This window comes from Gobio gobio (assembly GCF_949357685.1).
Source record: "Gobio gobio genome assembly, chromosome: 1".
Classification (NCBI taxonomy): Eukaryota; Metazoa; Chordata; class Actinopteri; order Cypriniformes; family Gobionidae; genus Gobio; species Gobio gobio.
The window spans coordinates 16,138,292-16,210,380 of NC_137097.1; the positions used below are offsets into that span (position 1 = coordinate 16,138,292).

General features: G+C 38.6%; 1 protein-coding gene across 1 annotated transcript; it reads left to right on the forward strand.

Annotated features, from left to right (window-relative positions):
* Positions 1 to 37,321: 37,321 nt before the first annotated feature.
* LOC307135630 (uncharacterized protein) lies at positions 37,322 to 57,129 on the forward strand (the record flags this gene model as incomplete). Its single annotated transcript, XM_079832203.1, has 3 exons — positions 37,322 to 37,414; positions 48,064 to 48,274; positions 56,212 to 57,129. 3 exons carry the CDS (start codon positions 37,322 to 37,324, stop codon positions 56,913 to 56,915), a joined length of 1,008 nt encoding a protein of 335 aa, XP_079688329.1. The 3' UTR covers positions 56,916 to 57,129.
* Between the last annotated feature and the right edge of the window lie 14,960 nt (positions 57,130 to 72,089).

A 72,089-nucleotide genomic window follows, 5' to 3' on the forward strand; every position in this document is an offset into this window, starting at 1 on the left:
TTAGTTTGTTTCCATTTACGCTCTAAGTTACGAGTTTCTCTCTTGATAACATGTGTAGCACTGTTGTACCATGGTGCTTTAGTTTTCTCTTTAACCTTTTTTAATCTAATTGGTGCTACAATTTCTAATGTACTAGAGAAAATGGTGCTCATACTGCTAGTCATTTCCTCTAGTTCATCTGTTTGTTTGGGTTCACTTAGCAGCTGAGACAGATCCGGTAAGCTATTTGAGAATCTATCTATAGTGGTTGGAAGGATTGTTCTGCCTGGTCGATAACGTGGCGCAACATGACAGATTTCAGCAGTACGCAGTATGCAAGTTACCATGTAATGGTCAGTGACATCATCACTTTGTGGTATAATATCTATATCGCTTGGGTTGGTTCCATGTGATATAATTAAATCTAGTGTGTGATTAAGACGATGAGTGGGACCAGTGACGTTTTGCTTGACCCCAAAGGAATTTAATAGATCTGTAAACGCAGCCCCTAACGCGTCATTTGTGTTATCTACGTGTATGTTAAAATCTACAACAATTAATGCTTTATTGACGTTGACCAATAGATCTGAGAGAAAGTCTGCAAACTCTTTTAGGAAATCAGCATAGGGCCCTGGAGGTCTATATACAGTAGCTAAGGCTAGAGATAATACAGATTTCTTTCTTACATCTAAGAGCTTAACATTTAGCACTAGTACTTCAAATGAATTAAACCTGTGACCTGTTTTCTGGGTAACATTAAGAATATCTCTATAGATTGTTGCAACACCGCCACCACGACCAATCAGACGGGGCTCATGCTTATAACAGTATCCTGGTGGAGTAGACTCATTTAGACCGAAATAATCATTTGGCTTAAGCCAGGTTTCAGTAAGGCAAAGTACATCGAAACTATTATCTGTGACCATTTCATTTACAATAACCGCCTTAGGTGTGAGCGATCTAATGTTTAGAAGACCTAGTTTTAGAAATTGTTTTTGTTCACTAATATTGAGATTTTCTGGTTTAATCACAATTAGATTTTTCCTAGATCCTACAGTAGATTTAATGTTTGACCTCACTAAACGAGGAATAGACACAGTTTCTATATAATGTTCTATATTGGTACTTATGTCAATTAAGTTAGGACAGCAAATACTGTGATTTGGACTTTGACTTACTAGTCATATGATGGTGTGCAGCGCTCTGGAGATGTTGTCCGACAGAAGAGCCGCTCCGATTCTGCTGGGGTGAAGGCCATCAGGACGGAAGAGCCTAGGTCGCTCCCAAAACAGATTCCAATTATTTACAAAGAGCAGCTTCTGTTCATTACACCATGACATTAACCATTCATTTAGAGCAAATAATCTACTGAACTTTTCATGTCCTAGTCGGTACGTGGGAAGCGGTCCAGAAACGACGATCGTTGCTTCAGGCGATGTTCTGCGCACCGTCTCGATCAGGCTCCTGTAGTCCTTCTTCAGAACCTCCGTCTGCCGCAGCCTGGTGTCGTTCGTTCCCGCGTGCAGCACGACAGCTCCGATGCGCTCGTCACCGTTCAGGATCTCGGGAACCTGCGCAGCGACATCGAGAACACGAGCACCAGGAAAGCAGTGAGTGATAACCTTGCCTTTACCTGAGGTAGCGTGGACATGCCGGACGATGGAAGTACCGATGACCACAGCGTCGCGTTCCGTCTCGCGAAGAGGGGAGAAGCGGTTCCGGGTGGAGATCTCGAAGACCGGGAGGGGCGGAGAGGTCCTAGCTCTGGTCCTGGCTCGCGTCTTCCGCTGTGGAAACACCCAGGGTCCATGGCGCTGTGTCGGTGCCGGAGTGAACGAAACCAGGGATGATGATCGCGTCCTGGGTGCTTGGGTCCTGTGCAGAGAAACACGCGGAGTAGACGAGGTCGGAGTCAAAATGTTAGTATCCACTGACTTGTGCGCATCGGCACGTGATGCTTCAAGCGCCGTTCGCCGCTCTCTCAGCACAGCTTGTCTGTCTAGAAGGCCGCAAATCTGCCTCTCCAACGACTCCAACTCCAACTGCACCGAATGCAGCTCGAACGTGTCCTCACCTGCACTCAAAGGTAACATTAGACACACATCCGAGTTATTCGCCATTGTAGCAGAAGTGCTACGATGGCGAATTGTAGCTATCAGTGTTTACCGGGTGTAACGTTAACGTTAAACAAGTTACCACGCGTGCAAGGCTAGCGGGCTACGGCTAGTAGCAGAAGTTCGGATATAAGTAGCGATATCAAAGCAATCCGATTGTTTTTTATAGAGAATCGTATCGGAGATATGTTCACACGCTGTAAATAATAGAAAGTATTCTTTTGTAAGCCTATATATATATATATATAGGTATTTATTTATTTATTTATATATATATAGGTATTTATTTATTTAGTAAATGAATGAATGGGGTGATTATTTATGAAATGTATTATAAAAGTTAAAGGAACAAAAAAGGAAGATGTATATGTAAACTAGCATATGGAACTATAGCATTGAATGATGATGATGTATGTATTGTAAATATGTATTGTTTACTGTTATTACTGTTGTTTATTGTTTGTATGTATTGTTTATTGTATGTACGGTTTATTGTTTGTACTGATGTTTATTTTTTGTACTATAAGTAGGCCTATGTATTGTTCATTGTTCGTACCGTATTGTCCCTGTTTTTGTTCTGTGATTTACGTTGGCAAAAAATAAAAGAAATTGAAAGAAAGAAATGCTTAATATTTTCTTTAAGGTTCTGTTACTGTATTAAAACTAAGATAAAGCAATCAAATCTCCAGTGGCTTAAAATGATAGGATGAATTGGACTTATACTGTTATTCCACATTAACTGGACATATACTGTTCTTCCACATTCCAGAAATGTAAATTACTCTAACTTTTTATTTTTAAGATTGATACTAAAAAATCTTATCTCATTAGAATTGGGAAGCTTTTGTTGTCTATCTTCAAGTAAAAAAAAAAAAAAAAACATATAATATTCAGAATCCAAATAAAAAAAATGTATTATTCAAAATTTGCAAATATGGACTTATATGGTTCTTCGTCTCAAGCCCTCAATTCACGAGTTCACACTTACATCAAATTAAATGGAGTAAAAGATTATGCGTATTTGGCGTGCTGTCCGGGGGAGGGCTCCGGGCTCGGAATTTTGGCCCGAACCCAGAGTATCCCCCGTGATAGGATTGGTCTAGAACAAGACAGTATTGCGTTATGGATTGAGTTGATGTCTAATAGGTTTTTTATTCAATTAAGTGAGGAGATGGGGTGGTGGAGGGATGCTAAGAAACTGTCAACGAAAGGAAGGTGAGTCAGCTGTATATAAACACTCCTCCTGTTGTTGATTGAATTGATTAGTTCAGTATGCTCCACTCGTGTTTAATTAGGTTTTAATTATCTGGGCGTGCTCCACTTTGGTTTGATTATATTACGTTATCTGGCGTGCTCCATTATTTAGAAGGTTTAATTATCTGGACGTGCTCCTCCCGAAATTAGTTACTAAAACTTCACTTGTTTAAAAAATGAGTCAAAGCGATGGAGAAAAACGGTAACATCCAGTAGTTTATACCAATCTACATCAGATAATGCAATCTGCAGCAGAAAAGATGAATATCACGCAAAAACTCATGACAGGTGTGTGATTTGCAGTTGAAGAAGAGACTTCTATGACCCGAGTGCTGCCGTCACCTGACACCTTTTAACAAAATCAAACAACGATTACATTCATGCTTCAAGTCCACATAAGCATAAAACTCACACACAGTCACACACATTGTGCAGATACTTTCAGTAGGAAACAGTAAACATGCATATTATATTAGAGGTGGTGTGTGAAATGCATAATTAAATAATGCTGATGGGAAATGTGTAATCGCTACTGAATGTCTTGGTAGGCTTTTGAAAAGGGAGGGGAAAAAATCTCCACATTCACTCAATCAGGGAAGTGTTTTCTAACGGCAGAAACCAAAGCCACTATGAGACTCAGGAGAAGTGCTTCAAGTTCAATCCTTCATGACTGAAGCTTGCAAAAAGAAAGAATGCATAAAAATTGTACTGTTTATCATTTTAGCTGCTATCATCATTTAAATCATCATATGTGAAATATGTGCATCACGTGGCTTTTGTGTTCACTCTCAACATGTTAATGAAAGTGTTCATTGCTGTCATTATTTACCATTAAGCTAAGATGCTGTTTGATTATTCTTCAAATGTGCCGTACTGTGAAAGTCAGGTCCATATTTGAACATGAATTAAGTTTTCATCAATATTAACACATGATTTAACATTTGGAACACACATGTTGTAATGATCTGTAAATCTTTAACAGAAATGCCCATTTCTCGTGTGGATACAGTCGGTATACTTTACAATCATCACTACATCAAGTGTCAATAATTATAATTAAAGCCATGCAGAATCAAACTAACTCAAGAGTTTATCGATGGATCGATGTCAGACATCAGTGTCTGGAATCAAACTGCAAATAAACATGGAGCCAGTTTGTCTTTATTTTGCTTTCACTTCATAATCATAATCTGATAAATTTACAGAATGATCTCAGTATGATATCACTGTATTTCTGGCTGTTCACATTTTCCTCTCTTTAACACTTAGGGCTCTTTCTTTAAGAGTTTTTCTGTTTTGATTTGTTTGCTAATGCGATTAAGGGCCCTATCTTGCACCCAGCGCAATTGACTTTGTACACCGACGCATGTGTCATTCCTATTTTGCACCCGCGCAAAGCGCGCTTTTCCCTCCACAGAAGCACGTCGCTAAACTAGTGAATGAACTTGCGCTACCTGGGCGGTTCAGCGCAAAAAAGGAGGCGTGTTCCGGCGCAAACAATCCCTGGTGCTATTTTGCTGTTCCATTAAACAATTGCGCCACTGACCAGAAAAAACCTAGTCTAAAGTCAGTGGCGCCTTGCGCGTTGTTCATTATGCTATTTTAAGGGCGCATGCTTGACCATAATGTATAGCGTGCACAACGCGCATACACTTTGCTCATGTAATCTACACAGATGCAACAGTTATTTTTGCAAATCATAAATTGTTACACTAAAAAAATATTAACACATGAGATGACGGAAATCATTGTGGTGTGCCACGAAGATGTGAAAAAAATAGGCATAAATCTAGCTTACAAATGATTCAGGCTAATTGTAATAATTAAGGATAAGACCTGTTTGCCCAATAGTGGCAAGACATATATGTATATAAGGACATCTGACAAATTGGTTTGTCCGTCAAGAACCAGGAAAAAAAATCGACTGAAAAACTGAAAAAACTGAAAGACTGAAAAAAAAAAGACTGTGAAATCACCTTTACCATAATGTACAACATTACAACTTCACTTCTCTGTCTTTCACTGCTCTTACAAGAACATCAGTCTCCTCGGCTGTGAACCGCTCCTGGCGTGCGCCTGGTAAATACGCCATAATAATAGCAATCCATAATGGAACTTGCGCACCTGCTTTTAAAGGGAATGTTGGATGACGCTCGGATTGGTTTATTCACGTTACGCCCAAACCACACCTATGAATAATGAAGCTACTTCAGACCAACCTATTTTAGATTTGCGCCGGGCGCAAGAGCCATTTATCCCGCCGGGAAAATAGCAACAGCGCCGAGACCCGCCCACAAAGTTACTTGCGCTTCACGCTTTGACACTTGCGTTTCAGATCGTTAAAATAGGGCCCTAAGTGTGCATTAAGTGTAAATGATGTGTAATGCATCTTTGCTTGATGTTTCTGGAGTTAATTCAGGCTATAAAAGAGCGCAGAGCAGCTCATAAACACCATCATCTTCACGAGCAGCGTCTTCAGTCTGATTCCTGGTAAGATCATGTCGTCTCTGCTGTGAATTATTGTGTCATTGTGTTCAGCCTTCAGTCAAACGTCAGCACAGGTTGTTCAGCTTGTTGACTCTCTAGTGTTGTTTATGTGGAACAGTGTAGAAGAAATGAAAATGGAATTGATTTTATGTTCTTGAGATTCATTTGATCATGATATGACTGACTCATAAACATCATCATCTGTCTTGTAGTTTGATGTTTATTATGATTCCAGGTAAAATCATCTCATCTGTGAGTTTAGATCAACTATCTTTGTATTTCAGCCTCTGGTATTATGTGATCATTTGCACTTAAACCTTTAGTTTCCTTTAATTAACATTGTGTGTGATTTCAGTTCAGCGGCAGTCAATGGAAAAAACACAGATTTCCATTTCTTACAGAAAACAGGCTTGAAAAACAGCAGAGAATCAATATTTTAGGAAGATCAAAGCATGTGTGCTTTCTCTCGTCGATACATATTTTCCCTGTTGTGTTTAATAAAGACAAATATCTTTTTACAATAGGAAATGTTGTTGTTTTTAACTAATGAATGGTTTGTTATTTAGTGCTGCTTGTCAAGATCTGGTGAAACAATGGCAGAACCAAACGCCAGCGTCAACGGATCAACTGGAGGAAATGATCACAGTGGATGGAAACCTGAGGAAAAGGAGATGGATGAATTTTTCCGGAAACTTGATCTTGCACTGTTATTATTTGTCTGGATGATTTCAGTCGTTGAGATTCCAATCATGATCTTAACTCTGTTTGCGTTGTGTGTTCTCATCAAATCTCATCGCTCTGCTCCAGTTTTTGTTATTCATTTGATTCTTTCAGATCTCATTCAGATCATTTGTACATTAATAAGGACATTCGAATGGTTAAAATGGTCACATGAACTGATCAGTGCATATTGGTATAGTTTGATTGTGGGTCTGTATTTTATGGCATGTGTTGCTGTTGAACGATATCTTCTGGTTTCTCATCCTATCTGGTACAAATCTCATCATTCACTGAAAGTCTGCTGTGTTATTTCTGTGATCATCTGGTTTGTTCCTCTGATATTTGCAAAAGTAAACTCTAATTTGCTGTTTAACTATCTGCCTCAATCAATCGCCTGTTTGATACCCTACCCAATAGTCATTCTGTGTTTTGTTGGCACTTGTCGCGGTCTTTCACACTCAATATCTCTTACTCCTCTAAAGCGCAAATTAATTTTGGGCAGTTTGTTCCTGGTGCTGCTGACTTACACATTTCTCATTCTCCCCAGTGTAATCCTGGGTTTTATTACAGAGATTTTTCCCAAGTTCTTACACAGTTTATTATTTGTTAAAGTTTTGTTTTTTTCTGATATCCTCCTGTTTCTGAACCCTCTGGCTGACTGTATCTTGTACTTGTTCATGAGGCCTGATGTTGGTGGTTTATTGAAGTCTGTTCACTGCTGTTGTAGAACTGACAGACGTCAGAATTCGACACACAGCCGGGACGAACACTCACGAGACAGTAGTGGCCCGTTTGCCTGCTGTGTTTCAGTGCAGAAGCCTGCGTTTCATTCACAGACCGCCTGCAGTTCAGTTTAAACAGCTGAAATAGAGCTGCACTAAATAAATCAACTAATGTCATTACTTTTTTCACACACACACTTCCTTTCTATGGGATCTAGGTTTATTAGAGATAAACCATGCATTGATGTACACTTAGCGCTGATGGTTCTGCTGGCTTTCTGTGGCAGCAGTAATTCATCATACCATGGAGAGGAGCAAACGTTTGCCTTCATAAAGAGCGTCTGCATTGCAGTCGTGGGGAAATGCTGTAGGAAAAATGTTCTCCCGCAGTAAAACAGGCCAAACAGTCTGCAGGATCCTCCAGAAACGAGCACTTTCAGCATCAACACTACATAAGTGCAGACGCTGAATAACTTTCTTCTGTGGAGCATAAAAGACAATATTTTGAGATGTTTTGTCCTTACATTGGAAGTCAGTGGACAGTTTTGGTGAACTATCCCTAAAAAGACTTGATTTAAAGTGCATTAAGTATATTAGAATTATACTAGCTTTATATAAAATACTATCCATGAGTTATGTGTAATGTTGTTGTTTGTAGAAGTGTTTCTATAGGTCACTGTAGCGTATCGAGTCAGAGACTGTCCTGTATTCTCTCATCAATAATATAATTAAAGAGCTCTCAGTTCTCCTGTATCTGTTTCTGTCTGTGCTTATTTGACCAATAACAGCTGATCTGAACTGTCAGTGTGTCACGGTTTTGTCATGTGTTCCTGTTTGTCATGTGATCCTGCCATATGCTCTATTGTCATGTGATTCTCTTGTCCTCATGTGTAGGCACGGATTAACACATAAGGCTTGTTCGACTTCATGCAGTGATGCGCAGACCGATCGGCGGCTGTCTTAAAGCAGTGCATGCCGGTTAAAAATTTGGTCCAAATTGCGGCAGCGCAGCTGTTCCACGATTGGCCAGATTCACCAAATGACAGCGATCACGTGTGTTTTGTGTTTATTCTAAAACCTTCAGTTCCACTAATGCTCAAAAATCAGTTTTTTATAACAGTAAAACCTCTTATCATGTGGTCGCGATGTTATATTGTCATGTTTATCAAAATTAAACTGATATAAACTGTAGACGCCAATTCATCGATAGTGTAGGCTTATGTGTTAAACTTTATTCTTGTTCAAACAGATGCTCGGCTGTATTGAGCAGTATATTAAAGGTCCCGTTTTTCGTGTTTTTTTGAAGCTTTGATTGTGTTTACAGTGTGCAATATAACATGTGTTCATGTTTCATGTGTAAAAAAACACAGTATTTTTCACACAATTTACTGATCTGTATACCGCTGTTTTCACTGTCCTCAAAACGGCCTGAGAATTTCCTCGTTCTATGAAGTCCCTCCTTCAGAAATACATAACGAGTTCTGATTGTGCCAGCGGTTCCCGTGTTGTGATTCGACAGCAGCTTACACACGTTGCCCAGAAAGGTCACGCCTCTTACCATAACGGGGAGATGAACGCGCTCAAACTACAGCCCCTGAAGGCCAAACAAAGGTGATTTGACTCCGGGATGAAAATAACAGCGTCTGAACGACATGGCGACAAACGCAACCGAACCGAACGCAACACTTCCTCTTCTCCACGAGGGAGCAACAAGACCACGCCCCCTTTTTCACGTATTCTTGTGGGCGGAGGTTAGTCGACAAACTGTTCTACTGACGTAATTAAAGCAGGATGTACATGGATGTAGTCCAAACCGGCCATTCGCTGTAGACTTTGAAAGGGAACTTCTGTTAAATAAAATATCTCGCTTGGCATTGAACTTTGAGCTTTATAATTTTACAGGTATTATTTATGCTCTAACAGCAACATTACACACTAACTAAAGTTTGAAAAATGGGATCACGAAGAACAGGACCTTTAAAGTATTGAATAAAATATCTCTGAAACATCATACCCCAGAGAGTTATTCAAACTCTTTTGAATGAATGTTTTAGACATGCACACTGTACACTGTTAAAAATGTACCATAAAAAAAACAGTACATTATTTACAGTTGGTAACTGTTTTTTGAAAATACAGAATAAAACATATGTTCTACATTTACAGTAAAATACTGCTAAAGGAATTAGCAATTAATGTTTATATGCACTTCTTCGCTAGTGCTTTATACAATACAAATTAATGTTCCTAGCCTTGTTCAGGAAGCAGACATACTCTGTCAGTTTAACATTTAGACTAAAAACATCTCTTTAACTCTGGTATAAGGGCTTGACATTAACCTTTTTGTTCACTAGCCACTGTGACTAGTGGTTTTCCAAAGTTACTAACCACTTAGCATTTTCATTGGCCACAATTTTGACATAGAAATAATGGGTAGAATCTGCCATATAGATATTTGTAATATGATCTCCTAATTTGGCTGCTGTCAGAAGGCCAGGGTGGTCTTCCTCGGGATGGCGGAGTGCAAAAGTTAATGATAAACTCAGAGTTCTTATAGATGGAGTGGCCGAGCCCAGACAGATGGAAGGATCCAATCACATCCGTGGAGAGAGAAGGCGTGAGTGTTTCATTGTTCTCTGGACCCCTCCTCTTCAGTTAATCAACAGGGTGGAAATTTTAAGCCTCTATTTCTTCAGAAAGCTGGTATTTTTGAAAAAATGCATCTTGTTGTGATTTGTGAACAAGATTCGGCACAGTCAGGTTTTTGCGATAACAGAGATACCAAGCACGGTCATTCTGCGACTTGCACGTACAGATATACAAGATTATCACAGTTACTGGCACACAGGTTTTGATTTACATACAGTAAACATCCTAGTTATTCTAATACATTGTATAAAGACATTAAATCAACAAATTATATATATTTGAACATCATTGAGACAGTTTTCAGTCCACATGAGTTAAGTAACGCGTGTGTGTATGTGTGTGTGTGTGTGTGTGTGTGTGTGTGTGTGTGTGTGTGTGTGTGTGTGTGTGTGTGTGTGTGTGTGTGTGTGTGTGTGTGTGTGTGTGTGTGTTTGCGGACGTGAAGTCATGTGAATGTCTTTAGGCTATACCACTCAATGCTGCATTCTTTTGGACAGACTCCCTTCTTTAGACTCAGACATGATGGCTCCTCGGGTTGTTAATTAACTTCGATATCCCTATCACACACAATACCCCTTTGTTTATGTCTGATTTGATTAGGAGAGTCACGAGTTGGTGTGTAAAGGCCCATCCGATGACGTATGCATTCGGCCAAAATCTGATTGAATCGGGTCATTGTTGCTACAAAACCAACTCAATTTAGTTCTGAGAAGTGGCTTTTTTTTCACTATGTGAAAGTATTTTTTACAACACTAAAGTTGTGCTTAGTTTATTATTTCACAAGTGAAAATGTATATATTAAGATATCCCAACCTGCAAAAAGTCAAATTGTCCCATATTTACATAGGTCCACACATAGTTCAATTAACATACAGATTTTGCAGTGTGGAGAATACTGATAGCAAATATAAAGTGAAGGGTCAAGGGTCAAGCCAAACATCACTTGTCTCTTCATCAGACACATATCCTTCAAGAATGATTTTATGATCTAATATCAAAATAAGAATTAATGATAATCAACTTATAACCATTTTCTACCTTTACTAAATCAATTTACATATAACCTATTTATATTTAATCCTCTCTGTATTCAATGAGTGTTTTTGATGATTGAAGTGTGTTTGCTGTGTGCTTTTGAATTCCTATTATTGAGGTGCTGCTCTAATGTCTGGGTCAAGACGTGCTGGCAGGCAGATGTCCTTGGTGTAGTAATAACACTCCAGGGAGTCAAACGAGATCAGCATGTGTTAACTACATGTCTTCCTGAGGTGACCCCCCCGGGGTCATCCCTGAAACATCTATGGGATTCTTTGGGGACTCAGGGAAAAATGTACCTCTTTGATCTATCTTCTTTCTTTATAGAATAGAATAAAGTCACTTCTGAATTAGAGTTAGTGTCAGCATGTTTTGGAGAAAGACTTTGTTGATAGTTAGTTAAGATGTCCCGACCTTGATGGAGACTGTTTTTCTGGGAAACTTTGTGTGTGCGTTTCATGATTCTATGCAGATCCAGTATTGGAGATGGTCCTTTCTGCAAACGATTCCAGACTTTGAGGCGTCTTTTCTGTGATCTCCGAGGTCATTGAGGGTTAATCTGGACCTGGGCGACACGGAGTCTACGCATTTTTAGAGATATATGTCCCTATCTGTCTACGTGTGGAAAGTTGCTTAAGTTGCATGTTGTTAGAACCAATCAGAATCATTCCACATGGCAGTAATGACGTGTCTAGACCTTGAAAACAGTATAACTGTTCAGAAAATTGTATGTACGTTAGACGGAGGCGGGGAGACTGTTAGAGGAAGCGCGGCCTACGAAATCCTCCTGAAGCTGGCTTCTGCTGATGAAACTGCAAACTATTCTTCAGTAAAATTTTCTTTAATTAATCTGACTCCTGACTCCTGGTCTTCATTTTTCACTACTGGTCCTGGGTCCTAAGCTGTTACCCCAACAAAAGAAATCAATTTCACAATAAGTAGTACAGGAGCTCATTTGTGCGTGATTGCGTTTCAGCGGCTTTGTTGCCATAGCGGCGGAGTCTCGAGAATATGCGCTGTGCCAGTGTGCCTGTAAACTTGCGCGTTTTTTAAAAACATGTCGCTCGCGTCGCGTCCACCATTTGAACGCAAGAGGATCTCCAGATATAGAGCTGAATATCAAAAAGGTATCAATGGGTCTGTCCAGTAACTCATGATGAACCTCAGGCCAACTGCACACTTTATGAGAAGCATTTCAGTGTCTCAGACTGACTGACTTAAAGCAACAGACCGGTCTATGTGACAGACACATCCGTGCTCTAAAGGTATAGGCCCATCGTTTTTTTTTTTTTATGGATAATATATAATATAATATTCCTTACATTATCAGAGCTTGGCAGACAGAATTATTATTTTTTTAGACAGGGTAATTAATAGATTATAGCCTAATAAATGTTATTATTAATTTATAATTTAGCTAGGCTATATTAATCATACATAATAAATAATCCTGTCATATAAAGTTTATGACATTTAAAAAATATTTAGATAAAAATGGGACAAATAATTACATGATAATATAGTCATAATTTAAGTAAATTAATAAAAAAATTAACATTTTTGAAATTCAAAAAAGTGATTACTGGTTCAGAATGACTGCTTAAAGGGACAGTTCACCCAAAAATGAAAATTCTGTCATTATTTCCTCACCCTCAAGTTGTTCCAAACATGTGTACATTTCTTTGTTATGTTGAACACACAGGAAGATTACTATGGAAGTCAATGGTGCCCCCAAAGCAGCCTGGTTACAAACTTTCTTCTAAATATCTTTTTTTGTGTTCAGCAGAACAAAGAAACTCATACAGGTTTGGACATCATGAGGGCGAGTAAATGATGACAGAATTTTCATTTTGGGTGAACTATCCCTGTAAAGTGTACCAAATAGGCTCTAAAGAGTTCTTTAGAAATAAATTAATGGGTGTCCCTTATTTGGCCACACTTAAGGTGGCAACCCTAGGTCAGACTAGTGTGTTGGTAACTGGCTGTGTGATTTCGTGATCTGAGAATTTTAGGCCGAAGCGTGTCTGTTGCTGCTCCGTTGTATTCAGGGCTCGACTGTGACATAATTGTGTGAAATAATATTTTCAGAGGTTTACATTGGCAGGCTTATGTATGTTGTATCTATAGCCCTTGCGTTGAATACTTAGGCCTATTATAATTATATTATGCGGGCGTGTACGCATTAATTTATACCAGGGTGGTCCAATGCGACTCCATAATGCCATAATGACGCCGCAAAATTTAAAGCACCTTCTCAGAAATGTTGAGCATCCCCATAGCACCTGCAACAGAAAATCTCTGGAGCCGCCACTGCAACCCGGGGACATGGCAGCACTATGTGCAGTTGAGCTCTGTTGACATTTGACAACTAACGTTATGCGTCGCTCTTTTGCTCTGATTGGTTGTAGATCTATCGAGTTGAGGTCTTTCCTGGTTGGGTTGAAACACGCCCCATAATCACAGCCCAACGGAGCAGTATCAGACTCATATTCTGACCAGAATTGAGTATGACAACGTCAGGCTACCATTCCATGGGTGCACTGCTAGTATTCACTATTAGTGAGCATTTGAAATTTGCCCCCGCCCCCTCTCAGCTTTACAAAATGCGGCAGGACTGCTATATAGATAGATAGATAGATTCAAATGCTCATGAACAAAGTAGAGAACAACATATAAACAGACTGCTATTACTTTACACGCAAGCACACAACTTTAGCAAAGATGAATCGCTACAGTGCAGTTTGCATCCGTCGCTTTCACGATGAGTGTGCCTCAGTTCAGTGAGCAGGAACACTGACCTGCATGTCTTTCCTGGAGCGCTGATTGGCTTGCTGGACGGATGCTGCAATGGATGAGGTTTTTCTAGCCATATAGCAAAGCAAACTAAAATCTTTCTTTTTTCTTTACATCTAGCTATCGATCTAAAACAGATTAGGTGAGGCAACATTCCAATTGTTTCAAACCTGTACACGTTTCTTTCTTCTGCTGAACACAAACAAATATATTTTGAATAATGTTTGTAAACAAAAGTTTGATGGAACCCATTGACTTACATAGAATGGAAAAATACAATGGAAGTCAATCAACTGTTTATTTACAAACATTATTCAAAATATATTTGTTTGTGTTCAGCAGAAGAAAGAAACGTGTACATGTTTGAAACAAACTGAGGGATAGTAAATTATGACAGAACTTACATTTTTGTGCGAACTAATATTAATATTGTGTGCCCTTAAAGGGGTACTTCAGTGCTGGGAAGATGAATGTGTATTTAAACTAGGTCATTTATGTAATAGAAATGTGACATTCTAGACTGAGAAAAGACAGAAAATGTAGTTTTGTCTCATGTGGGTGAAAAACAACAACTCCCATAATGCACTTGCTTCGCTGCCCACCATGACACCGCCCTAGCGGTCGTTTTGATATCCATAGTAAAGCTTGCAACATCCTCCGCAAGAACAACAAGTTTTTTCCGTTTCTCGAGGTGGCAAGAACAAAGTTTGTTCTAGCCATGACATTCCATACCTCACGAGAAAAGCAGGTGCCGAACATCTCCGTTTCTCCGCATTAACCCGCCGACTTTAAAATTCTGACCAATCACACAATAGTTCTCGGACACCCACAAGAAAAAAGTTCTGCTCAGACGATGTGTCGAGAACGAGCTGCGAGAACTCCCAAACCAGGGAGCGAGAACAAAATGACTTAATTTTGTTCTGGCAACCCTAGGAGCGAAAACTTTTTTCTCTGTTCTCGCGGAGTATGTTGCGGCCTTAATACACTCATTTCGTGGGTGAACTCACACCAGGGTGAATAAATGAACCATTCTTTTGAAGTTAAAATTTAGACATTAAATTTAAGTATTTTTTGTGTAATAATATAAGTTTTAAATTTGTGCATGTATTTGTCACGGCTGCTGGTGCAGTGAGGAGGCGAGGACTCAAACGCAAGAAGAAAGGGTGGTTTTATTTAAATAATAAAATAAACACAAACAAAAATACCCACGAGGGGGAAAACTAAACAAACTGAAATACATACAAGGAATCAGGAACACAAGACATACCAATGAACATGACGTGAAGACGACCACCAGCACCGGACAGAAGACGCTAGGAGATTAAATAGAGGACAAACAAGACAGGTAATGGGGAACAACAGGTAGAGCAAATTAATCAATAATCAGATAACAAGGGGGGTGGGGTCAAGACTGAAGACAGGAACGCACATGACAGAAATAACCCAAAACACCACATGTGCAGCACAGGACGAGACAGACATGTGACAGTATTTTAACAGTTCTGCAGGAAAGACTCGGGAGAATTATATCGACAATAGTGCATTTAATAATAGCTCAGCAAGCTAATAATATACAAAGTCAATTTGGCGTAGGCCCCGTCCGTAGGCATAATCCGAGGGTATCGGATCTGCAATTCCTGCCTGAAGACGAGGGCAGGGGCGCAGCCAACCCCCAAAAGTAGGTGGAGTATGAATACACCGGGACGGGGCCCGCCAACCCCCAATAGTTGGTAACTGAGTATACCCACCGGTCTAGAATCCTGGGGTTCCTGAAAAATAGAGAAGGAAGATACTATGTGGTAGAATTAAGATGTGAAGAGATACTGCATGCCTATAGCTTAATGAAAAGACAATTTATTTATTTGCATTATTATTATATATTTATTATATATGTTTTTATTTATAATTTTTTTATTTATATATATTGCCAGTTCACTCCTAGGAAAACACAGAGACAAGGCCTCATTGGACCATACAGACAGTTTATTACTTGGCAAAAATAATAAACAGGCCTCATTGGACCACACGGCCTCATTGGACCACACAGACAGAGTGTTATTGGCTATAATAGAACGGCCACATTGGACCACATATAGCAGGCCACCTAGGGCCGTACATAAATCACACATACTCTGGCCTCATTGGACCACACGGCCTTTATAGACCACAGAGACAAGGCCTTGATCAGCCACCCGGCCTATATAGACCACAGAGATGAGGCTTCTAAGCCACAACGGCCGCTAATGCCACAAAAAGACAAGGTAAGACTGGACTGCACGTGAACGAAGTCACTTGGCTAAATTTTTTTTTTTTTTATTTAAACAAAGAACCTATGCCCCAGGGGGCGACTGGCCACTATTGGCATCTTTTAAGGACAAGACCAAGCCACTAGTGCCACACATATACAAACCACACAAGACTACGGCATCTAAGCCACATTAAACATATGCCCCAGGGGGGCCACTGGCCGATCAGGCATCTTTTTAAAGGACAAGGCAAACATATGCCACAAGGCGCCAAGCCCCACATGAACACAAGGCCCACGTGGCCACAAGGCCACTAATGCCACACATAGACAGACATACTTGAATACAAGGCCACTAGGCCACATTTAACCATGCCATGAAGGCCACAACACCACGAGACAAGGCCACATTAGGCTACACGGTCACAGTAGACCACACAGAACGTAGAATGTTTCCTAAACCATAATCCCACACTTAGACGAGACGTACAGACGATGGCCACTAGGCCACACAAAACGAGGCCACAAAGGCCGCAGCCTTGAAGGCCGAACATGGAACAAGGCAACATTGTACCACAGAGACGAGGCCCGCCGGGCCACAAGGCTGCTAAGCCACACTGAACGAGGCCAACGAGACAGAGCCGCTAGGCCACACAGAACATGCCATGCTTAATGGCCACGAGACCACGAGACAAGGCCACATTAGGCTACACGGTCACAGGAGACCACATAGAACAAAAATATCGCATTAAATAAGACATTCGTGTGTTTTTTTTATTTATTTTTAATTTTTTTTATTATAAACTTAAGATTATTTAAATAACGAACATGTAACAAAGGCACAACGGCTGCTACAGCCACATAGAGACGAGGCCACATTGAACAGAGCCGTTTGGCCACACATATTAGATGACTAGAAGTCGTTGAGGAGTGCTGGCTAGAATAATAACGGGATGAGGGAAATAAGATTATGACACCACCACCAGTAGTTGCATAGGAATTTACCTTATGGTTACTGTAGAGCTTGCTGGGCTTGAAGAATGGTTTAGGAATCGGGTCTTATGTATGATTCGAAGGCCGAGGAAGACCATCTACCCAAAATCTTGATGGCCGACATGGGGATTACTCGTTCAGCTGCTGTTGTAGCTGCCCCGATTCACTGCATGAAAAGTGGGATTTTCGTCAGTATGTGGCACTGTAGATTGCCGTGGAACTTCAGGTTTACGACTGCACACGGCAATTTGCAGGCAACACCGAAAACTGCCGTAAATTGTCGGAAATTGACGTGGGCCTTGCTTGGCAGTTGTCCCCCCATGACCCCCCCTCCCCTTAATTCTAGGAGAGGCTTTATCATGTAAATGAACATGCTGTGAGCTACACAAATGCAAATCAGAGTAGCAGCAGGGGGAGTTTTATCTAGGTTCTGAATTTTTTTGACTAAAACAAGTTTAAAGTTTAAGTTAAAATGTTAACTTAAATTTAAGTTAAATGTACTCGTTTTAGTTCACATTACTAAATTTTTAGGGCAACCAGTTTGCTCCAATTTTTTAAGTAGATTCAACTTGTCCGGGCTCACAGTGTAGATTAATTACTCTGTATGTCATTAGCAATAACCAATGTTATGTAAAAAAATAATAATAATACAGGACAGCAGTGAAGACAGCAAGACAATGAACCAAAGCACACAAATAAATCAAGTAAAGCATACAGTTTACATACCAAAATTAATTTTTCCACCCTGCACTGTGAATGATTTTTTAAATGGCTATTAATCATAAATGTGAAAAGTACAAGTTTGTGTGTTTATAGTTAAGTCAGATTGTGTTTTTCTGTAATTGTCATTTAAATTGAGCTCACACCACATTTTATGAATTATCAATGCAGATTTTCAAGAGGTGGTTTCCTGGACAGGGTTTAAATTATGCCAAGAGTAGGCCTTAATCTAGTTAATCGTGAGTTAAAAAATTGTTGCCTGGAACAAAGATTAAGCACAGATTACTAACACCTGGACTATGAGTCCTGAACTAAAATAAACTGGATTCATTTACAGTTTTATCTAATTGCTTACACACAATTTCTGAAAATATGGCTCCATTTCTTGTAACTCTACACACAAAACACACAAAACATCAGACATCTCTTGCAAAAGCAACACTTTGTGCAAAACTATTTTAACTCTTCCAAAAATGTTGTTTTTGCATATATCTAACTACACACAAATATGCACAACTGAAGAATTTACAGTTGAACTGAAATCAACTGAACTGAATCAACACTGAAGTCACTTGAGCTGAATATTGACATTATATTGGCTTGTTAGAGCCGGTTTACAGCAGAATTTGTTTTGAACTTGTTACTGAAGCTGCTATGAAACAATATATTTTGTTGTATGCATATTCTTTCTTTCTCAAACCTGAGTTTTGATTTCTAAGTGATCAATTTATGTATAAGTGTTTTCACACATGATCATTGGCTGTATCGGTCCTCAGTAAATTAATGTGGCATTTAAATGGCAAAAGTTATTCTTGTCTCTATAACTTATGGCTTCCTAAAGACACGTTTATGGGTAAATAAAATATTAATAATATAAATAAAATGAATATCAAAACATATTTTAAATATAATGAAGTCATTTTATTATAGCACTCATCAGATGTTCCTGGAAACAAAACAGAGACAGAACAGTATAACAAACTATACAACAAACTAAACACCAAATTACAAAAACATTATTATGTGAAAGTGAATAAAGTTGTGTGTGTGTGTGTTTTCAGTTATAAATATGTGCTGTGTAAATTAGCCTATACTTTTAGAAATTATATATAGCCTAACTTTAAAAAACAAACAATAACCCATATAGATAAATTATAATAATTGTATAATATTAAGCATTTACTTAATATACATTGCAACATTAGGCTAATTTACTCTAGCACAGTAGTCAGTTAAGCAATTAATTAATATCTTATATTAATATGTATGTAGCCTAGGCTACATCTAAAGGTAAGTCTGCTTTTTAAAAAAAATTACACTTCGACATGTACAGAATGTGCGCGTTAAGAAACACGTTCAAATGTGTCTTCTTAACATGTTAAAACTGTGCGTCGACTGTGTGTGTATGCCTGTTACACGACCAGAATGTGCGTGTCTACACATACAAAAGAAACACGTAAAAAATTGCTGCGTTGACGCGGAAAACAGGGCGTGTTGAAACGGTCTTAAGTCACGCGTTTCGTATAAAGAGATTTGGCCCCGGGCGCGTTCCATATTAGAGCCCTAGTCCAATGACGTGCGAGGTCGAGGTCATGGCCATGACGCGTAGAAGACGAGCTTTAACCTTTTTTGTTTTTTTACATTTCCTATGTTTTTTGCTGCTTTCCTTTTTCGCGATCAACAATGACAGGACACCGTCTTCAACTCAATCTCTGCATGGACGCGACAAACTTTTTGGACTCATTTTCAGGAGGCTGTCTTCGTCTTCACAACTCTGAGGCAAACTGCAGGCGCTATGAACCACAGCATGGGTAATGTAACGTTACGATATTAAGAATATGCTTTTATTCAGCTGTATAAGGAAATGGATGCGTTAATAGATCCGAGCTTAAAACTGCACATTTTGTTTACACAGACTATCCTCGCCTCATAACGAAGCCGTGAGCTCTTATCTGCGTGGAGCGATTTCCGCGAGTCCAGATTTAACCGCTGAACATGACGAAATTGTGTGTAAGTAACTTCTAATGTGTTTCTCATTCCTTGTTTAATTTTACCGTGACTGTTTTTATTAATACCAGTCTCATGTAATTGTTTTCCAGCTGCCTGTAAGACGTATTATGAATCGACACGCCGGAGCTTCAGATACAAACAACCTGAACTTACATCGCAGGCGGAAACTGCGAAGTTTAGCTCGGAGTCGATCAAGAAGAAAAAGGGTAAGATTTATTATATTAGATCCGTTTTTTGTCAATGTGAGTATTTTTCAGGTTGCTTATTGTCTTTATGGATTGTATTACAGTTGCTGGAAGCGAGAGTGTGCTGGATGAGGTGGACATTTGGAAGTCCGCGACCATTGAACTCATGTTTGACGAGGAAGACGGCTTTGTTGACGGGGTGTCTGGATGGATTGTGCGGCCACCGCCCTCTCGCAGCCTGGAGCTCGCCGAACTTTACATTACATTACGAGACATTACTGCTGCACTGTACATAGTTGTGTGTTTAACAATAAAACTCTTTCTTTGAGTAAACCGCTGTGTTTTATAAATGAAGCCCTTTCTTTGAATGAACAGCTGTATGCTTATAAATGAAGCCCCTTGTTTGAATAAACGGCACGGCCCGTATAATTTCCCATATATTCCTTGATGGTATGAATACTTCATAGCACAATAACATTAATATAAAACTAATTATTACAACATAAATTATATATTTATTATTATTATTATTGGGGTTTACATTTATAATGAGCCAGGGGGACCAATAATGATTGGTTTGCAGTGATCTGCCAACCAATCACAAGGGATTTTTCTTTTTTAAATGTAGTGGCTTCAGCCAATAGTGAGTGAGTAAATTCAAGTCTGGCCGTTGACTCTATGGTTTCGCTGCTATTCATATGCTAATTAGAGGCGTCGCACCTCCGCGGGCTCTCTCAGCGGGGGCTCTCCACCTACGTCATGGTTCGTTTACGACAATTTGTGGCACAGACGAACGTTCGTCTGCCTCTAAATTGTCGAAAACTGCCGAAAATTAGGGAGATTTCCGGGAGTATACAGGCGTTTACGGGGTCGAAAATCCCACTTTTCATGCAGTGATTCTGAATGAGTGGCCGGTGTAGAGAGAGGGGGATAGACTGCAGCTTTTAACGACAGTTTAACTGGGTTCTGAACCAGCCTTTTGAAAGAGGTGCACCGTTAGGTAAGATAAAGAGAGGGGCATAATTAGAAGTTTTAGGGTGGCTTTTAAGGAATTTGACCATAGATGAATGGACAAAAATCATTATTGATTTTAAGAAAGATGAGGTGACGCCGTAGCCTTGAGTGTTTTTTTTTTTTTTGAATGTTTAAGAATTAGAGTGGAGCGATTCGGTGAGAACGAATATCAGAAAAGGAAATACCAAAGGTAGGATCGAATGTATTAGTATCTGAGGAGAATTCACCTGGACGCATGAACCGTAGAAAGCAACTAGAAACACTGCTTCTAGCAGAATATTGATGTAAAAGGAAAGAGACCGTTGCGGACGGAACTGATGAACCTATGCCGCTACGGGAGAGTAATGAGCAGACGTTTATCTATTTGTTTACTAGAGGATTTAGCGAAGCCTTTAAGGAGTAAACAAATGGAAGTTTCGGAGAAAAGATTTGGAAAATTAGGACTATGGATTTTTGCATAGGATTTGATGCCAGCGAGGAGTCGGCGGATGTAAGAGTTTTTTTTTTTTTTTTTTTTAATAAGATGAGAAAGGAACAAATGGTCGAAATCAAAATGGGAAATACTGACATTTGAGGCGAAACAGAACATAGAAAAAACTGACCATGCGGACGTGTAAGTTTTGAAAGTTGAGGAAGCGACACTTTTAGGAATATATTTTCTAGCCGATATTAGCAGATAGTTTAATATAATATTAATGCTGCTTGGGGAGGACAGGGTGCTGGGTCCGGGTTGGCTTATGGCAGAGCCGTCTGAAAGTCTTGGACGATGTTCGCTCTAAGAGGGAACACTGTAGCTGCGGATGGAGAGACAAAACGCCTACCGAAAGACTGAGCTGGGATTGCTGAAGAAAACCATGTTGACCATCATGGCATCCTGCATACTTAATAGAGGAGACCTTGGTAGAGGATGCCAACTCCACGCATTGAACTATGTTCGTAGCAACACTGACCTGAAAAAATGTCCCATGCACATGTGAGTTGGAGAACATATTTCTTCCCATCTGCAATTAGGGGGATTCTAAACCCTTGCGCAACTCCCGCTCACGTCTTGATAGAACACCATCTAACCGTCAACCTGCTAAGAGAGCCCCTAAAAGAAAATAACCAGACAGCATGACAAACATAACATGGGCATGTGATTGAGAACATCAGACGATGCCCTTGCAAAAGGATAAGAATGTTTTATATGTTTAAGCTTTACTAACTAATAAAACCATAGCTAGCTATATAGAACCCGGCACGGCTACTGAACCTATGAAAAAATTCATCATTTGATAACCTAAGCCAGGATAATACTGTGTGATTGTGGCCACATTTGGCAGTATGAGACGAATATCACAATCCTAAAAATTCCTTTGACCCTGGAATAACATATGAAGTCTATAATAGTTAGTTTGACTGTAACAATGTTCGTTCGTTGGATGGAAGGAAGAAGACAGGGTCGGCGGTTTGGAGACTCGGGGTGCTTTATTTTCTCTCGTTTACTATACAACATAAATCACGCCCACTGGCGTTTCACAATAAACTCAGTATTCTTTCTCAGTATTCCTGCGTGGTCTCTTGTCCTGCGTGTCTCCCGAGCCTCCAGTCAGTCTGTCTCCCAAATCCTTCATCCGGATGGCTTATATCCGGTCTCTCCACGCCCATTACTGAAACAAGACACAGGTGTTTATGCTTTGCACTTGACCCACTTACGGCGCACCTGTTTCCCGACTCTCTCTTCCGTCACAGACCGAGCTAAACCACGCCCCCCCCCGGCACATACCCCCACCGCCCGATCCCTGTCCCAAGTGTCCAGCCATGGGATTACAATGAGCCGCCTGGAAAAGCATTTCCCGGCGGCTCTTTGGCACTAACAACTGGGTTGTATTTTCCTTTGACTGAGTGTCTTGCGTCACTCTATACAACCGGTCTTTTATAATAGCAAAATACGGAAACGAGAGCGGCTGTTCAGGTTGGAGGGTCTGGCCGTCGATGGAACGGACCTGCTCGAAAGCGTGTTTTAACGACTCATCCTGAGACTGTTCCAGAGGAAAGTCATCGCGCTCCGAGAGGATCAGCCTCTCAATAGCGCTCGGTTCCCGCGGGTCAGTGCTCAGTGGTCCTGGTTCAGTCTCTCCCACCTGTACAGTCGCTGCCGTTCCCGGCTCCCTTCTATCACAAGAGACATCCGCACACAAACACCCCAATAAATCTTTAAAAGCTGGCCAGAAACTGCGATATTCGACCTAGATGAGGAAAACGATGACGGAGAGGAGCAACAAGAAGTCGATGTTGCTCAGCAGGATGAGCAACAGGTTAGCGTCGAGGAAAAGGACGAACTCCGACCGGGTTTCACGTTAGACACGTGTATGCAGCCGCCTGACATTGCACAAGAGATCCTGTCGTACGGTGAGGAAATATTTAGCATCGCTCCTGCACAAGGACAAAAGCCTGTTGGGTTTTTCAAAAGCCCAAAGCTGGAAGCCATGGCGTTCCCTGTTCAATTCCCAACTGGACAGAACACAATCGATGAGGCGAGACAAGTATCGATATCTCCCAGTATGTATTTCAACGCAAGATTGTTCTGTGTGGATACTCGTTTCGCCAAAGATCAGACGTACCTTTTTTTCGCACAGTTTGTGACCGAAACGCAACTGGCTAGAAACAGCATGTCCATCCAGTTGCGAAAAGGTAAACCGGTTACGAGAGACGGCAGAAGGATTTCCAACAAGCTGCTTCAAGATAACCGCGAGATCGAGAGATTGGTTCACAACAGAGACGCCACACGGTTCATGCAACCGCTGAGAGGTTCTCCAGCTTACTGGGAAAAACTTTGAGAGATCTGCAGGCTATGATTAGACAGTTAGGGACCCCTACGTTTTCTTACACTTTCAGCGCAGCCGAAATGCGATGGCCTGAAGTGATAACGGCGATCAAGGCCCAGCAAGGTGAGCAGATTGACTTTTCTGAGCTTGACTGGACGACGAAATGTTAAATTCTCAGAAGCAACCCCGTCACTCTGATGCGCATGTTTGAAAAACGTGTGGACACGATAATGACACATCTGCTCTTGTCGCTTGCACAACCCATTGGTAAAGTCGAGGATTACTTTTACAGGGTCGAGTTTCAAGCTAGAGGTATCCCACACATTCATCTTCTCGTTTGGATAAAGTATGCACCAGAGTTTTAAAACGATCCTGATAAAGTAGTATAACCTGCCTGTTGCCCGATTCCGACGCTGATCCTGAGCTTCATCTAATTGTCACCGAAGTTTAGCTTCATAGTAGGAACCACTCCAAGTCGTGTAAAAAAGGTAATTTATTGTGTCGATTTGGGTTCCCTAAGCTACCGGTGACTACACCACGATAACTTGTCCGCGACCGCAGCGTCCTGAAGAAGAGGATGACACGGAGGCTTCTTCATCGGGAAGCTGCATGTCTAAAACCGGTATCGCTCATCCCCGACCACAGAACCCTGAAGAGGAGCAAAAACAAAGAGACAAGAGAAAGAAGACGGCGAGACGGGAGGCTGCGCAAAAAGCCATGAGCGACGTGCGAACAAAACTCAAGGCGGTGTGGGATTTGTTAAATGATCCCCAAGCCTCTTTTAACAGTTTGTCAGAGCCACTGACAAAGTGTAAATGGCCGTCGATGATTACACTAACTTCGTCGAAGCATTGTCCTCTTCCAATGTGATTTTGCTTAAGCGCGATCCAAAGGAGTCTTGGGTGAACGAATACAATCCCGATTTTTTGAGGGCGTGGAACGCCAACATGGACATTCAGTATGTTCTTGATGCTTTTAGCTGTATCATGTACGTACATGCTGTCGTACATTTCCAAGCCGGAGCACGAAATGGGCGACTTGCTAAAAAAACGTAATCATGGGTGTGCCGAAAGTAACGTTAACGAGGAGGACGAGATGAAGCACATAATGCAGGCGTACTCCAAGCATAGGCAAGTAAGCGCTCAGGAGTCTGTAGCACGAACATGCAGCTTACCATTGAAGAAGTGTTCACGAAGCGTTGTGTTTATACCGACGGACGATGACGCGCTTAAGATGAGTCTCCCCCTTAGCGCCCTACTAAATAAAGATCCCGATTCAGAGGATGTCTGGATGTCAGGGATCATCAATAAGTACAGAGCAAGGCCTCAAACCCGAGAGTTTGAAATGATGTGTCTGGCAGATTTTGCTTCAGAATGTCACATCGTGTATGGTCAGCAAACCAAAGGCAAGAACGTTCACCGGCTGCTCAACGGTATGGGTTTTTTCCAGAAAAGAACCGTCGGTAAGGCTGCAGTTATTAGGCATGCGCGCTTTTCAAAAGAAAAACAAGCGGAAAAATTTTACAGTAGGCTACTTTATTTGCCCCATCGTTCCAACGAACAGCTAAAACCTTTTTTTTAACCAGTTTTACAGTAGTGCAATCGTGGAGCTTTCTACGCACCCGGGTCTCCTGATACCTGTTAGTGCCATAGTGCAAGCACACCAAGACAAGTTTGAGAAGCACAGCGACAAAGTGGAGAAGGCAATCGATCAGCTGCAACAGCAAGGACCGCTTTTGAAATCTAAGTCGATCGCTTGGAGTGCATTGCGAAACGAGAAGACATCGATCCTGATGACGAGAATGTTGTACAAGACGATGTACCAGAATATCAAATTCTTGAACACGGAGATGGAGTTGTACCACGAGTAGAGGAACCCCAGATGAGTGTTGAATTTGCTAGGAAGTTGTTTCGAAGTCTCAACAAGATGCAGGCAGCCATATTCTGCCAGTGGTGTCAGAAGCGTGTGTGGGGGCATAATCCAGAACCTTTTTACTACTTCGTAACGGGTGGTGCTGGTTGTGGCAAATCACACGTCATCAAGTGCATATACACGGAAGCAACGAAAATTCTACGTCAACTGCCTCGACTCTGAGAGGAAGGGGATCTCTCTGTGCTTACGGTGCTCTTGCGTTCAATATTTCCGGTAAAACGCTGCATTCCATTTTAAAACTTCCAAGGAACCTGAAGCCGCCGTATCAAGGACTTGGAAATGCTCTAGATGAGCTACGAGCTAGGCTACACGACATCGAGATTCTGATCATTGATGAAGTCTCCATGATTTCGAAGCATCTTTTTGCCTACATAAATTGGAGATTTCAGCAAATCAAAGGCAGCAAGAAACCTTTCGGTGGAATCTCTGTACTCGCAGTGGGGGACTTTTACCAACTGCCACCTCTGGGTAAAGCCAAACCCCTGTGTGTGTATGAAAAGGATGTTCTGGACTTCTGGAAAGACCATTTCCAAATGATTACCCTCTTAGAGATTGTGCTTCAGAAAGAGGACCTTGCTTTTGCCCAACTTCTGAACCGGCTACGAGTTAAGCAGAAGTCTGACGATCTTCGAGATGACGATAGAGCGCTGTTACTTCAGGCCGTGAAGAACCCCGAAGACTGCCCAAGTAATGCACTACACATATTTGTCACCAACAAGGAAGTCCACTGACACAACACCCAAACGATCCACGCTCTTCACACTGACATCGTAACCGTCGATGCCGAAGACTACCGGAAAGACCCAAGGACGGGAGGGATGAAGAAACAGAACAAGCCTGTTGTCAGAAAAAAGGACGACTTGCTCGACACCATCAAAATTGCGCTGGGAGTGTGCATAATGGTGACCAGGAACCTGGACGTTGAAGATGGAATCGTCAACGAATGTTTTGGGAAGATTTACAATATTGTCCGCAAGACAAAAGATGGAATCGACTCCGTTCAGATGCTTGGACTTCAGCTGGACAATGCCAACGCAGGCAAGAATCACCGCAGAAGGGTGCAAGGTGAAGAAGACGACTTGGTCTACATCGAGAGATCAGAAGAAAGTCTGAGGAAAGGAGCAGTTCGTCGACAGTTCCCCATCAAGTTGGCCTACGCCTGCACGGCTCACAAAGTTCAGGGCATGACCATGCAGGATGCCGTAGTCACTGAACAAGATTTTTGAGCCGGGAATGGCCTATGTCGCCCTCAGCAGGACGACCTCGCTCCGTGGACTACACATCACAGACTTCAGCGAAAAGAAGATTCTGCAATCACAGCCTCGTTGCGGAATATGACGAGAGCGTTGTTTGTAGGAATCATGCCGCTTCTGCAGAAGATGAGGGAAACCCACATGGATCAACACTTCACAATCATCCACCACAACACCGAAGGACTGTCGTCGCACATTGAGGACATCAGAAGCCATCACAAACTGCTTTTGTCAGATATTCTTTGACTGACGATATCAAAGTTTGTCGTCATCAAAGTGGATAGTCCCATCCAATTGACAATCGCTGCCGTGTACAGGCCACCGCACTACGGATTGGAAGACTTCTTGAAGAACGTGAAGAGTCTGTTGGATTATTTGGACATAGCGGACAAACATCCCGTCATTGTCTGTGGCGACTTTAACGAGGACCTCCTTGTCACGGGGAAAAAAGCTGTTCTGGATTTATTTCAGTCGAAAGGATACACGCAACTGATCACCACCGCAACAACTAAAAAGCACACACTACTGGATCACATCTACGTCTCGCATCCGGATTTGTGCCTTCAGGTGGGTGTGTTACATAGTTATCATAATCCGGTGTACTGTGTTTTTTGCGTAGATGAGTTTTTGTGGTAGATGGGTATTGCGTTTAGGTAGTATGCCATACGGGACCAATCCATTGGGCCACTGAATCTGCATTAACGACAACAGTTGGGGCTACAACAGCCTTAGTCCTGATGGGTTGGCGGCGCGTATGGTTGTGTTGAGAGGAGCCATACAGAACCATAACAGTGAGGCTACGTCAGCCTATGCTATGGGTTGGCGGTTAGCGTATGGTTGTGTTGCGGTTAGATTGTATCGTGTACGGTTATGGTTAAGGTTTTAGCTAGAAAGCAGGATAGTAGCCTCAGCAGCAGGAAGGTGTGGCAGCTCCAGGGAGGACACTAGACGGTGAAGGCAGCAGCAGATGCAGTAAGGAGCAGCGTGGCAGCTCCAGGGATTTTGGAGACGAAAGCAGTGGTGTCTGCGACCGGATACGAGTGTGCATTATACCACCTAAAGCTAAGCGTTTAACAATCTTGCTTCAGTCACTGTACTACTGCACACCATAACCACATTTGGAGGAAAATGTAAATCTTAATCTAATTTTGATTTTGATGTTTTTCAGCAGCCGGCCAATTGAAGTCAGAATGTCTGGGAAGATGATGACAAGCTGGCCACCAGCATGTATGTGCATTTCTTTCTGTAAGGTTTAGTTGTGAGTTTACTTTGTATTTTGGTTTATTAGTACTTGTGTTTTCAGTGATACCAATATTCATTAATCAATTTCATGCCCAGAGGACGGTACAAAATGTGTATGGCATTGAGGACAATGCTAAAGACGGAAGAAGCACAGGTAGAAGCACAGGGGTAAAGTATGTCAATACTACTGGTAAGTGTTTCAGTGCATTTTATTTAGTTTGATTTTAAGGAATAACAATGCCAATATAAATGCAAAAAAATAAATAATGTGCAATACTAAAGTGTTTTTTTCTCCTTGTGTGCATGTGACACTGCATGAAAAAAGGTGTATCCGGACCAGGATACTCCTGTATACACTGCTGAAATTCGGAAGAATCCAGGAGTATACTGGCCGGATAGGTCAAATTCCATGGATCCGTATATGTCCGTATTCATCCGAAATGGTACCAAATCGGATGTATGTTGTGCCCGTATACTCCCATGCTACAGCCATTTGTTGCCATGGCAAATAATCCCATCAAGTTTTTCCCAGGAGACATTTTCACACCTCTAAACAGCTTTGCCTTCCACCCCCTATTGGTCCTTCATCTCAAACTGGATTGGTTGTTTTTTTTAAACCACTCCCAAAACCCAGACTGCTATTGGAGGACAGGACGGATTGAAAACCCAGTCAAGTGACTTTATTGGTTACTTCTAAGGCTAAGGGTGGGCTAGGTTTTGTAGCATAGGGACTTGATTGGTTATAGGCCAGCTATGCAGATTTTGCTCATTAATATATAATATATAAAAAATAATCCCCTCTCCCTCCCAAAAGAAAAATACACACAAAACAATTTGAGAAAGTCTGAAATATTTATTAAAAAGGTATAATAAAAAAAAAAAACATTCTTAACAACATTATAAACAAACATTAAAACAATGGTGAAACAAAAACAAGTGAACTAAATGTATTTAAAAGGGATGAAAATGTAAAGGAACAAATGTAAAAATATAAACAGTCCAAAGAACATAAATATACATTAAAATGAATTGGTAAAGAAACAAAAAGGGAAAAAAAATGAATAAAATGCATTTAAAAGACAGAGATGTAAAGGAATAAAATACACAGTGAACATAAAAAGGAAAAGAATAAATATACAAATTAAACAATATAAAATGAGAACAATACATTTATAAGACAAAAAAAGTGCATATAAAATACACATAAATATTCCAAGTAAACAATATAACCAAATAAAAAGAACAAAGAGCATTATAAACATGCATTAAAATGAATGGGGGAAAAGATAAGTGAACAAAATGTTTCTAAAGGAAGGCGACGTAAAAGGAACAACAATACAAAACGTGGAGATCAAAAGCAACATGGACATCTAAAAAGTTACAAACATACAAAGTATACAATATAAAACGAGACAAAGAAATCTATAAATTAAAAAGTGTATATAAAATATATGTAAATGTTCTATATATGGGAACCAATAAAAGTATAAGTATATAAACATAGGAATAAAGACAATCTAAAATGGAACAATTGAATATTAAATTTATAATTATAAAAGAATTGTGACCAACTCTAACACAATGTTGTTTGAGTTTTGAACATTTTTTCAAACTGGCATGATGGGCTGGTGATGTGACATGTAGTGTGGGTCAGTCTAGTCTGGTTTGTAGTAGCTAGCCTAACCATCCACACTGGCCTTCCATCAACAACAGCAGCATCTTCATCTTCATCAGGTCTATAGTTGCGGTCTTCCACAGGTTCTGTGTTGGTTTGTGCAACCCTGGACCTGGTCTCCAGCAACTGCAAAACATGACAGTAAATTAACCACTAAAACTCAGAGAGGAGTATAGTAACATTCTGGAGGGAAAAAGCTTAACCGGTTTCTTAACTTACCCGTTTCTTTCTCTGACGGTTCTGTGTGATGTTCTTCATAGTGTTTCTTTTCTGGGCCTTTTCAGACTGAGCCAAAGAATACTTCCTCAGCAAAGTCTCACAAAATAAAATACATCTTGCGACCTGCCAAATAATACATTAATAATATATAGTTAATGCCAATAAAAGTAAGTAAAACAATTCAATTAAAATGTATTTGTATAGCGCTTTTCACAATACATATTCAGGGTTTTTCCTGGGTCAAAAATGGTCTTCGGTGGTGGCTGACAGACATGGTCATCCATACACACACATACGCACGGTAAAAAAAAAATACCCTACCCACTTGATCTGCAAGCGCAATACTGACAATAAATTTGAAATAAATTCAAAGAAAGTTTGTAACTTTTGCTTATCTTATTTTGATACCTTGATGTTTGTTTTTTTCCCCTCATTTTTACACTATTTACTGATAATTGTTTTGGTAATCATATCAATATTAAAAAAATAGTATTAAAAAAATGAACAAATAGCCCAATTTTCTGCCATTTACAATCAGCTAGCTAACAACAAATTTGTTCTGGGTTCACCTCACTCCAGTCTAAACTAAATGATTTTAGGCTATTTATTTTACTACACATTGTCCACATAAATAAGCTGAAAGACTGTTGATAATTAAAAATAATTCTTACTATCCACTCTTGCTAAAGTGGGTAAGCACACTTGTGTTCTCATTTCAGGTGTTGTTCTGAGTAAATTATTAAACTGATTTGTGAGTTCAGTGTTGGACAGATCAGTTGTTCTAACCAGTCGTTAAAATGATTCGGTTCAAAGGAGTCATGAGGTGGCGAATTGGACATTAGCAGACGCGTTGTGTGTGAATCCCGTCTTTAGAAAATCGCGAAAGATTTGTCAAGACACAGAAAACACTTCAAAACCGGATAGGATTTGTTTCCTGTTTATTTAAAGTATGCTTTATGTCAGCTGGTCAGAGAATCAGTCAACGTTTTTTGAGCGCATTTCACACCCAGCGGTAATTAAAGGAAGACATCGTCTGATAGCGCCACGTGCAACATGGATTCCGTCTTCCGACCTTTTGATTTTGATTAACGTAAAATGTGAAACAGTAGAAAGCTAAGAATGCTTATTTTGAAGACAGAGAGCGTGCGAGCGGGGTAGGAGCTCACTGGTCGTTCTCTCTGTCACTCAGTTAACGCAAGTGCAGCACTCATCTGTTCTACATCACTCATAAATCACAATAACTCATCAAATAAGGCTTTGGCGGGACAAATTTGTTTTGGCGGCCGGCAAAAAATGTTCAATGTAGAGCTGCAACTAACGATTATTTTTTCTGTCGACTAATCTAACGATTATTTTTTCGATTAGTCGTCTAATCTAACGATTATTTTTCCAGATTAGTCTTATTATTCTTTTTTACTGATTATTGTATTTCAAAGAGGGTAGTGAATTTGTATATTATTTTAACATGAAATCAATGAATGATGACAATATTAATTGTATTTCAGGAAGGGTAGTGTACATAGTATGCCATTTTATAATGAATATATATGAACAAAAGAAGCTTTTTAAACATAATATATAATGATACTATTCATCATAAAATGTATACAGAGTAGGCCTAATTAGGAAAAGTTGTTTACTATAGTAGTTGAGTATGATTTACTTAGTAAACGAAAATGCACTTGTATTTATCTGCAAAAGGTTCACATACAGGAGCTTTCAGCATAGTGTTAATGTATAACTAGTCGTCTATTTTGAAGATATACTTGTGCATAAACAACGACTAAAGCTGCCAGAAGTTTTTGCCCAAACTTCAAAGACACATTTAAATTATTAAAGCTAGAGGCATATCTTAACTTTAATGTTACTTTAATCATGTAAACTACCTATATACAACAAGTTATTATGCATATGTGTTTGGGACAGAGCGGAACCAGGTCGCATTAACAGGAGATATATGCAGCCCATAATAAATAAAAGCACGAGACGTACTGGGGTCGGAGAAGAACCCCGGAAAATGTGACCGTCTGTTGCAATACACGCGCCACGGTTCAGCTGCGCGAGAGAACCATGGAGAGAACACTGGAAGGGTTGCCAGGTTTACACAACAAAACCCACCCATTCGTTACTCAAAACTAGCCCAAAACAAGCCCAATCGCGTTTCAGGGAGGTTCTCTGGTAAACATCGCGTTCGGGGGGTTAAATATGTGTGTTTTTTTGCTTCAACCCGCGGACATGAGACACAGCCCGCGGCAACAGTGTAGAAGTAGCCCAATTCCGCGGAAAAAAGCGACTTGGCAACACTGACTGGCAGTGTGAAAGCTCCCGCTCTCCACGCGCACAGCTCCTGCTCTGCCACCGCGCCCAGTGTGAAACCGGCGTTACAGAGCGAACAAAGCACAGTTTTATTCGGCTTCTGTTTAAAGTACTCCCACACTTTTGAATGTCGCGGTCTGGCTTTATATGATAAATGATAATTTTCACTATGCCCGGGAGCAGAAGCTGCCATTATTCTAGATCTTCTGTTCCATTCTAGAACGTAAATAATGTGCCGCCGACGCGTCGACGCATTTCAGGCACGTCGACGTATTTTCGTAGTCGACGTCATCGACATCGACGACGTCGACGTGTCGTTGCAGCCCTAGTTCAATGTAGGAAAAACCCTGATATTGTTTCAAAGCAACTTCACAGAAAATGCATGTGTCTACATTACAGAAAAAAACAGAGAACATTAAAATAATGACAACATTTTTAAGATTACCTTTTACACATTCAGGGTCAACATCTGTAAAAGTTCTTCAGGATCATGGATCCAAAACTTCTGGATCATGAGGGGGGAAGAAACATGCACACACACAAATGAATATTAATTTGTTTGATAAAACATTAATATTAATTATCAACTTACGGACATGGACTTGCAAAACATACTCACCAGGCCCATACAAAAACTTCACAGTAGATCCAAAATCCTGGTTTGCCTATAATTCTTCAGAGTCCAAGGATGGTGGATTCCTGTCCTCTCTGTTGAACAAGTGTACATGACAGTGTTCTCAGATTACTCATTCCAAAACTGTTACATTTTATGACAAGCTTGATCTTAAAACTAGCTGACAGTAGGGATGGGCATTATGACCATATAATTATACATACATGAGAAATTTTATTTTACAATAACGATATCACAATATATTTATTTTGATGGATATTTTATTAAAATGCTACAGAATAATACTGCTTTAAAAGTCTTCACTGTATGATATTCAATTAATTAATATCACATGATTCTTAAAGAAGTAGAAGGTCTTCTCTATTCTTTTGTTTTATTAAAATTATGACAAAGCTGCAGCCCCTTTAAGAACTGATGCACAGAATGACACGCATCCGGGTTTCCCCAAGTTAACTTAAACTGTTTGACTTTACTTTAGACATAACTGACTGTTTAAATCAAGTGAATACCTCACATGACAGGGTTTCTGAGATAATTGTGCGCATTTTACAGAAAGATAATTGATTTCGGGATCGCCTGCTGTCTGAGAGAGGCTTATTTTAACACATGCATGTCCCGTTCATTATTCTACATTCATGCATGTTTCCTTGTCAAAATGTCAAAAAGTTTTAGTAAAGTCAGTGCTGCGTTATATACGCTATATTCCCATTCCGCGATATAAAAAGGTAATGTTAACGTTTACAGCAAAATCGCTAACAATAGCCAGTATCATCAGATCGCCATAACACCCAGCCCTATTTTAACAATATTACAACAAAACACAGAAACAGAATATGTAAGTTAATCACGATTAGCATATTACTTTAATGCACTAACGTTATATCTTGATAAGCAGTAGAAAAAATATAAAGGGATTTACGTTACCTTCTGCCGTCTGCTGTCCGCCATTGGAAACTTAGTCTGTTCTCTCAGTCGACATCCCACAATCAAAATTCGTCCAAAATAAGATTTTAACAGGTTTAAATGATCCATGCAATGCAATTAATGGACAGAAGAAGCCGTCCTGTTGAAGATTAGAACCCGCGATCGCGTCGCGTCCCCGCGAGCCACGAGCAACTCCAAAGACAACGGGTGTATAATTCAAACTGAAGGCGCGCACTGTCATTGGCCAGATTTCTGGATGACGTTCAGATTGACCAATCACGCTCAAAAGAACACGGAAAGACAGCAAATAGCCTTGCAAATATAGAAAAAAACTTGTTTTAAACAACAGTTAGAAAATGTGTATATTTATTTTTATTTGCTGTTATATTTAATTAATTGGTCAAATGGTGTTTTGTGGTGTGGGCAGATGCCTGGAAGTTTCAACCTGGAGAGCAGTGCAGATTTGTACTCTTTAAAAACAATTATTGTTTGATATTTAGTTTGCTATATATTTTGTTATATTTGTATCCAGAATTGAATGTAAAACCAGTTTGAATGTAAAAATACACCTTCACTGTAAAACAGAAAATTAAAGTAAAATATCTTAATTTAAATAAGGAAAAATCTGTAAACTAATAGTGTTTTCTCTAAAACGTTTAATGTAAATTTCTGTGAAGTTTTTAAACTTTATTTGACTTAAGATATTTGACTTATTTTACGGTTTTTGTTTTGCAGCTGTAGCTGCTGTTTTTTTTAGGTTTTTATTTTTACAGTGTAAATATAAAACTAATAAGATTTACTTTAAAATGACAAAGAATAATGTTAAATTGTTAGTATGGACACAAACATAAACCTTTAATATAATGAGCTAAATATTGTATTACAGTTGTTAATTTACAGATATTGTTTGTAATTTTGCATGAATTTGTTATTTATGAAAACAGAAAAATAATACAGTGATGTTCCTGTATAAAAAAATGAGAATTACTGCAATTTGTCATTAATGATATAATCCTTAAAATAACAGTCAAGTTGTTTATTTAGATATTGTTTGTAATTTTACATCGTTTTAAACATAATTCAAAATTACAAGAAAATACTGTAAAAAACGGAAGTTTTTTTCTGTAAAATTAGGATTATTTTTATTGGTTGCCTTATTTTTATTGGTAACCTTATTGGTTGCACCTACATCTATTGTGAGTGGTGGATTTCAAACCTTAAAACGCCCCTCTTTTGCAGCGTGTTTAAGTTAAGAATCTTGGAGTGACACTTTTTGTTAACAGTTGCAGAGCTGAAAGATCTGCTTGTGTTTCTGTGTTTCTTGAGCAAGTGAATCCCTGCTCTTTTTTATTCCATATTTTTATTTTGAGCATATCAGTTTTTGGTGTTTTTAAAACAAACTTTTTCATTTTCCACATTTCATCTCCTTTTTATTTAATGTTATTATTGCCTACAATTTGTAAAACTTTGCAAAAATTGTTTGGGGATAGTCTAAAATGTTTGGTTAATTATCCTTTGTTAATTCCATTACATTTCTTTGTTTATTTCATTACATATTCAGATTTTTTTGTGAACGTATATGTTCAGACAGGGTTTTTATTTTGTACTGTTTTTATAAAAAATATTTGATTAAGAGACTCTTTTCATGCAGTGGTTTTAAGGCCCTGACACACCATTCTGATGGTTTGGCCCAGACCCAGACGTGAACCAACCCCACAGTCGGCTTTAGTCATTGCTAGTTCAGTTTAGTGTTTCAGGGCCTTAAGAATTCTTTTTTTCTGTGTAAAAAGCTTGTTTGCTGTAGCCTACAGTAGACCAGAGATAATTCTCAATCCTGAAGTCCTCCCCTGCCCCCCTCCCTCTGAGAACAGCCAGCACAAGTGTCAGTCATTAACATATGAAAGGTCTTCTTCACACCTAACAGTCTTCAGTCCTAGCACACCCAGCAGTGTTTCAGCTGTATATGTCCGTGAAATTTCACGGATTCCTGTATACGTCCGCATACGTGAGGTTTCCGGGTTTTTCTGGAAATATACTGTTCCGTGTTACTCTGATCCGCTTTTTCCCACATACATCCGGTAAACATCAAATTACACAGGAGTATACCATGCCCGGATAGTGCCGGATTTCAGTGTTTTCATGCAGTGTGAGTGTGTGCGTGCGTGTGTTAGATAAAGAATGAATGGAGAGTGAATGTTCCTTTCCAAGGATTGCCACCTTGCCATTGGTGGAAAGGCTTGTGTGTTCCAGGGATCCCTACGGCCGTTTCACACTGCAAGCGTGAGCAGTGCATGAGCTTCACGTCAGCGTAACTACACCATCACTGCAGCGGCAGACGCACGAGAGTATTCACACTGGAAGCGTTTGCACAGCGTCACAGAAGCGGCTCCAGTGCTACATATTAATTATCACTTATATCATATGAGTATTTATTTTCAAACGCGCACTCGATCGGGTTTGCTTTTGGTAGTGCTAGAGGCTACCTTTCTGTGTTACATAATAAGCAGGCAGGGAATCCCAGGGAGGAGGCAGGAACTAACACAAAACAACACTCAAGACAACAAAAGAAAACCAAGCAAATAAAAACTGGCGAAACTAGAACACCAGAAACAAATGATAAACTAAATACAAGGACAGAGCCATGTGCTTAGACACAACACAAACATAGAAACATTAAACAAGAACACAGACAAGGCTGCCAGGGCAGAACCCTGACATAAACAGGGAGTGCAGAATTATTAGGCAAATGAGTATTTTGACCACATCATCCTCGTTATGCATGTTGTCTTACTCCAAGCTGTATAGGCTGGAAAGCCTACTACCAATGAAGCATATTAGGTGATGTGCATCTCTGTAATGAGAAGGGGTGTGGTCTAATGACATCAACACCCTATATCAGGTGTGCATAATTATTAGGCAACTTCCTTTCCTTTGGCAAAATGGGTCAAAAGAAGGACTTGACAGGCTCAGAAAAGTCAAAAATAGTGAGATATATTGCAGAGGGATGCAGCAGTCTTAAAATAGCCAAGCTTCTGAAGCGTGATCATCGAACAATCAAGCGTTTCATTCAAAATAGTCAACAGGGTCGCAAGAAGCGTGTGGAAAAACCAAGGCGCAAAATAACTGCCCGTGAACTGAGAAAAGTCAAGCGTGCAGCTGCTAAGATGCCACTTGCCACCAGTTTGGCCATATTTCAGAGCTGCAACATCACTGGAGTGCCCAAAAGCACAAGGTGTGCAATACTCAGAGACATGGCCAAGGTAAGAAAGGCAGAAAGTCGACCACCACTGAACAAGACACACAAGCTGAAACGTAAAGACTGGGCCAAGAAATATCTCAAGACTGATTTTTCTAAGGTTTTATGGACTGATGAAATGAGAGTGAGTCTTGATGGGCCAGATGGATGGGCCCGTGGCTGGATTGGTAAAGGGCAGAGAGCTCCAGTCCGACTCAGACGCCAGCAAGGTGGAGGTGGAGTACTGGTTTGGGCTGGTATCATCAAAGATTTGCTTGTGGGGCCTTTTCGGGTTGAGGATGGAGCTCAACTCCCAGTCCTACTGCCAGTTTCTGGAAGACACCTTCTTCAAGCAGTGGTACAGGAAGAAGTCTGCATCCTTCAAGAAAAACATGATTTTCATGCAGGACAATGATCCATCACACGCGTCCAAGTACTCCACAGCGTGGCTGGCAAGAAAGGGTATAAAAGAAGAAAATCTAATGATATGGCCTCCTTGTTCACCTGATCTGAACCCCATTGAGAGCCTGTGGTCCATCATCAAATGTGCGATTTACAAGGAGGGAAAACAGTACACCTCTCTGAACAGTGTCTGGGAGGCTGTGGTTGCTGCTGCACGCAATGTTGATGGTGAACAGATCAAAACACTGACAGAATCCATGGATGGCAGGCTTTTGAGTGTCCTTGCAAAGAAAGGTGGCTATATTGGTCACTGATTTGTTTTTGTTTGGTTTTTGAATGTCAGAAATGTATATTTGTGAATGTTGAGATGTTATATTGGTTTCACTGGTAAAAATAAATAATTGAAATGGGTATAAATTTGTTTTTTGTTAAGTTGCCTAATAATTATGCACAGTAATAGTCACCTGCACACACAGATATCCCCCTAAAATAGCTAAAACTAAAAACTACTTCCAAAAATATTCAGCTTTGATATTAATGAGTTTGTTGTGTTCATTGAGAACATGGTTGTTGTTTAATTATTAATGTTGTAAAATTAATCCTCAAAAATACAACTTGCCTAATAATTCTGCACTGCCTGTAGAGGGTACCCGAATCGTTAAGGACGGCTGATTTCAACGACGTCGCACACATTCGTTCTCCTCTTGCGTTGCAAAGACAGTGGGATGTTTTTGCTGTTGAGCGAGATTTCGTTACAGTGCTCTGTTTGAGACACGTTGCTTTGAGTTCTATAGAGCACGGTTATTACTCTTCTGACTGATTTTCTTATTTCACATATCTACTTACATTTTTTCTTTTTTCTTTTCTTTTTCTTTCTTATCAGTTAAATGTTCTCAGTGAAATCGTCTTTTTCCTGTATTTCTTTAAACGCAAGGGGTCTTCGTAATTCTGTCAAAAGAAAAGCTCTCTTACTTTTTTGTAAAAACAAAAACTCACATTGCATATTTTTGCAAGAAACGCATTCTAACCCCGATGACGTGAAGTTCTGGACGAGTCAATGGGGGGACAGAATCATCTTCAGCCATGCCTCAACACATTCCGCAGGAGTTGCAATACTGTTCAACAACCTGCCAGGCAAAATTGTAAAGGTAAAGACAGATTCAAATGGCCACTGGGCTTCAGTTGTTCTGAACATTAATGATGTTTTGTTTATTTTATTCAATGTATATGGTTACAATAGTGCTCCCCTAAACAACAAATTATTGTCTGAAATTTCTGACTCTTTATTTAAATTGAAACTTGTGTATCCAACTAGGGCTGGGCGATATGGAGCAAAAAATATATCTCGATATATTTTGCTATATCTCGATATACGATATATATCTCGATCTTTACAGGAAAAATAACCCCCCAAAAACTACTGCAAAAACAAATATGCCAAATACCACAAAGTCTTTTTTTTTATTGAAGTGCAAAGAGGTAGGCAGTTCATGTAGGAACAAAGTAGGGATGCAACAATACAGTAAGTCCACAGTTCAATACATACCTCGTTTTTTTTTACCACGGTTTTCGGTTCGGTTCTGATGGCTAGTCGCATTAGATTTTTGCTATTCTACTCTTAGCTGAACAGCAAGAGCTTAAGGAGGAAAATTTTTTTTTTTTTAATTGCAATACTCTTTCTTTATTTTACTTAAAAGACTTGAAAAACCTTACTTAAACTTAAAACTTTACTTTTTAAAAAACTTGTACACATTCCTAGTGTACTGTATAATATAAAACAAATATATATTTATAAAGATTTACACTGGCAGCTCAGAACTGTACAGCAGCATGTAAGTATGAGATTGAATTAATAAATGTAAAAATAAAACACTACATAGACTTCCCTATAAAATATACATTGATTCTTATTAAAGCTACTGTATTAGTTTTTCAGTCAAGAGCCGTGAATGATTTTGTCTTTGTCTTTTGTTATTTTATTAACCACTAAAGGAATAGTTCACTCAAAAATGAAAATTCTGTCATTGATTACTCGCGCTCAAGTTGTTTTAAACCTGAATAAAGTTCTTTCTTCTGTTGGACAACATATATTTTGAAGAATATTGGAAACCAAACAGTTGCTGGTCCCCATTGTAGGAAATAATAATATGAATGTCAATCGCTACCATCAGCTGTCTGTGTTCAACAGAAGAAATTAATACAGGTTTGGAACAACATTGGAGTGAGTAAATAATTACATCATTTTAGAATGAACTGTCTCTTTAAGGACAAGCGGCAGCGTGTTCACTATAGGCTGCCCTGCTGTCAATTTAAGACTTTCACGCATCTAATATACAAACACACGCCGATTTTACTTTCACTTTAGACATAACCGACTGTTTATTTTAACCTTGTGTGTATTTGACAGTATTAGCGCAGTAAGATTTAGTCCAGTAATCACTTGTTTGACAGGCTTTTAGTGCGCGTGCTCGGGAAAGCGCATGCGGTGCCCTACGCGCAAGGCTTTAAAACGCATGCAAATAATGAATTTTCATTCAAAAATAAAACAACTCAAATCAAGGGCATAGTAAGTAACCTTCTCCAGCAAGCAAGCATCTCTCTCTCCGTAGTGTACAGTCGCGGGTGTTCTTGTCTCGCAAAGTAATGCTGCCTAGGTAAACTGTATCTTGGATCAAGTGTCTGAGAACCAACTGTCGGCATTCATGGCAGTAGACATCTGTCTGCTGTTCGTCCGACGCCTTAAAACCGAAGTATCTCCAATGGAACGAGTTCTGTAGCCTCGGAGCTGGTTGCGGACGCCGCCATGACAACACGCTAGGGGAGGGGGAACAAAAGCAAGGAGGCGGAGGGCGAGCGGGCGGGGGCGAGCACAGCACAGAGAAGGCAAACAAGCAAAGTGGCGGAATCAGAATTAAATATAAACAATATATCGATATATACGATATGTCAAAATCCATATCGTGTTTAAAAAATATCTCGATATATTTTAAATATCGAGATATCGCCCACCCCTATATCCAACTGATAATATTATCATAGGAGGAGATTTCAACATGGTTATAGATGAAGCATTAGACCGCTTTCCACCTAAGTTTAGTACTTCTCACCCCAATCTTAACTTTCTCAATTTTTGTTTGAATAATAATGTAGTGGATGCTTGGAGGGCTGGGAATCCAAATCTTAAACGATTTTCCTGGTTCAAACCCAATATGACTTCCAAATCGAGAATTGATTATTGGTTAACCATGTCTCCATATCTGCAGCACCTTTAACAGATCACTGTTGCATTTTTTTTATCCTTCTACTCAGCCAAAAGAGAAACACATAACAAGAGTTACTGGAAATTTAATGCTGATTTATTAAAACATAAAAACTTTTGCTCGCAAATTAAATCCATAATTGATGATATAGCATCGCATAAGGATCTTATTTCATTTACAAGCAGATGGGAATATTTAAAACACAAGGTTCGAGAATTTTCTATACAATTCAGTAAAACATTGAGTAAGGCCAGAACACAATTGGAATTAGAATTAACAAGAGAATTAAATTATTTATGTAATAAAAGTGAAATGGACAATGAAAATAAATTACAAATTTTATCCTTGCAATCCAAAATTGATGATTTGTATACTCAAAAAGCTAAAGGAGCATATGTAAGATCTAGAGCTAGATGGATAGAGAAAGGGGAAAAAAAGTAATAATTATTTTTGTAGACTTGAAAAAAGGCGGCAAGAAAAAAATGCCTTAAATTCTGTTTATGTGAATGGAGTTATAAGTACCTGCCCAAAAATGATTTCTTCAGAGATTTTTCAATTTTATAGTTCATTATATAGCTCATCCTTCTCTGTATCAGACTGCAACATTTTTTTTGATAATATACACACTAGCATACCACAATTAGACCAGGAATTTAGAGATTTATGTGAAGCTGACATTATAATAGAGGAAGTAGATAAAGCAATTGATAAATTATCTTCAGGGAAATCCCCAGGCCCAGATGGCCTCACCTCTGAATTCTATAAATTCTTTAGGGAAGATTTAAGAGAACTAATGTTTAAAGCCTTTCTAGAGTGTATCCAAAATAATTCACTGTCTTCAACTATGAAACAAGGATTAATTGTTCTCATCCCCAAACCAGGTAAAGATGCACAACATATAGATAACCTTCGCCCCATCACTTTACTTAATTGTGATTATAAAATCTTAGCTCATATATTTTCAAACAGATTAAAACAATTTTTACATCTAATAATTAGTGAATCACAGTCTGGCTTTATAAAAGGCAGATCAATACATAATAACATCAGATTAATTTTAGATATCTTGGATTATTGTGAATAGATTGAGGATGATGGCTATATCCTTTTTCTAGATTTTAGGAATTTTATATTTAGCTCTCTTGAAAAATTTGGTTTTGGTAATAAATTTGTTTATTTTATAAGAATGTTATATAAAGATATCAATAGTTCTATTTCGCTGTCATTTGGTACATCCCAAAGATTTAATATCTCGCGAGGAATAAGACAAGGATGTCCCATTTCCCCTTTTCTATTCATCTTAGCAGTAGAAATGCTTGCTATCTTGATAGATAGAAACAGCAACTTTGATAAATTGAATGTGTTCGGAAGTCAAGTTGGTATTAGTCAATTAGCTGATGATACGGAGATCTTTCTAAAAGACCAATATCAAATTAGTAAAGCCACTCAATTAATTAACTTATTCTCCAAAGCTTCAGGTTTGCACTTAAATGTAAATAAATGTGAATTATTTGCAATTCATGGAAGTGAATTAGACTCTTTATGTAACATACCAATAAAAACATCTGTGAAATACTTGGGGATAACTATTACTAGAGACAGTAATCAAAGTGTACAAGAGAATTTTGTTAAAACATTTTCAAAAGCAAAAATTATTCTCAATAGCTGGATTCAAAGAGATATCTAAATTTTTGGAAGAGTTTTGTTAACCAAAATGGAATTTCTCTCTAGATTTGTTTACCCAGCCTCCTCTTTACCTATCCCACCCCACCTACTAAAAGAATGCAACACTGCAATTTTTAACTTTATCTGGAAAAATAAGCATCATTATATTAATAAAAATGATTTAATTCACAGCTATGAAGAAGGGGGATTAAATGTTATTGACATAGAATTAATGAATAGTGTTTTAAAAACTCAATGGTTAAGATTGTTTATTTGCAATACAAATAGCATATGGTTTACTATCTCCTCTTCAATATTTGGGAAAGTAGGTGGCTTGGAGTTTTTGATTAGGTGTGACTTTGAGTTGTCCAAATTACCTCTTAAATTATCTGCATTCCATAAACAAGTTCTTTTATATTGGAAATTAGCATTCTCTCACAATTTCAGTCCCAACAAAACTTGTATTTGGAACAATCGCTTTATTTTACACCATAATAAATCTTTATTTTATGAAAATTGGGTTCAATATAACATTCTTTCCCTATTAGATATGATGGACAACTATGGTAATATTCTTAATTACAATGATTTTTGTTTGAAACATGGATTTGTATGTCATCCTAAAGAGTTTTTCACAGTTGTAAATGCCATACCAAAAAACTTGGTATTATTGGTGAAAGGGATTCTTTCATACTACTCTGTATCATTCTCTCTTCCCTCTCCTTGTCTGGGTGAACTGTCTATTAAAGATTATAGATGTAACAATAAATATATTAGAAATATCTTCATTGATAAGCTTCATCCGAATAGAATTAAACGTTACTACATTTTCAAAGATTTTAACCCGGAAGAAGTGAAGGAATTAAGAATGAGTTATCTTGCTTTTCCTTGTCTCCCTAAGGTGAAAGAACTTCATTTTAAAATAATAAATGATATATACCCATCTAAAGAATTTATAAAATCTAAATTTGACATTGACGAAAACTCCTGTCAATTTTGTGAAACTGATATTGAAACCACTGAGCATATTTTTTTTTCTTGCAACTATTCGAAATTGTTTTGGTCTCAATTATATAGTAAACTGTCATGTAGTATTACATGTATAAATCCCCTAGAATACAAGCAAATTAAATTTGGTGTACTTAAAAAAGATTGTTCACAATATTTTTTGATTAATAACCTGTTTGAACTTGGTAAACACTTCATTCATAAATGTAGATTTTTGAAAATCCCACCCTCTTTCCCTCATTTTATTAACAAACTTAAAGTGTTTGCTACTTCACTTCATACACTTTCAAATGAAAAGGCAATCAGAGTTGCTGATTTCTTAAATGAGCTATGTACAATATAGCTCTATGTAACTACCCCTTGCAAGAACCTACTTATTTCTATAAATGTCAGCTTTTATTTATTTATTTTCTTTAATCTTTTTTTTTTTGTATTCTGATCTTCTTGATTGTTTGATTTGAGAATTCATTGCTGTTACATGTCATTTGCATCTATGTCTGCTTCTTGGAAATGTGTTCATTGTTACTGCTTGTTTAATGCCAATTTTGTGTGTAAATTTGTTTACTTTCAATAAAAAAAATAAAAAAAAAACAAGTCTCGGTGAGTCCTTTGAAGGCAGCGTCGACCGCGCACTTCAAAGTACACGGCCTTCAAAGGATGCAGCCCCTGAATTGGGACACAGCTGATGTTTCTCCGTCGCTCTGCATATGTCATCTCCCTCATCGCTCTGATTGGTTTTAGGTCTATCCAATTGCGTCGAGAGGTATTTGAGCGACGCCCCTTTGGAAATGATTTGTCTATGAAGCTTTGCCAGACCATAGCTCAGTTACTACTGAGAATGGTCTGGTTTTAACCAGGCTAGTTAGTTAGGCTATATTTAAATGAGATCTATTGACTGATAGGTATAGACAGTGACAGATAGGATAGATATAGTGACACATTCATATGTTAGATAGTGACAGATAGCACAGCATAAGTGAGATATAGAATTATATAGAGTCATAGGTGATATATAGATATATTCATAGAATAGATAAAAATTGGAGGCTCCACATAAGAGATGCCGTACATTTTTTTATTGCTGAACAAGTAATAATTTACAAACAGCATGGCAATAACAGAACATTTTTGTATTACAAAATACAGATCAGGTGCTTGAAAGTACAGTAGAAAAATATATCAGATGCCGTACATCTGTGGTGTGGGAGCATTTCCATTTGGAAACACCAAAGTGAGCTGTGTGTATTGTTATAGGCAGCTAGCCTTGATGCACCATTTGAGGAGCACTCATCCTGGCATTTTGGAGGGTGCAGACTCAGGGCACAACAAGTCCCCCTTCAACAGCAGAGCAAATAATATTTTGGTAACACTTTACAATAAGGTTCATTAGTTAACTACATTAGTTTACATGAACTAATAATGAACTGCACTTAAAAAGCCTTTATTTATCTTTGTTCATGTTAATTTCAACATTTACTAATGCATTATTAAAATCTTGTTAACATTAGTTAATGCACTGTGAACTAACATGAACAAACCATGAAGGGCTGGATTTTTATTAACTAACGTTAACAAAGATGAATTAATGCTGAACAGAGGTGTTGTTCATGGTTAGTTCATGTTAACTAATGCATTAACTAATGTTAACTAATACAACCTTATTGTAAAGTGTTACCAATATTTTTTATAAAATAATATAAAAATGTTATGTAACAAATGTGACACATTGTGGCTTTATTCATTTTAATAATGTTCATTTTTCACGGCCACAAAAAAAAAACAGTTAATCACAATGAGGAGGCTACAGGTTACACAACCAAGATCATGTAGTTGTCAGACAGATGTTAAAAACAGATGTTTTTGATAAAATCCGAGAGCTCACTGACCTCTCTATAGAAATCAAATCAATTAACACTGTCATTTCCTAGAAAGGAAGTAAAGACATTAGTAAAACAGTCCATGTGACTGCAGTGGTTCAACCTTAATGTTATGAAGTGACGAGAATACTTTTTGTGTGCAAACAAATGAACAAAAATAATGACTTTATTCAACAATGTCTTCTCTTCTCTGTCACTCAAAAATTATTGAGATTTTATATTACATATTTATTATTTAATAATATATTTATCATTGAGAATATCTAGATGTAGATCTATATATCTACATATTTAGATGTAGAATCTTAGTCTACATCTAAAAATCATCAGTCATAATTAGTACACTTATTTTCAGGTATTTTTAGACTCAAATGAACTTTATAATGAATATATTAATATATTATATAAATAATGTATTCCCCTAAACAATACAGTTTTAACTTTTAGACAAAGTCTCTCAGTCTTTATTAGTTTCCTAATATTTTCAACACATCATTGAACAACATGTATTTAACCAATACATTCAACTCTGAATTACTGTCATCTCTTGTATTATTTCTATTTGTGCACTTCTGTGAATGGAGACTGTAGAGTGTAGTGAGTGTGTGAACGGGACTTTTATTTTGGTGTGGTGATGTGACGTCATAAGGCCGCGCTCCTGCATCTGTTGTGATTCGGCTGAAGAAAGGTTTGTGTTTTAAGTGTTTAAAACTATAGAAACCATCTGCAAAGTTTTACAATCAACGCAGATCGAATTATTTATTATGAAATGTAGCATTGCATTGCTTTATCTAACATTTATTAACGTTGTGTGAGCAAAGTAACAGAAGGTGCGTCTCATTTCTATATTGAGAATGAGGAGATGTCGTCACGACACAGCGCCCCGCCCCCCTTCCGCCATTTTGGGGGTCTGCCCGCCAGGTAATGGATTCGGACAGAGACTGGAGAAGAGATATTCTGATGATTACTATGTACAGAGTTTTCCAAACTCAACTGAACATGAAGTTTTAATTCACCCAAGCCGATCTGAGAAAGCAGCGGCTGGTAAACGTACGCCATTATTTCACCACAGGGTGTCAGTCATGGTCTTAACTAGTGAGCGCGATGCTGAAGTGTGAGACACTTGATCAATACGAACCTTTATTTATTTGTATTAAACATGTTGATCACTATTCTGTCATTTTTCATTGTCAGTCATTTTACTGTATGTTATAAACATGTTTATGCCCAAAACGCTTAAATAATATTCAAGGTAGTTCTAGTTGACTGCAATTTTCCTCTACTGTGTGCGCATCACTGTTTAAGATTAATTCAATATTTAACATTGTTAACGTTACATCCATTTAAGGCACGTACCGAGCATTCATTCTACTTAAGAAGGCTGGAATAAAAGCACCGGCGCACACAAACGATCATTTAAATGTTTAGTCAAATTAATTTAAAAATATAAACTCAATAGGTATAAAATATTATCAGTAAGAGAAAAACACTGCTAATGATGACGGCACTGGACTGCTGCAGGATAGTGGGGAGATATATTTATTATTCAGAATGCACAGGAAATATATTTATAGAAACATTTCAGTGCAAGGTGGTTCGGAGTTCTGCCGTGGCAGCTCGTATGGGTCAACGTTTTTGATATCAGCCAGCTTCTCTAAATACCTCAGCTTGGCGCTGGTAGTACGTTTCTCCCTGTAAGAGACCTCTTCTTCTCCATTTCTTCTAAGTTTTCTCGTAATTTCTCCGCTTAAACGCCGCGATGATAATTCCTCGAGCCGTCTTTCCTGCTCTGATCTCTGTATCGCTCTTACAATGTTACCCCTGGCAACCGATAGCGTGGGATCCCAGAATGGTGTAGGGCTCAGACTCCGCCCACGACCATGACGTATCTCCTCATTCTCAATTGTAAATCAGTTCATCATATAAACATGAGTTCAGTCTCTGGAGAGTAGAGATGATGAGAGAAACTGAGCTTTATCACACTCTCTAGTGTTCATTATTAGTGTGTAGTGCTAGTGTTGAGTGTGACTGAGACTGAACTAGAGCTGATAGAGACTCAGTTCATCATATAAACATGAGTTCAGTCTCTGGAGAGTAGAGATGATGGAGAAACTGAGCTTTATCACACTCTCTAGTGTTCATTATTAGTGTGTAGTGCTAGTGTTGAGTGTCACTGAGACTGAACTAGAGCTGATAGAGACTCAGTTCATCATATAAACATGAGTTCAGTCTCTGGAGAGTAGAGATGATGGAGAAACTGAGCTTTATCACACTCTCTAGTGTTCATTATTAGTGTGTAGTGCTAGTGTTGAGTGTTACTGAGACTGAACTAGAGCTGATAGAGACTCAGTTCATCATATAAACATGAGTTCAGTCTCTGGAGAGTAGAGATGATGAGAGAAACTGAGCTTTATCACACTCTCTAGTGTTCATTATTAGTGTGTAGTGCTAGTGTTGAGTGTTACTGAGACTGAACTAGAGCTGATAGAGACTCAGTTCATCATATAAACATGAGTTCAGTCTCTGGAGAGTAGAGATGAGAGAAATTAAATAAATATATAGTGTTTGTGTAATTTGTTTTCTTTTATTAGTTTGTAGTGCTAGTTTTGAGTGTTACTGAGACTGTTGATACTGAACTAGAGCTGATTGAGACACTCAGAGATTTAATGTGGATTTATTTTTCGTCTTAAACAGGACAAACACACAGAAAAAGTCCTGGAGAAGCGGCTGAGATCATTAATAAAGATGATGTTTATTAAAGAGGAGAGTGAAGACCTGAGGATTGAAAATGTATTCAGTTTGAAACATGAAGAAACTGAGGAACAAACAGAGAAAGAGGAGAGAGAAGACATGAAGATTGAAGAAACATTGAGTGTCAAACATGAAGAAACTGAAGAACACTCAGGTTGGTTTCATTCTCAAAGCTGAACTCACTCATTTGATATTTTCAAGTCTACACGCTCACAGATCCTCTCATTATAACAAGCAAAGCTTATACTCAATGTAAATAATTTTTTGTGCTGTTAGATTCATTGGTTTATAGAGGGATTTTCTGTCGATCACTATAACAGCTGCACTGCTTGCTTTCTGTAGTCTATACTACATTCACAATTTGAAGAAAAGTTTTGTCATGTTTCTTAAGAGGACCAACGTCCACATATACCGCAAAGTTTCAGGAATGACGAACGCTTTTAATTGACTGAATCCGCTTTCCTGTTCCGCGAGTCGCTCCTGAAATGGCCTAGACCAGGTAAACCCAGCCCAAACTGCAGGCGATTTGATTTCGGCCTGTACCTCAGGGTGGAAACCTGTACATATTTCTATACTGCTTCTGTTACAAATTTGCGGGGACCAATCAGAAACCGGCTTATTCACCTGGCGCGCTATTGGCGGGTTTAACACAATGACGGATAGTTCGGTGCGCGCGTGTAACCGAGTGCAATCTTTAACAGTTCAGTCGTCTTGTTTCAAGAACCGAACACACTTCAATCCGAGTTCCCACACTCGCCCCCAGGGTATTTGTAACTTGCTTTTGCAAAATCTTTGCACTCACATCTAGAGCTACACTTATGTCAATAACCAGTCAAGAAACTAAGATGTTAAAGGGATAGAAACTTCTGTCATCATTTACTCCCCCTCAAGTTGTTCCAATCCTGTATGAGTTTCTTTGTTCTGCTGAACACAAAAGAAGATATTTTGAATAATGTTTGTAACCAAGCAGAGAGAGCAACCATTGACTACCATAGTATTTTTAGTCAATGGTTGCTCTCTCTGCTTGGTTACAAACATTATTAAAAATATCTTCTTTTGTGTTCAGCAGAACAAAGAAACTCATACAGGTTTGGAACAACTTGAAGGTGAGTAAATAATGACAGAAGTTTCATTTTTTGGTGAACTATCCCTTTAACAAGTAAAACGTGACAGACATATTCTCTTCCATTTCTACTCTGTTAAAGAAAAGTTGTAATGTTAGCTTTTAGACACATCAAAGGGGGAATTTCCTTAGGCCAGATTTTGCTCCTGATTAGATTAGATTAGATTAGATTCAACTTTATTGTCATTATACAAGTACAAGGCAACGAAATGCAGTTTAGGTCTAACCAGAAGTGCAATAGCAGCAAGTGCAGGATATACAATGGTTGCGTAAGTGCAGGGCATGGAAATGTACTGAATATATATAAATATGTATAAATAAAGAGATGGTTATTACTATAAACAGAACTGAATTTACAGGTGAATATATACAGTGAGTAAATATACAGATGGCTATTACTATAAACAGAATTTTACAGATAGAGGTATACAATAATATGTTAGGCTAATATGAGGAATATAGCAGTGGATTAAGGTAGTGCAATAAATTATGGACAGAGCTATCCGAAAGAAAGTGTAAAAGTGCAGTGGAAAGTGGTTGCATATTACAGTTAGAAGTACGGTGCAAAATGCAAACAGTGGTACTATAAATACAGTCGGCAGTGCAAATGAGCATAATCCAGTAAAGATATGGTGGTGCAAAATGTCCTTGAGGATGCTGCGAGCTCGATGCAGACAGCGTTTCTTCTGGATGTGCTTGATGGCAGGTAGTGGAGCACGACATGTCCGCCGAGATGTGGATCCCCAGGAACTTGAAACTGGAGACGCGCTCAACAGCCATTCCATTGATGTGGATGGTGTCGTGTGTGCCTCTTGACTCTTTCCTGAAGTCCACAATGAGCTCCTTCGTTTTGGTGGTGTTGAGGAGCAGGTTATTATCAGCGCACCATGTGGCCAGGTGCTGGATCTCCTCCCTGTAGGCAGTCTCATCGTTGTTGCTGATGAGACCAATCACCGTAGTGTCGACCGCAAACTTGACGATGGAATTAGATCCATACACAGGCTTGCAGTCAGAGGTGAAGAGGGAGTAGAGAAAAGGACTTCGCACACAGCCCTGTGGTACACCAGTGTTAAGAGTGATGGATGTGGAGCAGGTGGATCCTGATCGAACATTCTGGGGTCTGTCAGTTAGGAAGTCCAAAATCCAGTTACACATTGAAGTGTTGATGCCCAGGTCTCCAAGTTTGGCTATTAACTTGGTTAGTATGACAGTGTTGAATGCTGAGCTGAAGTCAACAAACAGCATGCGTGCATACGTGTTCTTATGGTCCAGATGGGTGAGCACAGAGTGCAGTGCCATGGAAACTGCATCCTCTTTGCTCCTATTGCTGCGGTAGGCAAACTGGTGTGAGTCCAATGTGGATGGTAGAGAGTCTTTTAGGTGTTCCAGGACCAGCCGCTCAAAGCACTTCATAACGTTGGGTGTGAGTGCTACAGGGCGGTAGTCATTAGGGCACCTCGGGCTGGAGTGTTTCGGCACTGGCACAATGGAAGTGCGTTTAAAGCATGATGGTACAGCTGCTTGGGCAAGAGACAGGTTGAAAATGTCTGTAAAAACCCCAGCGAGCTGCTCCGCACATGCCCTGAGAACACGTCCAGGGATGTTGTCTAGTCCAGCAGCCTTGTGCGCGCTGATCCGGCTCAGTGCCTTGCAGACATCTGTGGAGGAGAGTGTGATTGGTGGGTGGTCAGCTGAGTGTTTGAGCTTGGTGGCAGTTTCTCTGTTGTCTCTTTCAAAACGAGCATAGAAGTAATTTAGCTCGTTCAGGAAGTTGACTGCGGGAAGTTGACATCAGTGGCTGCGGGGGTGGACCGGGTTTGTATTCGCTGATGGCCTGAATGCCCTGCCACATGCGTCGAGGGTCAGAGTTGGAAAAGTGTCCCTCTATCTTTAGCTTGTAGCAGTGCTTGGCCTTTTTGATGCCCCTCTTCAGGTTTGCTCTGGATGTACTGTAGGCTTGTGCATCACCTGATCTGAAGGCAGTGTTGCGTGACTTCAGCAGGAGTCACACTTCCCTGTTCATCCAAGGCTTCTGATAAATGTACCCTATACAATAGCCTACTCATCAAACATTCAGTGTAAGTGTAAACACATGACATAACATTATTTAATATTTGAATCACAGCATTGACAACACAAGTGCATTTTACCTCAAACTTGCGACTAGTTAACTTTCTAAAGTAGCACTGACAAAATTATATTCTGAATTAAAAATATTTTTATACCACTTTTTAATGTGTGATTGTGTAAAGGTGTTCACGAGATGCCAACCTTTCGCGAACTTGCTTTCAACGGCGAACACTCGTTCTCATGGAGACGGCGGTGTGCACGGAGTGGAGGGGCTGTGTGTGTGTGTGTTGTGTGTGTGGCGCGCAGGGGCGTAAATCGCAGAGTGGATGGGGGGGACAGGACCCCCCCTATCTGAGGGCTGTCCCCCCCTAAAAACCATGCTGAGTATTGTAAATAATATAACAATATATATTTAAAATAAATGTGTAAGTAGTAAAACAATACAAACGCAAACGGGACACAAAAATGCGTTTTAAGTTTAGAAACATTTTGAGTCCCCCCTTGCCTCACAGTGGTTTGATCCACCTTGCACCTCAACTAACGTTACATAGAACGTAGAAAAACTACCACACAGCAGACAGCAGTTGTGAAACACCAGTAAGTCAAGGCTATTTTATTCACTTTAAACGTCAGATGAAGTGATTCTTTTCTCTTTAATACAGATTAGGCAAAACACTGTTAACATCACTTGCCCACCGCCGCACCGCTCCGCTGTATAGTAATAAAATCATTGAGTTCAGTTAGAGAACTGACAAAACAATTAAAAACTGAACGGGTCTGCTCAATACAGCACGAGCCGAACGAGCAAAATAGCTGACAGACAAGATTATCGAAGATTTGGTTTCAAAGTGTAAAAGCGCCTATTTAAGGGAGTGTGTCATTGTACTGTTTTGTTGTTGTGTTTTTCATTACGAATAATAGGCTATTGAACCCAAAATTCAAGCAACCCGCCCCCAAATTAAAAAAATTGAAGTTCAGTCAGATCTGTGTAGGGTTTTGCTCAATATGATGATAAGTGGCAGATCAGAGGCTTCTGCAGTTGAATATCTAAATATCTGAATATCATAGTATAACATACTATGTGGAGGACGCAAGATAATTGAATAATTATAATATGACTGCGTGGTGAACCTTAATCGTATGTAAACTACTATCGCTTTGTGTTGTTGGTCAGATAAAATGACAGAGAAAAGAAAAACGGAGATTAGATTATTAGATAATTTTTCAGTGCACCAAAACGGCAAATAAGTACGAAATGTTTTATTTTTTTTTATTTTTTTTTTGTGGTACACATATCCTTACAAGTACGATTCTGGCTGTATTATTTGTGTCCCCTTCAAAAATTGCTCTTTTCTAAAAATCTCTTCTCTTAATCTAAAACTTTTAGATTAAATTTACGCCCCTGGTGGCGCGTGTGTATGTGAGAGAGACGCGTGAGTGAGAGACGCAGGGGAAGGAAATGCAGCTGAAGGTTATTTGCTCAATGAAAGACATTGATGAAGACGAAAACTAAGGACATTTAATCTATAATTTTATTTTAGTCAGTTTTGCCAAACACACATTACAGTTTTGGTTAGTTACCATTTTTTTGTAATGCCTCGTTTTTATTTTTATTTCAGTTAATGACAACCCACCTAGTTTTCGTTTTTTCGTTCGCTTTCGTTAACGATTAAAACCTTGGTAACGATGAGACGAGATGAAGTTACTTGCAGTAGTGCTCCGGTCTGCAACGCTGTATCATCTTGATAGCACAATGACTCTTTGTACTTCTGTCCAACTTCCGACTTTTCGGCTATTTTTTTGTAGCTGGTGTTGGAAATTGCCGTTTCCTCCCCAGTTCTTTGGTTTGTCAATAAGTAGACGCAAGAGATTCAGTAAAAGTATAAAAGTAACTTGAAAGTTTAATAAAGCAAAATCAGATCAGCTTCTGAGCTCAGGATTACAGAACAGCAAATCAATACTGACATACGGGCGGTCCGTAATGTCTCACAAGGCTAAGTATGCAGTTTTTATTCTTGTGTTGGTGACGCCTTTCTCCTGGTTCGATGAACACCTTCCAATGGCCTTTGCTCCTCTCGACCTCCCCTATTTGGCATCTGCACACAAAAACATACCAAGCATAGCCGCTCCCCCACTGCCAGATCAATGTTTCAAATACTTTCGCTTTCAGAGCATGCCTCTAGTTAATTCATATGGTGACTGGCTTTAGTCACCATAGGCCTCTGCTTTAAGTGGTTACACAAGCATATTAAAAGATTCCAAACATATTGTAATATACCAAACATAGTTAACCTTTTTAGATAACACATAATTGTCCCATAAAACATAATTATCCCACACTGGATATAAATCATTTGTTGCGTCTAAATATGAATGAGGATAGGGTTATTGATAAATCGAATTGTTATTGTTGTTCTTATTATCATTTAGGGGGGCTTAGGAACATTTTGGGGTAGCTTCAGCCCCCCTAAAATAGGCCTAACGACGTCCCTGATGCTGAGGATACATTACAACTTACTGTCATGTGGTGTAATCGCTAAATCAGTGTTTCAACGAGGGAAAGACGTCAATATAACTGCTTGTAAACTAAACAATGTCATGTAACGTTAGCATCACATTTACCTCAGGCAGTCATTCAGTGTCAACATATATTTAGTGAAAGAGTTGATTTCTCTAGTGAATAAAATTATGCTCTATATTAGCCGTTATATTCATTATATTCTACTTAACCTGTTAGTGATGTCGTGATTATTTCATGCATGTTAAATAAACCTGTCGTGAAAATGACCTACACTGTGTATAAAATTATATTTCAACAATGAATTGGAGAAAAAACTATTTTATAATTGGAGTTAAGGGTACTGCACACGGTGCGATTTTTCTAAATCCTCTGCGAATGTTGCTTGTCAGACTGTACGAACACGATCCCTGATGTAATACATGTCACACTGTAGGATCTCAGTTGTCATTATGTCAGACTGTACGACAGTCAAACGCGAAAACGGACGCAAGCAAGAGACTCGTACGGACTGAGTTTTACGTCATCAATCCGTGACACGTTCAGTAACGGTGAGCCGCATTCACAGACACAATGGTAGCGTTCAGCAAACAACAAAAACAAGCAGTGGCATTTTTCATTCACCTGACTCTTTTCGACATGTTCCCTGGTGTGCAGCTGAAGCTTGACCTAACAGAATTAAAGGGGTGGTAAAACACATTCTTTCGAAGGCTTGATTGTGTTTGTGGGGTGCACTGTAACGTGTTCATGCTTCGTTTTAAAAAAAATTGCATTATTTTTCATAAATTTTACCTTTATTCTACACTACTCTGTCCCTCTTTGTAAAAACGGTATGAAGCCAGTCCCTCAAAAATACGCAATGGGCTCAGATTGGTTAGCTGGCCCAGTGTGTTGTGATTCGCTAACCGCCCTGTGCACGTTTGTCGGAAACGTCCCGCCCCTTACCTTTACCGGTAGACTGTGCTTTGGGTAGTACTAGAAACAATGGCATCAATAAAATCATACCAATTTGAGCCCGAATCGGACCCAGACAATTTTAGTGAAGATGATCGAGCAGAACCTGTTCAGTCCTCAAGAGTAAAGACTGCGGATCTATAGTGATCGCTACTGAATGGCACCGTTACTTTTGTATTTTTAGAACGATTATAGCCAAATATCAATACATAAAAGCTCTAAGAATAATTTACACTAATGCCAAGTTCGCTGTTGAGATTTAAAAAAAAGTTTGTAACGTTAGGTGTTTGTCGGATAACGTTAAGTATGAATGAGCATTTAACAAACTGGTTTGCAGAGCCAAACAGCGTTGTCATCTGTTTACTTCCTTGCCACAACGTACAATTAACAATACAGACTATTACAGGAAAACACATCAACGAAAAATAAATCATACTTACAGGTTGTGGCCCGTAAACAGCTTCTGTTTTTGAATCCATCCTTCAGGACAAGCCGCTGTGCGAATCCTGCATTGAACTCGCGAAGATTGTGGAAGCTTTCCTCCGTGAATATTGCAGCGGGAGCCCTGGCAGTGTTTGTCTCGTGCAGCTGAACCGCGGCTCGTGTATTGCAAATACAGACGGATATTGTCCATTATGTCACATTTTCCGGTCTTCTCATCCGACCCCTGTTCCCCTCTGTCTCATACACACACGCATATAACATGATGTTGTATATTAAACGCACTGCAACGCACCCCCGTCCCTAGGAAGGCTGAACAAAGTGGACCTGCAACTTTGTTGATGAAAATAACAGCGTTTCGTCGGCATTGCGGCAACAACACTCCAGCCTACTAACCACAACAACGCTTTCCCGCGGCGATACAAAATGGCCTCGCCCCCCACTTATTTAATATTCTCGGAGGAGGGGTTTATGTAAATATTGGGGCTGGTGATGTCAGAGACCCTGGAGGAATGTCTAGTAGTCCCTACTGGCCGTTTGCTGTAGTCCTTAGAAATTGATTTCTTTAAAAGCAAATATCTCCCTTTGCTTTAAACTTTGAACATTGTAACTTTGCAGATGTTGTTTATGCTCAAACAGCAACATTACACATTAGCTAAAGTTAGAAAAGTCAAATCGTGGTTTACCAACCCTTTAAATAGCAAATCGAATCATAATATCTGTCAGAAAAATCGCAATTAGATATTTTCCCCAAATCGCAAAACCCTATATTACAAACCACTTCAATAACAACTGTGGCAGTGTCCTGAACACATAGAATCCAAACATGATGAAAAGAGAGTTTGTACATTTTCCTAAAGAAATGTAACCCCTCTTTCTGTAGCTTACTGGGAATAGGATGTAACATACATGTTTCTGGTTTAATGTCTTTGTCTGTTGTTTTGTGCCATTGAACTGCGGTTAACTTTTTTTTTGTCTCTTTTAGATCTGATGGCACTAAAAGTGGAGAGCCAAGAACTAAATCCAATGGAAGAGAAAGATCCGTATGGGCAACATCATGATTTCATAGCTGGAGAAAAATCTTTTAGTTGCTCACAGACTGAAAAGATTTCCTCACAAAAAAAGTCTGGAAAGAGTTTAATTGAAAAACAGCACCTTAAAGTCCACAGGAAAATGAACACTGGGGAGAAGCCTTACACCTGCCAGCAGTGTAGAAAGAGTTTCAGACGTAAAGGAAACCTTGAGGAACACATGAGAATTCACACTGGAGAGAAGCCTTACACCTGCCAACAGTGTGGAAAGAGTTTCACTCATAAACAGTCTCTTAAAGTCCACATGAGAATTCACACTGGAGAGAAGCCTTACACCTGCCAACAGTGTGGAAAGAGCTTTACTCGAAAAGGGCTTCTTAAAGGCCACATGAGAATTCACACTGGAGAGAAGCCTTACAGCTGCCCACAGTGTGGAAAGAGCTTCACTCGAAAAGGAACCCTTCAGGAACACATGAGAATTCACACTGGAGAGAAGCCTTACACCTGCCAACAGTGTGGAAAGAGTTTCACTCATAAAGTAAACCTTGAGAAACACATGAGAATTCACACAGGAGAGAAGGCTTACACCTGCCAAGAGGTAATGACCCCTTCCTCTCAAAACATGACTCTGCACCAGTGCACAAAGCAAGATCCATAAAGACATGGAAGTGGAGGAACTTGACTGGCCTGCACAGAGTCCTGACCTCAACCCGATAGAACACCTTTGGGATGAATTAGAGCAGAGACTGAGAGCCAGGCCTTCTCCTCCAACATCAGTGCCTGACCTCACAAATGTGCTTCTAGAAGAATGATACAATAAAATCCCGTAAACACACTCCTATACCTTGTGGAAAGCCTTCCCAGAAGAGTTGAAGCTGTTATATCCGCAAAAGGCTGGCCAGGGTTAGTTCACCCAAAAATGAAATGTAATTTATTCCTCACCCTCATGCCGTTCCACACCCGTAAGACCTCCGTTCATCTTAGGAACACAAATGAAGATATTTTTGTTGAAATCTGAAGACTCAGTGAGGCCTCCATAGGGAGCACAGAAATGTACACTCTCAAGATCCATTAATGTACTAAACACAATTTAAATCAGTTCATGTGAGTACAGTGGTTCAATATTAATATCATAAGCAACGATAATATATATATATATATATATATATATATATATTTTAAGAATCTTAAACATAAATAGCCACACAAATGTGGTCCAGGAAAAGCGTACTTTGATTATCTTCACTGCATGCATATTTAAAGGTCCCGTTCTTCGTGATCCCATTGTTCAAACTTTAGTTAGTGTGTAATGTTGCTGTTAGAGCATAAATAATACCTGTAAAATTATAAAGCTCAAAGTTCAATGCCAAGCGAGATATTTTATTTAACAGAAGTTCCCTTTCAAAGCCTACAGCGAACGGCTGGCTTGGACTACATCCTGGTACTTCCTGCAGTAATTACGTCAGTAGAACAGACTAACCTCCGCCCACAAGAATACGATAAAAAGGGGGCGTGGTCTTGTTGCTGTCCCACGTGGAGAAGAGGACGGTCACGTGGAGAAAAGGAACTGTAGCTTGAGTGTGTTTGTCGCCATGTCGTCGAGACGCTGTTATTTTCATCCCGGAGTCAAATCACCTTTGTTTGGCTTTCCCAGGGACGCTATAGAGATCATTCTCCCGTTAAGAGGCGTGACCTTTCCGTACAACTTGCGCTAAGCTGCTGTCAAATCACAACACAGGAACCGCTGGCACAATCAGAACTCGTTACGTATTTCTGAAGGAGGGACTTCAGAGAACAAGGAACTCATCAGCCCGTTTTTAGGACAGTGAAAACAGCGGTATACAGATGAGTAAATTGTGTGAAAAATACTGTTTTTTTTTACACGCGAAACATGAACACGTTATATTGCACACTGTAAACACAATCAAAGCTTCAAAAAAACACGAAGAACTGGACCTTTAAAACAAAATGAAATATAACATTCAACCTATAAATATGTGGTTCAGGCAATATGTGGATATGTACTCTGATTATCTTCACTGTAATAAAATGAAATATGACAAACACAACTCTCTTTTTGTTAAACATCAGTTTTAATAATCAATAATGGCCATTATAAAAGTATAAGTAAAAGGTATAGGAAGCTCTCCAATAAGAAATAAAGCAAACCATTCAGTCAAAAGTACAAAGTCAGCACTTTAGTAGGCTATGGTGGTAAAGTTAAATGTGCAAGGCATGTTTATTTATATATCACATTTCATACACAATGGTAAATCAAAATGCTTTATAGGACTGGGCGATATAATCAAAAAATAATATCTGTATTTTTTGTTTGAATGGCGATACACGGTATACATCCTGGTATTTTATACGTTTTCCTATTTGGATGCAAAAAAATCAGTATAAAACATTTTTTTAATATATGTTTTTACATCCTGCTCAGTGATGTCCTAAAAACAATGTTGATATTGAAATCTATAAACCAATACAGTGAATGTAATGTAGGCTATATTATGTGCAAATTGGAGGTTTACAATTAATAATTTTGTTTTTAAATTCACTAAACTAAAAATGAAAACAAAAACAAAAGCATATTAGCCTATATTTATATATTACCACATTTTAATCAGGGTTCCCGCGGGGTCTTAAAAAGTCTTAAAATGTCTAAAATTAAATTTTTTAAATTTAAGGCCTTAAAACGTCTTAAAAACGGCCAGATTTTCACCCGAGGTCTTAAATTTAATTTAGTTAGGTCTTAAAAAAAGTGTTATCCTCGTTCATTTCCAGAAATGCTGGCTGCAGAAAGTTATTAACGTTACACTGTAGCAAAAAAGTATCGAATGGCGAAAGCGGAGCTCTAGAGTGTTTGCTGCTCCGCCCTCAGAGCGTTCGTTCGGGGTGTTGTAGTTCTTTCTGGGGGTGTTGGTACACGTACTCGGTGATAAAACTACAAATCCCGTGATAAGTGCAATTACCTGCCCGCAAAATACGTCTACATTTATGCTGCCTTCACGTGCTCTCGGAATTATCGTAAATACGAGTTTCCTAGGTAAACATTGCACATGAACGCCCTCACATTTTGAATCTTGAATGCAATGCGCTTGTAATCACGACTTCAGAAGTCGGAATCATCAAATTTCCGATAGCACGTGAAGGCAGCATTAATAACGTTGTATTTTTCTGGACAGAAAGAGGCAGACATGCATTGTTTTATATTATTCTAAACAGTGATAAAGTCTGCACTCAATCCCCACGGCATACCTTATTATTATGACAATAGTGAAGGCTTGAAGAACTCAAATACACCATAGCTTGATGCAGTCGAGTTCTTCTTCGTTTCATCAGTCAAAGCGTTTCTATCTTCAGTTTATCCTACATCGCTAGCTTCACATTAGGGCTAAGGATTACTTCTCTGAGGGAAATGTGGAGTTTCTGCTCGAGGGCGCCCTCTGGCTTCCAGTATGAATGAAAGTTTGGGTAACAAATATGAAAAATAATACTTCTCTCTAAATAAATTTATATGACAACCCATATGTTTTTCTCTAATGTACAATTTCCCCCCCACAGTGGATGCATAAGAGGCTCATATTGCATATTAAATACATAGACTTTAAGAAATTTATATCACAGATAAAAAGCACAGAATTTCTTTATTTTTTTATTTCGGTCAGGTCCACTAAAGTCAAAAAACACAATAGACAAACATTTAGTACAATTTTTTAATTGCATATTTTGTAAAGATTTAGATTTGGCGGTATGGCTCTGTTCTAAATTCCCCATCCTTTCATGAGCTCCATGAAAAGCCAAGACAGGGAACAGCAGCAGATTCTGGGACGACTTCCCATTTAACTGGGAGGGCAGAGCAAATCCCCCATTTAGAACAGAGCATGCATCAATGACAACAGAATGACATGATTAAGTTAGCAATTTAAGGAGGAGCTGGGGAGGAGGTGGGTTGCAAAGCAGCGTGCAGCAGAAGCGTCCAAGCAGGCAGATTGAAGTGAAGCTATGCTTAAGTAAGCCGCCCTGTTTGAGAGAAGCCAATTGAGAGCATAGGATCAGCTGAAACAGATCAGCTGAAAGAGGGGCGGAGTTAGAATTTCCCAATCAGCTGATAGCGGAGCTTGACTACGTGGCCTGCCAGAACTAACGCTGGCGCTTGATTTAATTTTTTTTTACAATAAATCTTTAGACCTTTCTAATGATTTTTAGTCATAGGCTGTCTGCATATTAACAGGTAACCCAGCAGGGTTTTTTTTGTAAAAAAAAATTCTGTAAAATAGAAATGTTATTTTATTAGTATTATTATTATATTGTTATATTTATTCTTAAATACTCTATTTTTATTTTTTTAATAATTAAAATATTATTGTAATAGTAATATTTCTAATTTTGTTAAATATTTGTATTTATTGAATATAATCATTATTATTAGTCTCGTTAATATATAAACATTAATATATAAAATGTTATACGCATACACTTTACACTTTAAAAAAAAAATTTGCATTTTAACCAGAATAATCGCAATTAGATATCTTCCCCAAATCGTGCATCCCTAGTTTATCCTATCTCCCTAGAGCATCCCCTGTTCAATCTCTATTAGGCTATTAATATGCTGTTTTGTAATCTATTCTATTTGAGGGCAAGTTTGTTTTAGCCTATTTTCATTTTGGGCCTAAGGTTTTGGGCATTTGGCACGTTGTTGGCTGTGGAGGGTTACTAATGTCATTGCTTTTTTTAATTATTTCTTTGATTTAAAATAAATTTGACTTTCTGAAACCTGCAAGAACCCTGTTTTAATGGTCACTTTCATAAAAATATACTTTTAGGTTTAAAATTCCACATATGGCACATTTATTGTCCAACAACTAATATTTTAGAAATATATAGTCAAAATTTATGGCATTCCTATTCTATTGTGCTCCGTCTGTTTGGCGCGCATGCACGCAGTGGCGCTCGTTCATTAGCAGAGATTCACTTGCAGAAGGCGCTTCCTCTCCTGACATATTTGCATGACTTTCTAACATTTACTGCTCGAGAATATACCTGTGAAATGTAAGTTATGCACTGAGGAAAGCACCACATTTCAAACGCATTAAACAGAACAAATAGGCTATTTATCTGTCTGTCAGCACAATTATCTCTCAGAGCGTCTGACAGGGCAAGCTGCTTTAAACTATACGGGTCAACTATATCCAGTTATTTTGAAGCCCTTAATATAAAGCATGTGTTGTTGAGGACAAATTGTATTATGCACTTTCCCTGCATCAGCTCATTCTGCGTACTCCGCTATTTTTCAGATGCGTTCGTATCAATCTACTGTATATCGATATAAACGGTATTGCCTCATTCCTTATTGTCTCTAAAAAATGTATCCATGTATATTGTAAAAACTCGATATACCGCTCAGCCCTAATGCTTTACATAGAAAAGTTATTAAAATATTGATAATCACAACTTAATAAAAATACCATGTTTAAGAAAGCAAATAACAATAAACAAAGATAAAAACAATTCAATTCAAATTTATTTGTATAGCACTTTTCACAATACACATTGTTTCAAAGCAGCTTTACCAGAGATGCTCACAAGTCTCTGAGCTATAGTCCAAGTCAAGTCTCAAGTCTCTGGGCTCGAGTCCAAGTCAAGTCTCAAGTCTCTTTATTATAATAAGTCTCTGGTTATAATAAGTGTTGCATCACATATGGCGACCCATCCAGGCTGTGTAGAACACTGCAAAGCTATATATAAGGAATTCAAAGCATGTAATAAGTTATTTTGACACCTTTCTCTATTAACATACCATATCAGCTCATTAAACCTGCAGATGTCGATCAATGAATATGAAAAGACAACAAGTAAGATGCTTATCTAATAGCTAACAATTTTATGTGCAACAAAGCACATCTGAAACCACAAAGTTCTGGTACTCAGGGTATCACAAAAACATTGCAAAATTTATAAGCAATAACACACTTTTTTCCACTTAAAGAGAGCACACACTCAAGCAAACACAGAAACACTCTCACACAGTCACACACACGCACTCAAGTGCACACACACTACCCACACGTGGTTTACGGGGACTCTCCATAGGTGTAATGGTTTTACTAATGTACAAATGGTATAATCTATCCACCTACACTAACCCTACCCCTAAACCTACCAATCACAGAAAACTTTTGGCCTTTTTTGAATTTCAAAAAGCACCATTTAGTATGTTTTTTTAAGCAGTTTGGATTATCAACCATGATTAGGTTTTATTTGAATACCCATGTTGAAATATAATCTTAGTGACTGGCCTTTTCATGACAGATTTATCAAAACATAGCATTAAATAATCAAGACATCACTAACAGGTTAAGTAGAATTTATTTATATTTATATATATATATATATATATATATATATATATATATATATATATATATATATATATATATATATATATATATATATATATATATATATATATATATATATATATATATATATATATAGCATATATTTAGTGAAAGAGTTGATTTCTCTAGTGAATTAACAGCTGTGGACACTGAATGACTTCTGACTCAGAGGTAAATGATGGGCGTGACATTGTTTACAAGCTGTTTGACATCTTTGCGTGATTGAAACACTGATTGATTGATTACACGACATATAATAAGTTTCAGTAAGTGTTATTCTCAACATACCTTAAGATATTAATTCATGTTTATTCTTCTGGAAGAGATGATCGATCGCGTTCACTCGCGCGCGCGCCGCGGCCGCTTGAATTGATGCGCCTATACAGTGATCAGTCGTCACATTTTAGAGCGTCAAAACGGCATCATTTGAATTTCGTGATAAAATGAACTGAATGCTTTTATTCTTTATACACATTTGTGTCCTCATAAACCATATACAAGAACACACACACACACACTTTTAAAAACCCATGATGAGTGGCACAGCAGCGGCAGGTGCAGTCGACATGATTGTTCGTTGTCCTCTCGTGTGTGGCCGTGCGCAGCAGATACGTAGTACGTCACTAGTTACGTGGCAGGTTATAGGTACCGGAGGGAGGGGAATAACATCGAGCTCATCAGACGTTTCCTAAAAATAAACGGTAACACTTTATTTTAAGGATCAGACATTCGGCACTAATTAATGACTAATAACTGCATTTGTAAGTAGCTAGTTATGTACTTGTATGCCATTACAAGCTATTTGTAAGGCCTTTATTGGCTGTTGTCTTATTTTTGTCTTATAGCCCCTTTATACTTGTTTCTGTCCTAACAATGTACTAATTAGCTAAAAATAAAACAAACTAATAGCTTGTATTGTGCCAATTACACACTTTATAAGTTCCCAGTACACTGTGTGAATGTGTGGCTTATAAGTATGAAATAAATATAGAATGGGCATTTCAACACAGACATTTAAATTTGCAGAGAAACACTGTCTTTCTAGCAGTTGTTCTATGCTAACAAATTATTTATCACTTAAACATTCCCTTTATTAATGGGTAACAAGCACATTTATCACTCATTTATCACTAATAAATGCAATATTACTTCAGATTATGTTCCCTATTCTAAAGTAAACATTTGCTGTTTTCCAATAAGAAAAGAGACATGTAATATTGCAGTGAACAACTCAGTGTTTATTGTTTTTATGGTTCAAGAGAACAAAATGATGAGGCACATCTTGAATAATCACAATCAATTGCCAAACAGTTTATTGACACATTTGTTTTTAACACAAAATATGATGATGGTCACAGAATAAACTGAACATTTACATCTTTTCACACAGGATACTTCTTTCTGATGTCATGCAAAATCATTCCCAGGGGGCCATTTTTATGTATGTCACCACGCCAGTACGTCCCCTCAATTACTTTTAAGTGGTCTTTGAGCCTGCTTTCTGTGCGGTTCCCCCTAAATCTCCACACTGTTGCCTTGCAAACTCCCCACAGTCTCTCAATATTCTGTGTGTGAGCACCTGTCTGAGGATCAACAAAAACCTCTTTATGGTTCACAGTTAGATGGTTATATCCAGCACCTCTGAGACCGTTATAGGCTCTCCACCCATCTGACACAACAGTGCTTCCTTGTCTCACATGCTTCTGGAGAATTGGCATGAGGTGTTGAGCTGAACGCTGATTGACAACTTTCAGAATGGGTCTTCTGAACTCATCTTTGACCCCAAGCATTCCAAACACCCATGATGCCCTGTTGCTCTGTCGTCCTCGGTTGTACTATAATAGAAGCCAATCTATAATAGAATTTACTGTATCATTCATCTTTACTATAAAGTGTGAACAAATGTAACTGAAAATATATTACCTTTCTTTTGTGGCCAAATTTGCTCTCATGAATAAGAACAATTTCGTGTCTTTTTCCAATTTTGAGGTCACCTCTTCTCTTCATTCTTTTAATTGCAGATTTGCAGACTCCACGCAGACGATAAGCAAGTTTAGTCAGTGTAGAAGAGCTTCCAGTGATGCCTTCTTGTATCATGTCCACTTGCCGCAACCTGAGTCCTTGTGAAAATCTACAGTTTAAAAGCAAACACATAGGATACACAGAAGAAGAAAATCAGGATTCCATCAGGATCATAACACATATCTTAATACTCAGTTCACTGTCAATGTTATATTATTAACATTGCTAACAAGTATAAGTTCTGATATTATCTGCTTGAATAATATACTACAAAAGATTTTCCTCTTAACACAAATAATTCTTACATAAAAACAAATAGTTATTATAACACTAATAAAACAATCTTTATTATGTTACAAACACACAATGATAAATTACCTGTAAATAAAATGCATCCATGTCTGGAGGCTTAGATGAGACTTGGAAAATATTGAGCCACTTCGGATGCTCTTGGTGCATGATTTACTGTGGCATTTATCACGACACACCCTAGCAGAGGATACAATCATTAAAATACGTATACAAGCTTCACAACACCAACATTTTTTAAAAATGTAATACTTTCAAAGCAAATGCATAGTTTAAAGACAGATGGTATTAATAAAAACACATGTTTTTAAATAATAATTATTTTTATAATTATATAAATATTTTTATATAATTGAAAATATAATTCTTTTTTATAATACAATTCTAATATTTATTATTTTAAATGTATTTTACAATGTGTTTTGTTCAGGACAAATGGAATAACTTTTAATACTTTTTATGTCATTAAACCTATTTTTACAGATTAAAATAAAATTAATAATAATAAAAAAGTTAAATACAACGATCAACGATTTCAGTTATTTTATCAATACTATTGTATTACTTTTCCAGTTTATAATTGGGAAAAAAACTATTAAGTATTTTAGATAAAAACATATCTCAAATGAATTTTTTCACAATAGAAATGTGTGAACTATATCCTTTTATTATTTTATTATTTATTTGAACTTTTATTAATTTCTATTAGACTTGGAAAATATTGAGCCACTTCAAATGCTCTTGCTGTATGATATCTGAATAAACATGTTTGAATTTTTGAGTAATTATTCTAACATTTGAATGACATCTAATAATGCACCAAATAGGGTAACATTCTCAACATTAAACTGAACAAATAAATTACTACTAAATAAAACAGACATTTCCTTTAAAAATAAATATAATAAACTACATATTATATTACATACATAGAATAATACACTGAATATCAAATGAGATGCCACTGCTCCAATTGGCCTGACATTACAATAGATTAAAGTTACATTGTAAACAATAGGCCAAGTTGACATAAATTGAGACAGCGGTGAAGCTCTTACACTGAATTTGACAAGAAACACTAATACAATAATTATGAGCATGGGATAATATAAAGCTTTTCTTACCATGCAGCTTCCTTTTCATTGTAGAAGTCTCTGAATTTCATGACGTGGTGGCATGATGGGCAATACATGTATTTCCGCAGTAATCCTTTTTGCATCAACCAATGAACAAATTTTTTGTTCGTATTCGCTGATGGTCTGAAAAATATTCTCCGCAGAAAATCATAATTTGAAGCCATGACGCTTCACGGTGGAACTATTTCAGACTTTGACACAACATATGTAGCGCATGGTAGTGCGTTTGAATTTCGCGGGTGGTGTAGACCCGCGCAGTGCTTTCACTTCCTGTCCAATCAGACGCAGCAATCCATCGGTCGAGCAGGATTTCATCTCATCAAGAGCTGAAAGATCATCAAGATCTTGGAAAAGAAAACTCTCCGCATAGCCATCGATCGAAATGGTATGTCCTTCATGATAAATTGGCTTTGGTGTTGTTTGTTTTTAAGTTATTTTACATCCATGTTAGTGTTTCAGTTATATGAGTCTACATATCCTTAACTAATAGCTTGCTAGCATTGCCTCAAGATCTGGAGGAAAATGAGCCTTCTTTGCCAAGCTGTAGCAGCCAGGGTTCTGATACTAGTATGTTGTCATTTTGTCTGTCACAAATAGCAATTTGTAGTTGTGTCCAGTATTAATTGTTAGCTTACTAATATTTATTTGTGATATTTTGTTTCTAGGCATTTTTTCCATGAAAATGAAGATAGAATTTCTGGAAGAGAAAATAAAGTGGCAAGATAAAATGATCGGAGAGCTAGAAAATGAACGGGATTTTCTCCGAGAACAGGTCCTCGGGAAAGCCAAAGGACAAGATGTTGGTCAGTATAATAATAATATGTTTCATGCTGTGTGTGCAGTATTTATTACATACAAGCAAACTACACATCAGACTTTGAAACTTTTGGCATTTTCATTGATTTCACTTTTATGGCTGCTCTGTGCTATTAGCTTTGGCTAACAGCATTAGATGTTTTCAACATTGCCTCAATGTGACATTACTCTGTCTATGCTTTTGCAAAACGTGTCAAATCTGACTAGGAATGATTTTAAATTTCAAAGTGAAATGAGCACTAGAAGTGCAACTGTGCATTTTATTAGCTTTTAACTCAAATGACAAGTACAATGGCTGATTGCAACATTGTAAATGCTGTGTTTTTCTCTCTATAGACCTTATTCAGAGCAACACCATGACAGGTATGAAAGCAAAGCTAGAGGGATAGACTTACCAATTTCCCAGTGACATCTGCTGTAAAAAGCTCCTAGATGACTTAAAAATTTCCATAGCTTTGTTGTTTCCATGGGAAATTATTTTGCCTGAAATGTCTTGGAAAAATATTATTGCTGTTTTTCCATCAAAAAAAAAACATTTTAACAATAATACAGCCAATTGTTATACAGTCTATAACAGCCTTTCTCAAACTTTTTTCAGTCAGGGCACCTTTCAAAAGTGCATAAAATTTCAAGGCACCCCAGTTTAAAATATAATTTAAAAACACTGCATAACCCAAATTTAAATGCAAATGTCCTGTTTATTTAGACAGGACAGTAATGAACAGAGCATAATACGAACTGTAAATAACAATAATAATAACAACTTTATAGCAACTTTATAGCACCTTTAAAAACACAGGTTTGCAAAGTAATTATATATATATATTTATCTAAAATTAATTTACAATTTTATTAATCCGCTCATATGTTTAACCCTTTCACACGTAAATTTAAAACATTCTGGCTGACCCTCCAGCGTGAGTTTTTCAAAGCGACCGTTATTAATGTGTCACTTTATGGTTTCCATGGTGACGCGTCATTGCTTGTCACGTGACACACCGCAGCAACAACAGAGCTGAATGAATGATGATCTGCTTTTATGTCATTTTTCCTTTTTTATTCAAAATATTCACAAATTTGTTAGATATGGCCTGAAATATCTGATATTCCGATTGTCAAATGTATACAAGTGGAAGTGTTTTGTCGTTTAAACACCTTTAAAACGATCGCGTTAGTTGAGCTGTATGCACGATGGGCGCCGCCATCGCCGCCGCAGGCGCAGTTCAGAAAATCGGATCTGTTGGATTTACAAGACGTGAATTCATCCACTTCTCCCAAAATACATAAAAGTAAGTGGCAGGTGAACTGGGAGAAGAATAGAGTAAACTTTAAAGTTACTTACACAATGTGTATCTGATATGAATAAAACTAATTATAATGGAAAGGATTATTATTGCCTCTTCATTTTTCATCATTGTGTATTTTACAAACTCTAAATGTATTGTTTTTTTAGTACGTATACGTATGAAACCTAAAATAAACATTATGTGGCTGAAAACACTGAAAAGTTGTGATATATGACAAGTCTGAGCGCGCCTGTCTCTGGCTCAGTGCAAGCCAACGCGAAAGCACATTTGAATTTACATTTGAATGAACGTGATGCACTGCCGGTCTAATCACGTGTGTGAATGTGTGATCGTACGTGCGAAAGGGTTAAAAAGAAGAAGAATGTATTTATGTAAATTCAAATATATTTTATATATGAAATTTCATAGGCCTATTTGTTTTTGTTTTTAGCCTACGTAATTTTTTGGCGGCACCCCTGACACAGTCAGGGGGCACCCCAGTGTGCCGCGGCACCCACTTTGAGAAAGGCTGGTCTATAACATTCTGCTGTTCTATGATATCTAAACTCTTTTACTGCAACACATCTTTGGAAAGAGGGCACATTTTGTTACTTTTTTCACTCACACTACAATGTTGACGTGCTTCAGTGAACGAATAGGGATCTGAAGCCACAAAATCAACACAATGAAGCAATGTCACCCCACCTGTGACAGGAGTATGTGCAAACCAAGTGAAGGGGTGAAAAAAATGCCCTATGTTAAGCAAATGCACACCAATCAGGGACTTTCCATTATTGTACTGCAGAGAACTATAAGCATTTTGAACGGAAAGTGAATTGTACCTAGATACATGTTTGACACTTTGCAAAATTGTACACAGTCACATTTATTAAAAATGTATAATCTCAAAAATTCTGAAGATCTGTTTCTTTTTGAATTAGTAAAGTGTCATTCAGATAATGATTAACTACTTTTTCTAAATAATTTATTGTCTAAGGCTGCAAGGCAGGATGAAAATACGGTGTTTTTAACGTGTAAACCTGCCAGTTAACTGTCTATAGAGACAGAGCGTATTTAGGCCACGCCCACACCGGGGGGGAAAACAATCCAACGCTCTCCATTGACTTTGTATTGTGTGAAGCGGCCTCCTTGTCATTTCGGACTTATAACAAAAAACAGAACAATGTCTAAAAGCTGCTATTTAACAAGGTGTACAGCAAACAAGCTAAAAAACACAAAAATAAGTTTTTATAAGCTGTTGACCCAAAAAAAAACGAGCGTTTAAGGAGACAAAAGTGGATACAGGCAATAAGACGTGAAGCTTCAGCAGGAAGAATGGTACATTGTGGGATCCTGACACTCAGTATGCCTCAGTATGTCTATGTGTGCATTAAACATTGTGTCACTGTTAAGTCAAATATCCAAAGGTCAGTTTTATATATTATATTTCCTGTCGCTGATTAAGTTCCCCTCCAGTGTGTATAGATCTCAGTATAATATAACATGTCGCACTCTCTCAATTGCCTGTATCCACTTTTTTGTCCTTAAACGCTCGTTTTTTGGGTCAACAGCTTATAAAAAGTTCTGGGTTTTTCGTTCTGGGTTGTTTAGCTTGTTTGCTGTACACCTTGTCACACACCAGCTTTTATACATTGTTCTGTTTTTCGTTATAAGTCAAAAATGACAAGGAGCCCGCTTCACGCAATACAAAGTCAATGGAGACGTCAATGTCCCCCCGGTGGGTGTGGTCTTCAGATTATGACACGTGTTGCTCTGTCTCTATAACTGATGTCGTTCTAATAAGTGATGAATTGAAAATGTTTATTTATTTTTAGCACCTTTCAATGTCAAACAAGAAGTCCACCACCATGATCACAATGATGACACTACCTCCTCATCACGAAGTCTGAGTGAATCTGATGAACCTGTACTAATAGACAACAAACAGAAGAAAAGGAAGAAGGTGGCACACCATTCCCTTCGACATCACATTAGAGGTCAGTGGATTTTCTACATTGTTTTGAATGCTTACATTATATCATATAAAGGTATATTGTAGGGCTGAAACGATTCATCGAGTTACTCGATTACAAAAATTCCTCAAGGCAAAAACTCTGCCTCGCAGCCTCGTTAAATTCCTATGACGCGCAGGGATCTGATTCACACGGACCGCTGTTCAATGTTCAGGAAGCACACCATAGCCAGTCAGACCATCACATATGCTTAAACTTGTATTTAGCCACGCAACAATAATTTCAGCATGCGTTCACTGTATACTCCGGGATGTAATGTTGTGATGCAATTTTTCGAACGGATGCTTCACCTAAAATGCACCGCAATTCAAGTGATGCAGGCCAAATGCAGCGTTCTATTGAAAATGAATGTATGTATTTCTGCCGTACCAAACTGCAATGAAGCAACTGGTCTGACTGGGGCATCACTCTTCCTCACGCATGGCACGATTGCACACACACAGGTTGCTAGGTTACCATAGCAAATAGGCTCACTCCAGAAATGATACATTATTTGTTAGTAGCCTAATGGTAGGTGTAGAAATCTACATAAAAGATATTTACTTTGATGTCAGGGCTAGATTACAGCATGAAACCTGTTGTGCTTATTAATAAATTAAATTGCTTTTTCTCTTCATTTTCGTTATGCATTATTTGTTTTGGTTGTTTAAAAACACACAAACATTTTGGACCCACTTTATATTAGGTGGCCTTAACTACTATGTACTAACATTTTAATTAATAATTTGATACAATGCACTTATTGTGTACATACATGTTTTTACATTGTACTTACATTTTTTAAAAATACCTGCATGTAATTACATCTGTAATTAATTTCTGTAGTTACATTTGTAATTACACTGTTGACACTTCCCTTCCACCTAACCCTACCCTTAAACTTACCCGTACCACCACACATGTCCCTAACTTTACCCTTAAACTTACCCGTACCACCACACCTGTCCCTAACTTTACCCTTAAACTTACCCATACCACCACACCTGTCCCTAACTTTACCCTTAAACTTACCCATACCACCACACCTGTCCCTAACCCTACCCTTAAACTTACCCATACCACCACACCTGTCCCTAACTCTACCCTTAAACTGACCCACACCACCACACCTGTCCCTAACTCTACCCTTAAACTTACCCACACCACCACACCTGTCCCTAACTCTACCCTTAAACTTACCCACACCACCACACCTGTCCCTAACTCTACCCTTAAACTTACCCACACCTGTCCCTAACTCTACCCTTAAACTTACCCACACCACCACACCTGTCCCTAACTCTACCCTTAAACTGACCCGTACCACCACACCTGTCCCTAACCCTACCCTTAAACTGACCCACACCACCACACCTGTCCCTAACTCTACCCTTAAACTTACCCACACCACCACACCTGTCCCTAACTCTACCCTTAAACTTACCCACACCTGTCCCTAACTCTACCCTTAAACTTACCCACACCACCACACCTGTCCCTAACTCTACCCTTAAACTGACCCACACCACCACACCTGTCCCTAACCCTACCCTTAAACTGACCCACACCACCACACCTGTCCCTAACCCTACCCTTAAACTTACCCACACCACCACACCTGTCCCTAACCCTACCCTTAAACTTACCCACACCACCACACCTGTCCCTAACTCTACCCTTAAACTTACCCACACCACCACACCTGTCCCTAACTCTACCCTTAAACTGACCCGTACCACCACACCTGTCCCTAACCCTACCCTTAAACTGACCCACACCACCACACCTGTCCCTAACCCTACCCTTAAACTGACCCACACCACCACACCTGTCCCTAACTCTAC